The sequence below is a fragment of the Camelus bactrianus genome, chromosome 10 (genome assembly GCF_048773025.1).
Source record: "Camelus bactrianus isolate YW-2024 breed Bactrian camel chromosome 10, ASM4877302v1, whole genome shotgun sequence".
Classification (NCBI taxonomy): Eukaryota; Metazoa; Chordata; class Mammalia; order Artiodactyla; family Camelidae; genus Camelus; species Camelus bactrianus.
The window spans coordinates 44266953-44328436 of NC_133548.1; the positions used below are offsets into that span (position 1 = coordinate 44266953).

General features: G+C 38.7%; 3 protein-coding genes across 3 annotated transcripts; 2 read left to right on the top strand and 1 right to left on the bottom strand.

Moving 5' to 3' along the window:
• Positions 1–12809: 12809 nt before the first annotated feature.
• On the bottom strand, positions 12810–13787 carry LOC105076821 (olfactory receptor 10A5). The gene has a single exon (XM_010965056.3). The coding sequence runs from the start codon at positions 13785–13787 to the stop codon at positions 12810–12812; it is 978 nt and encodes a 325-aa protein (XP_010963358.1).
• Positions 13788–45118: 31331 nt separating this feature from the next.
• Positions 45119–46102, top strand: OR6A2 (olfactory receptor family 6 subfamily A member 2). The gene has a single exon (XM_010964942.3). It carries the CDS (start codon positions 45119–45121, stop codon positions 46100–46102), a length of 984 nt encoding a protein of 327 aa, XP_010963244.2.
• A 9084-nt stretch (positions 46103–55186) lies between these two features.
• LOC105076822 (olfactory receptor 6B9-like) lies at positions 55187–56131 on the top strand. Its single transcript, XM_010965057.1, has one exon. The coding sequence runs from the start codon at positions 55187–55189 to the stop codon at positions 56129–56131; it is 945 nt and encodes a 314-aa protein (XP_010963359.1).
• Positions 56132–61484: the final 5353 nt, after the last annotated feature.

A 61484-nucleotide genomic window follows, 5' to 3' on the forward strand; every position in this document is an offset into this window, starting at 1 on the left:
GTAGGATTTTAGGTTTGTTATTCAGATATCTTCTTGTCAGTGTCAGTGAAAGAGACAAGATCTATAATCACTCAATTCATATCATCAGAAGTCAAATACAAAACAAAAGAAAAAAGTTCAAAGTCATTTGAGATCAAATATGATTGTTTAAAAAGGAGATTTTTTCTTCAAAAATTTTAAATATGGTATTTATTTTGGGGAAAAGTGAAAGGATATAAGCTTTCAAACGTTGTAGGCCCAAATGATAAGTGAATTTTACAGTATGTATCAGAGGCTCTTTGAACTAGCAATTCCATATCTACAGTTTTAGATTAAGATTACATGCAAATTTTATCTACCAGAATGGTCCCCTCAGTTTATTTACCATAGAGTAATTGAAACAATACACAATAAAGGACAATCTAAATATATAAAAATAGATTGGTGAAATCAATTGTGTTACGTCTACATTACGGAATGCTAGGAAGTAATTTAAAAGTATAAGATATCAAACAACATGAGAAAATACTCAGTAAGTTTTGCTAAATTGATAAAGTAGGCTAAAAAATAGTATGTTTAATGTAAGACATTTATTTTAATGAAAATGTATATGTGTAAATATATGTGTTACGTAATACATATAGAAAGCCTTCAGTGCTATTTCTTTGTTAATATGTTAGTGGTGCAATTCCAGGTGTTTTATATTTCTTCTCTGCATTTTATACTTTCCACATTATCCACAGTGAAAATGTATTATTTTTTATTTGAAGAACAAATACTTGAATATTATTAAGAATAAAAAATTTGTAACACAAAACAATCCATAAACAGAAGGTAAAGGTAAATGACAAACGGGGGAAAATATTTGCAGTAACACCAACAAATGATGAAAAGTGTTTGTCTACCTGATATATAAGAGCCACAGAAATCAGTTTTAAAAAGACACAAACTCCTCAGAGGAAAAATAGAAGACACAAAGATTTATTTCACCAAGGAGTGCCAAGGGCCAGTAAGCATAGGACAGTTACTCTATTTTGCTAGTAATAAAATTAAAAATGAACATAGAAATTGAATTTCTTCATCAAATTTGAAATACTGAAAAATATAACATTCAGTGCGAGTAAGAAGTGGTGTTATAAATAATATCTTATTTTGTTTCAGGCTCTGTAAGTTTCTTCTAGAATAATTTGTTTGAAAATCAGTTTCACACAAATGGTGTGAGGATCTGGTAATATTAATACACTTTGATTCAAAAACTTATCTGAAAGAAGAAATGGAGGCAATGATTTTACGTGTCTGTTCAGTGCCAACCATTATACTGATAACTTGAAAATGATCATTAATAGATTGATGAATGAATGGTTCAATTATAATGCATGAATGTGAGGAAAATCGTGTAATCATTTAAATAATTTTGAAGAACGTTTAATGCTGTATGCAATAATTACAATATAATATGAAATGAAAAGATTAAACGCCAACACTGCTCACATAGGATAAATTTTTAATTTTGTTAATATATTCTTGTATTAAAAGGCTAATCACCAAAATTCAAAAGTGATCTATTTCACCAGTGGGGAATAAAAGGGAGGGGTTATTTTCTTATTTTCATTTTCCTGGATTTCTAAATTTTCTGCAGTGAGCTACATTGGTTAGATGATAGCAATGACAATGTTAAAAGTGAAAATGCTGCTGACCATAATGATGACGAAACTACAATATTTACTAAGTACATAACAGACTTAGACTTTGTGCTTTACATTCATTCTCATTTTCTTCTCACTACAACTCTGTGATTTAAATGCCACCCTTGTCCTCCCCGTATTAGAGAGAAAGAGAAATTTAAAGCAGATATATAATCTCATAGTTAAAAAACTTTGTAATTACTTGGAAATGACAACAGCCGACACTTAAAACCATAATCCAAAAAATGTATAATAAAAACAACACGGAGGTTTTTAACAAAGCATGTAAAATGAACACAACCTAAACATGTGTCATCTGTGGTCCCCACATCCACCTCTACTTCCCCTGCTTCAGGGTGCAGCTTCTTACCATTTATGGAGCAAATCAGTTCCTTTTGTCTCCAGGCCTCTGCATGTGACAGCACTTCTGCCTCCACGCACGCCTCCCCCTCCACCTGGCTGACTTCTTCCTTCTGATCCTCAAAACTCAGCTCTGCCTGTTGTGCACTGCTTCCTGACAGGATTGGTCATCTTCTCTCTTTCCCCACATCCTTTACAGAGAGTTTAACGATTCAGAATCATAATTACCTACTTACATCCCAGTCTGTAACCTCCTTCAGAACATGAACTGTCTTGGCATCTTTATAGGAGGAAGCTCAGGGTCCATCCAGATAAGCTACTAATATGTGTTTTGGATTAATTGGGTGAACAAGTGAATTTGACAGAGTTCATTCTTCCTGGAGTTTTCATCTGTTTAGAGTTCTTACTTTTCTCAATGACTACTCTTCCTTTAGTCAGAACTTCACTTTTAGAGAAGCTCCCTCTCAGGACAAAATGTAGGGTTTGGTACTGGTGGAAAAGAATTGGGAAGGAGGGCAGAGGCGAGATAAAAGGGCCTGTTGGGTTTCTCAGAGAACCTCTGGAAGTACTGGGGAAGAAGAGATGGCAGCCTGACTTGAGGGTGGGAGACACTGCAGAACACGGTGTCCTATGGCCGGCCCAGGCTCCCTGCCAGTCCCTCCAGAGCTCCTGTAGGAATACTCCTCTGCTGGTCATTTGACTGACTGTCCAGGAGCAGGACTACGCTCTTCTAGACCTTCTGTACCCATAGAATTGTCCTAAAGAAGTGGTTTACTCCGATGTTCTCTGCCTCATAAACATTCCACTAGGCAAGTCTTCTCTGAGTTAATTAAAGGAAAGTTGAGACTTGGAGAAGGTGTATATCCTGTCAAAGCTGCAGGGACTGGATTTTTCTGACCCAGAAAGCTTTAGAGTCAGAATTGGCAAAAACAAAAACAAAAACAAACCGAAAAAAAAAACCTGGGTAATCTCAATCTTCTTGTAGTCTCAGATCTGACTTAATTTATGACATAGATAAGGGAAACTGAGGCTCTGGGAAGAGAGAAACCAATGAGATTTTCCCAGTGTGGACAGAAGAATAGAATTAGGTGTCCCACCAAACCCTCCCAAACCTTGTCCAGTTGAGCAACTGAACCTGGAGAGGGACCCCTGGTTAATGCGACCCTAGATTGGAACCTTACCCCGTGCCCAGGAGGGAGATGTGCCTTGTTCAGCTCTGCCTGGTAGCTGTGCCTCACGCACGCCCTGGAGTGTCTGAAGAACTCTGGCTCTGTTGTCAGCAGACCCAGAAGAGGAACCAGGGAGGTCTTACTCCCTGCCCTGGATGAGCCATTAGTGGCTGGACCTGAAGCCAGGTCACTGCTGCCTCCTCTGTGTCAGGCGTGAGTGAGCACTCTAGAGGGCTGGCCAAGCTCCCCGTCCTGACTGAGGAGATTTCTTCCCAGCTGTGTCTTTTGTCCTCAGGGCCAGGTGAAGGGCTGGCACCTCTATTTTCCCCCAGGTGTTTCTGGGCTCACCTTAGCTCTTCTTCCTTCCCTCCCTCAAGGGTACCTGACCTTTCCTGATTCCACTGTCCTTTGGGACCCTAAGGGATGTCAGAGGCCAATAGGATGAAGTTCAAGAAAGGAAAACCATACTCTAGGAATGCTGTACTGTGCAGAGAAAAGCACACAATTTTTGGATTCTGAGTGACCTAAATTTAATCCCAGCACTGAATTGCTCTGATTTGTGATTCTTAGCAATTTTAAGTTTATTTAAAAAATCAAAGTGAAGACCATTATATACACATCACACAACATAGACTGCATATATTTTATAAAAAGAAAATTTCAAATATATAAATAAAATTATTTATTAGGAAATTTCTCTAAGGATATATTAAACATTGATAATAGTTGCCCCTGCACAAGGAAATGGGGTAACAGAGGTCAGTACTGAAAGGCAAATCTCCTTTTTTTTTTTTAAAATTGAAGTATAGTCAGTTGACAAGGTTGTGTCCATTTCTGGTGTACCATATAATGTTTCAGTCATACATATACATATATGTATTCGTTTTCATATTCTTGTTCATTGTAGGTTACTACAAGATATTGAATATAGTTCCCTGCTATAGAAAAGAAACTTGTGTTTATCCGGGAAATCTACTTTTGATTGTATATAATTTTATACTGACTGAATTTTTACTTTACATTTAAAATTTTGAAATAGTTTTAGATGTAGAAGAGTCAAAGAATTCTTTTTACACTCCACGCATATTTCCCTAATTATAACATCTCACGTGACCATGGTTCATCTGTCAGAACTAAGACATTAACATTGGTACAATACTGCTAACTAAACTGCTGGTCTTATTTAAATTAGATCACTTCTCCCATAAATGTCTGGTTTCTGTACCAGGATTGATTTGAGAACACTATGTTGCATTTAGTTATCATATACCCTCACACTTTTTCCAATCTGTGATGTTTTCTCGGTGTTCCCTTGTTTTTATGAGCTTGGCACTTCTGAAGAGTAACACTGGTCAGGGATTTTGCACAATGTCGCTCAGTTAAGGTTTGTCTGTTGTTTTTCACGATGAGACTGTTTTTGGACAGGTCGGGGCTCTGCCACAGGGTGAGGCGCTCCTCTCACCGCAACACACCAGGGTGTGCGTGAGATGAACATGGCTCATCGCCATCCCCTTTTCACAGTCTGCTCCTCAGACGTTAAGGGACTGTGTCCAACCCATGTGCAAGGGAGGGGAGCTAATCACCACCTGCAGGAGGAAGGAGGCTGCCTGAACTTTTAATTTAATTTAATTTTTTGAGGGAGGAGGTATTAGGATTATTTGTTTATTTACTTTTAGAGGAGGTACTGGGGATTAAACCGAGAACCTCCTGTATGTTAAGCATGGCTCTGTCTCCCCCGTCTGAATTTTTATCACGTGCAAATTTCGGATTTTTTAATGAAAATGATTTGAAAGATATATAAAACAAAAATTTTATTCTGGTTTCCTCCACTGATTCCTAATCTCATGACCTGGAGAGAATCATTCCAAGTCTTATTTTCTCCCACATAAAATGCCCAATACCTGTTGTAAGCAGGAAAGGAGATAAAGTATAGAAAACATGCCATGCCCCGGCAAATGTCAGAAATGGTAAGGCTCCTCCAGGATGCTATTTGACCTGAGACTTGAAGGTTGTGATCACGGAGGGGAAGGGGGCATTCTCGTTGACTCTATGATGACCAGCATCACTACTGTTACTTCCATCAACGTTATTTCTGCAATTATTGACTTAGAATCTTTGTATACACTAATTTATTTGCTTTGTATATTTTTCCTCTTTCTTTTTACCTGCTTCATAAATCTACACAATCTTCTGATATCACTTCCTGAGGGAGGTCTGCTCTGATCCTGAATGCAAATTAGGACTCTCTCCTTTTACTCTTTCTCAGGGCACTCTGTTCTTTTCCTTCACAGTAATGACATCAATTTGTAATTATATATTTATTTGTGCAGTTCTTTGTTTAATGACTCTCCTCTCCATTGGAGTGTAATGGCCCTAAGGGCAGAGACTCTGGCTTGCTCATCCGTGTATATCAGTACTTGGCAGTGAGTGTAGGGGGGTACTGGGAAGTGCTCAGAAGCAGTGAGAACAGCGAGGAGACTCTTGTGATTGATAATACTTTGGAGGTGAGGGCCTGGCTTGTGTCACATAATGGTGTGGAATGGAAGTGGCAGTGAAAATGGGAACTGAGCCAAGGTTTGAGAAAGAAGAATTTTGCCAAGGGAGAATGAGCAGGATTAGGAGACTGGTTGAACGCCGCTATGACAGTCTTTACTGAAGTGTAGAACTGTAGCCAGCACAGCACTGTGCATGGCACTTTTTATTCCATAGCTGTCTGTGTATCCGTCTGTCTCACTCAGAGCCAGGAGCTCCTAGAAGGCAGTGCCAGGTTCACCGTTATCCCAGATTCAGGACATGAATACTCACTGACTAAATGAAAGCATATGTCAATGAACAGTGAGGTCAAAAAGAGGAATAAGTAACAAGAAAAAGGTTTTCAGGATCTGGAGATTGTCTGGGAGCATGGTGCTAGATGCATGTTTTGACAGCTATGTAGACATGTCCTGGAGGCACCTGGAAACGGGGAGCTCACACTTCAGTGAGAGGTCAGGACTAGGCAAACCATTTGGGCATTCTGCATTCTTTTATTCATTTACTGAGTATCTGCTATATTCCAGGCACTGGACTAGACCTCAGAAATACAAACATGAATGAAAAACTGTCCTTGCTGTGTCCTCAATGCCCCTGAGAAATACAACTGCAATGTCTTCAATGCTTAGTAATGCATGCAAGATGACACATGTGCCCAAGTTCACATGAGTGAACTTGGATTTCTTTAGAGGAATCAGGAAGAGACTGATAGAAAAGAAAACACTAGAGTTTAATCTTAAATGATATGCAGATGTTAACTTGGTATGGGGAGTCTGAGATGAGAGGCAGGAACTGTAAAGGGACGAACTGAGTAAAGATATAAAGATTTGATAATCATGTCTCTGTCTTGTTGAAGACTTACTCTGTTCCAGGTAGTTTTATTTAGAGAACAAAAATAACTGTATTAGTCCTTTCAATAATACCCCCAAAACAGTTCACTGTACATTCAGGAGGTCCTCCAAATACATAGGCTGGTCTTAAAATGTTTTCTCCTATGATCTCTTTGAAGCCTCTTGGCCTTCTATGTTACATATCAAACTTTCCTTTTCCTTCTAACTTCTTTATAGTTTGTGCCTTTGTATTTTATAGAATTCATGCTATATTGACAAGAACATGACATTTTAGACCACAGGGACCTAAGCTCTGATCACTGTTGGTTGTTCCTTTGTCCTGTTCTTTACATCCTGATAATACCTGTGAGGAGTAATTGAGGCTTTATATACAAAAAAGTAACTCATATCAAACAGCAAACACATGTTAATTCCTTTCTTTAGCCTGCTCTCTGGGAAAAGAAGGGAACCTAATAATTTATATACACGGTAATGAGTAGGAAACTAGTGAGAATCTGCACACCTGATATCCTACTTCAAATCGCAAGAATACTAAAGAACAGAGAGAATCGCAAAGTTGTACCAGGGGCAGTGGTTGCCCACATGGTGTCTCGGTTGTTGCCACAGAATAATTGGCTTTAACACTTTAACATTTTTTTTTTGCATTAGATGTTCCTTTTATTTTTTAACCTTTTTTATTGAGTTATAATCATTTTACAATGTTGTGTCAAATCCCAGTGTGGAGTACAATGTTTCAGTTATACATGAACATACACATATTCATTGTCACATCTTTTTCTCTGTGAGCTACCATAAGAGCTTATATATATTTCCCTGTGCTATACAGTATAATCTTGTTTATTTATTCTACAATTTGAAATCCCAGTCTGTCCCTTTAACACTTTCAACAGTCTGTTTCATTAATATAACGTCCTCCCTACATCAACTCTATGAGGTAGGTATTATCACCATCACAGATGAGGAAACTGAGAGAGAGAAATTTATGCATTAACTTGCATGGCTGGTAAATTGGAGACACAGGATTTGAACCCAGGTTTTTTAGAGGTTAAATTGTTGAGGGGAATAAAAGACTATGGTTAGAGAAACTAGAAAGGTATGGAGCAGGGGGAAAGAAAATAGTTCAGTCCAGTCCGGGCATGGCAAGAACTGAAAGGGACAGATAATCTAGAGCTGAGCTATGAGAGGGCTTGTATGACACACTGGCAATGTTAGTTTCATTCTAAAAATGGGGGTGAATTGTTGAGACTTTAAGTATGATAATGACAGATCATCACACGTGTATTTAGAAAGAACTGTGCAGAGGGCGAGGAGGATGAATGAGAATGGGGTGTGTATGAACGTCTCAGTACAGCTGGAGGCTGGGAGACCAGTTAGGAGGCTCTATCAATAATCCCGGTGGGAGATACAAGCCAGCACCCAAGTTTCATCTCCACAGGGGTGATTCGTTGAAACCTTGGCACTAGAGGGGATTTCTGAGATGGTACCCGAGGAGGAGAGAAGAAGAGGACCAACTACTGAGTTCCCAGGACAAGTACAGTTTAAAAGGACTTAGAAAATAACACAAGGATCTACCCTTGGACATGCTGGGGGAATAGCAAGGAATCCATGACTACAGAAGGCAAGATGATAAAAACTTTCAGCAGCAAAATTCCTCTTACACAAGCATCAGAGAAAATCTGAAGGGCATTTGATTTCCTTAAGAATCTCTCTGGACCAAGAGCTGGTCAAAGCCTTGCATCACTGGACTCTGTTGTAATTCCTCCCAGTCAAGGCCCTGGTCCTTCAAGATCTCAATCTGCAGAATCACAGTCTCTGAGAGCTCGAAGGGCCCCCGAGACCCAAGAGTAAAAGCCTGGGAATCTCCGCTAAGGGGGTGAGGTCTCTCTCCCTCTCCTGCAGCTCTGCGCAGGCTGAGCTCTGCCCTCACTGGCTTCCATCCTCAGTCTCTTCCACCCCTGGGCTTGCAGACGAACCAGCCTATAATGAGCAGTCAGAGGCTGTGACCTCATTAAAAAGTTGTTAATGAGACACACTGCTGCTCAGGAAGCACAGCTGAGGGAGGCTCCCAGTGGCCTCTCGTGGGGCCTGGTGGGAGAGCTTGGGTGAGCAGGCAGGCCCAGCTCTGGGCAGAGGGCTAATGCACTCAGGCTGCAGAGCCACGCCTAATGAGCTCACGCTGGCAGCAAGCAGGCCAGCTCGGAAGCTCAAGTCCCTGCTGACCTGCAGGCTGCGGGGAGTGGGTGTCATCCGGAGAAGCAGTGATCCTCTCTGAGCTCTCAGCTCTGCTTACTGCCTCCTCTGCGGATCCAATTTTGATGGAGGACTCCAAATTGTGAGGTTACAAGATGGTTTTCCTTGCACTGAATTTTGGTCTTATGATCTCTTAATTGCCCAGTTACACAGGTCTTTTGAATGGCGTCTTTTTAGCCTGTGTCCTCTTGCCACATCATACCACTCCCCAAGTAATGTTTACAAACTACAGATTTGATGGTTTCTTCATGCTAAAAACCCTTCAGTTAATCTATACAGTTCACAAAATAGTGTTCAAACCCCTTGGCCTAGAAGGCCTTTCTAGATTTGACTCGTTCCTACCTCCCCACCCTTATTCCCTCCAGTTTTCCTTCCATATCATACTTTTTATTTTTCTCACCATCAGCATCAACATCACCACCACTGCCACCAGCATCAGTATAATGCTTACGTTTTCTATAGAAGTTGCCATGGGCCCAGCCTTGTTCCTTAGTGACTTACATCTATTCACTCATTTAATCCTCTCCACCAAGATGTGAAATAGGTGTTATGATTATCTTCATTTTACAGAAGAGGAAATATAGGCACAGAGTTGCTAAATAACTTTCTCAGTGTCACAGAGCTATCAAGGGACAGAAGCAGGACAAAGCCCAGGCTTTTTAGCTTCAGAGTTCATGCTCTGACCCAGGTGTAGGCAAATGACCATCTACAGGACAAATTCAACCTTCCACCCATCTCTGTATAATTCATGTGTTCAGAATGGTTTTTACATTTTTTTCAGTGCTTAAAAAAAGCAAAAGAAGAGTAATATTCCTTGACATATGAAAATCATATGAAATTCAGATTCCACTATCTGGAAATAAAGTTCTGTTGGCACATGGCCATGCTCATTCACTTAAACGTCGTGGCTACTTTCATGCTGCAACAGCAAAGCTGAACACTTGTATGAAGTTCATACATTAGTGGTACTTTCATCTGCTGCTTGGGGCATTAAAATTCATCGTGATGCCCAAGGACAAAATTGTAATCATGTGAGGTGATGTATGCTTCCTAAGCTTACTGTGGTAATCATATTGTTATACATACATGTGTCAGCTCATTATGCTATACACCTTAAACTGGTACAATGTTATATCAGTTATATCTCAGTAAAACTGAAAAAAAGTTTTCAGGAGCCAGAGCAGGTGAACATAGGAGAGAAATTGTCACAATTTAAGCAGTGAGTATTTGTGTAGCTGTTGTCAAGTTATAAGAGTATGTTCATGGCCCTGTCTACTGTGTAGAGTGAATTACTCTTGCAAAAAATAAATATTAACAAGCTTTTAAAAAAGCATAGTGAAGCAGTTATTACTTAACAGCATCTTGAGTGCCTTGTGCATCTCTGTACTGCAACATTTTATTTACTTATTTTGTTGCCAGTGCATATCCATCAAGTCAAAATGAGAAAAAAAATTGACATCAAATATCACATTTTAAAGAACAGTGGAGTGTAGAATATTCTGATATCAAATTAGATGGTAATCATTGTTTATAATGCAATGCTATTCACGCTATGCCAAAATTATATATTATATGTAGACATCACTAGACTAATTCCTCATTCCTATATTTCCAACTCACAGGAAGCAACAGTCAGAGAAATCTGAAAATTGAATGGAATATCTCATTACAGCAGAATGTCTTTCCCATCTAACCTTCAATAGAAAATGATTCATCTTCAGAGGGCAGGGCATAGCTCAGTGGTAGAGCACATGCTTAGCATGCATGAGGTCCTGGGTTCAATCCCCAGTACCTCCATTAAAAAGAAAAAAAACAACTAATTACCACCCCCCAAAAAATAAAATGATCTTATGCCATAAATGACATGCTAAAAACAAATTTCAGGAGGACAATCTATTGGAATGTATAAACATATTCCAAAAAATGAATATGCTATATAAAAATTATATAACTGTGGGTGATAACAGTATTTGACAACACGTAATTGTACAAAAAGACGTTTTTGAAGATGCAAGATGTAAAATCTCCTTGTAGATTAGCCTTGACATGTAAACACTTGCAACTGATTTTGAATCTCAATTAAATGAAATATTATTCCCCTAAAAAGGAATTCCATTCTTCTCATTAGTAGACCTGTATTATAAAAAATTATATTGTAAATTTCACCAATAAAATTATGAAAACTTTTCTCTTTGTTATATAATTATCTATAAAATTTCCTTGATTTTGCGTCTTGGCCTACAAAGCTTATTTATTATCTGTTGCTGACTCCTAGCACATACCTGGTATTATGGTATGAATATGGCCATTTGGCCTCTTCATTTTGGAAACACTGCTTATTTTTCTTAGAATCCCTCTCCACACACAGTTCAAAACCTCCGTCTCTATTTTATCTTCCACTCTTGTTCTTTACTACTTCTAATCCTTTGGCTGCACTCTTACTCAGGATCCTAATCATATGTTTATATTTCTGTCTCACTAATGGACTGCAAAGACAGTCATGTTCAATATCTAATTTAGTGGCTTAACCATTTCTTCTAGTACCTGTTGTGGTGGGTTAAAGACAGCAGCACTGGACTTATATTCATGTTCCTTGCATTATTTTCTTGTATACTAATGCCTACTCAGGTCCCCCCATTGTATTCTTTTACTCAGAAAAGTAAATATTCTTTTACTCTGATTCTGAGTTATTTACTTAATTAATTGACTATTCATTGCATGGTACTTAAAAAACATAGAGAATTGAGATTCAAGCCACCTGAATTTTGTTCTAAATATGTATGATCAAATATCTTTGAACGCCACTTCCCTTACCTATGAAATGAAGGATTCAGATGAGATAAGTTGCTAATAGCAAATGCCTATATATGTACCTACAGCATGCTAGTGCTGTCATAAACACATTATATGCAATATCAACTCTTAAAAACAAATCCATAAAATAGATACTATTATTACACGCATCATTTTACAGATGAGGAAAGAGACAAAAAGAGTTTAATTCACTTTCCAGTGGTCACCAGCTAGTAAATGGCAGAGTGGAATACGAACCCAGGTAAGTCCCTTTATGTTATGTAACACTCCGTTACTTCAGGAGTCTATAGTTTTTTCTTTTGTAATTTCTATTGCTGATTAAATTATAAACCTCTGAATGCAGTGATTGTATTTTATGGTCTTTGGTATTTTCACATCAACAAACAAAAGTTTTGAAATTAAAAGGCATTAAGCAAAACACGACAGAGTTGTTAATAAGACATAGTGGAGTAGCTAGGATCCATTGTAAGCCTTAAAGAAATCAGCACCATGATGGAAATTATGTTAGTGAAAACCTGAAATCACTTCAACAAACCTTAAAAACCTGAAAAAAAGAACTGAGAGGGAGAACTGGAAACTCAGATCTTCCTAGCTGGGGAAAACATCCTGAAAGCAGTTGATTAAGGATATTGGGATTATAAAGAATAGCCACGGGGACTAGTGATTTACTTTCCTTTATCCATGCTAAGTACCAACCAATTCAAGAGCAGTCACTGCCTCAGAGACGTACAAACTGAAGTGAATGAATGAGGAAACTTGTACAGCAGAGCGATTAGAGCTTTCCCCCTCTACTGAACGGAGTCACACTTGTCCAAAACAAGATGAAGTGCCAAGATAATTTTGCATCCCCAAGTTCACATTACAAGCAGTTTACTCTGTTGGTGATGTATTTCACATTGGTGCACATTGCAAAGTAAAGATCTGGAATGTACTGGCCACAGAAATGTAAAAATATCAACTGAACCAATAAGAAAAAGAATGTGAGTGTATAAAAAGCTAGCAGAGGAATGCAGCAGGTGGTAACGAGAGGTCTAACCCAGCTCTGCGCTGTTTTCTCTCCACTGGGCTTTACAACAGCTATTTCAGCAACTAGGTTTTGAAGCCAGGGGAGAAGGGAACAGAAGCAGAGAAGAATCTCAAGTATGAACAGATTGTTCCTCATTCAATAAACTTTAGTTGTGCCTCAAAATAGCTGTAGAATTTCTGTAGTTTCTGCCCCCTAAAACCCTGTGGAAGGTCCGGCTGAGGGCATTCTTCACTTCATAATTTCTCAGGCTATAGATGATGGGGTTCAACATGGGAGTCACAACGGTGTAGGATAGTGACAGCACCTTCTTGCTCTCAGGAGAATTATTGGACTTGGGACGGAAGTAGGTGAGGCTTGAAGATACATAGAAAAGGGAGACAACAAGGAGGTGGGAGGAGCAGGTAGAGAAGGCTTTGTGCTTCCCTTTAGCTGAAGGAATCTTGAGGATGGCAGCAGCGATGCGAGTGTAGGAACATAGGATCAGCAAGCAGGGTAGCATGACGACTAGAATGGTCCCAACGATGGCATAGACCTCAAAGAGTGCTGTGTCTGCACAGACCAGCCTGAGCACAGGTGGGCTGTCACAGAAGAAGTGGTTCACCTCGTTGGTGCCACAGAATGGAAAGCTGAAGAGCCACGTGGTCTGCACAGTAGCTACAGGAACGCCTGGAAACCAGGAGGCAGCAGCCAGTTTGGCACACGTCCTTGTGCTCATGATGACTGGGTAGTGTAAGGGATTGCAGATGGCTACATAGCGGTCATATGCCATGGTGGCCAGAAGGAAGCATTCAGAAACCCCGAAGAAGAAGAAGAAATACATCTGAGTGGCACAGCCAAGAAAGGAGATGATCGTGTCCTGGGCAATCAGGGTCCCCAGCATCTTGGGCACAATGACTAGGTTGAAGCCAATCTCCAAGAAGGACAAGTTCCTGAGGAAGAAGTACATGGGGCTGTGCAGCATGGGGTCAGCCCAGGTGACCAGAAGGATGAGGCCGTTTCCCATCAGGGTGACCAGGTAGATGATTAAAAATACCAGGAAGAGTAATGACTGTATTTCAGTAGGTAAGGAAGAGAAACTCATCAGGGTAAACTCGCTAACTCTCGTCCAGTTGCCTCCAGCCATAGAAACAGGAATGAAACCCCAGCTGTGGTCATGGAGAGAGATTCTCAATAGAAAGAGTCAGATTCTGGATTTGTTTTTCAGATTCATTCTGAGTGTCAGGGAAAGAGACGAAATCAGGATCTCAGTTGCAAAGGAAAGGGCTTCCTGTTGTCTAAGAATAAAGACACAAGGAAGAGTCGCCAGAGCCCAAGCTCTGAATGGGCAACGGCTCATCCTTCCTTACTCTTATACTTTATCATCCATTTTCCACTTTGTGATCATATTTGCTGAAACAAATTGGATCATATCCACACACACCCATCTTCTGCTGCATAATTAATACCTTTGTTGTGGGGTTAAATGAGATAGGTCCTGAGGCAATAAAGTGGAGTCAGATGGAAAACAGTAGATAATTTCCATTTAATCCTGTTATATATTCCCCTTTGTCAAAGATTCATGGTGTTCATCTTCTCCATCTACTGCCAAAAATAGTACTTACTTTTTTGTATGCAAGTAGGGACTGCAGTCCTAATACAATTTGAGAGGGTACATAATGGAAAAAGTCAATTGTTTTATCATGCTTCATTTTGAAGTGACTTGAAGTAGGAAAAAAGTGGCAAGGGGATGGATAGGAGGATGTGTACAGAATGTAGTAGTTTTAATTCACCTTTCCCCCTCAATGTCAGAACTGCAGAGTACTTCAGATCTTACAATACTTGTTCCTTCTTGTCTGACCTGTTTATGAGGTAACAACCTTAGGAGCTTTATTTTTCAGTCCAGCAAAGCTATAATTAAAAATTGGTGGTCAGGACCCAACGTATTCACTGGCTTTCAAAATTAAGATCTAAGAGGTAGATCTTAGATCTACAACTAAGCAGATAGTGAGTGTGCCTCAGGAGATTCCAAATACTTCTCTTTCAAGAGTGGACAAATGGAAAAAAAAAAAGAAATGAATTACCACAAGAGTTCTATGAAAAATATGAGAAACATTAAAGTGAATATTCAAAGGAAAACAATTATGAATAAACAATTAACATGTGTTATATTAAAGACAGAATCTTAAGTAATAAGGAAAAATTTAATATTTATTCCACTTCTATTGAGGCACTGGCGATGTGACGGTTGATTCCTCCGTGAAGCTTAAAATTTAATGGGGGAGATATTTAAATAATCAATCCTATTAAAATCACAATGAAGATCTTGATACAGTAAATACACAGTAGCTTGGTGGAGGGAATGTATAAGGGGTAGGGACACCTAATGATGCCACCTAAGATGTGCAGAACATGTAGGGTGCACATTATTATGAAAATATTATAAAATTGAAATTACATTACAAAACATGAAGTATAGGAAAAAATTTAAATTACTGAGCTAACTCTTTTTGAACTGAGCATTCCTTAACACACACACACATACACAAGAATAGAAATACACACATACCGATATGTTTTGATCTTTGTGTTATTCATTTTTTTTAATTTTGAGGGTAGGGAAAATCTTTAAGCATTCAGACAGGAAACAAATATAACTAAAGAAGCAAAACCACACGTTACAATCAAAAGAACTTCCAGGCTGCCTACAAAAAACCACAAGAATTTTATCTTACACCACTCAAAAAACTAATTCTAAATGGATTAAAGACTTAAATATAAAACCTGAAACTATAAAACTTCTAGAAGAAAATGTAGGGGAAAAGCTTCTTCACATTGGTCTTGGCAGTGATTTTTTTGGATATGATACTGAAAGCACAAGCCAAAAAAACTAAAAATAAACAAGTGGACTCCATTAAACTGAAAAGCTTCTGCACAGCAAAGGAAACAATCAACAAAATGAAAAGGCAACCTACCAAATGGGAAAATATGTTTGCAAACTGTATATCTGATAAAGGGTTAATATCCAAACTATATGAGAAATTCATATAACTCAGTAGGAAAATAATAATAAAAGTAAAAATGAAAAAAGAATCTGATTGAAAAATGAACAGAAGGCCTTAATAGACATTTTTCTAAAGATGGCATACAAATGGCCAACAGATACACACAAAGGTGCTCAACGTCACTAGTCAACAGGGAAATGCACATCAAAACTCCAGTGAGATCTCGCCTTAAAGAAATGGCTATCATCAAAAAGACAAAGATTATATAAAATAGATAAACAGGTTTATACTGTATAGTACAGGTATATTCGATATCTTGTAGTAACCTATACTGAAAAAGAATATATGTATGTATATGGATGACTGAAACATTATTCTGTACCAGAAGCTGATGCAACATTGTAAACTGACTATACTTCAAAAACAAAAACAAAAATATTGCTTTATAGTTAACAGGAAAGAAAAAAATCACATACAACTTGAAATTCTAAAAAAAGATAAGCGATAACAAGTGTTGGGGAAGATGTGGAGAAAGGAGAACTTTTGTGCACAGTTGAGGGGAATATAAATTGGTATAGCCATTATGGAAAAATAGTGTGGAGGTTCCTCAAAAATTTAAAATAAAATTACTATATGATCCAGTAATTCCACTTCTGGGTATATATACAGAGAGAATGAAGTCACTATCTCAGAGATATCTGCACTCCCCATGTTCATGGCAGCATTATTCACAATAGCTAAGATATGGAAACAACTTAAGTGTCTACAGATGAATGGATAAAGAAAATGGGGGAGATATATATGTGTATATATATATATATATATATACAATATATATATATATACACATATATATATGTATTATTCAGCCATATTATTATTATTATTTAGCCATTAAAAAGAAAGAAATCTTGCCATTTTTGACAGACAAAATTAATTGAGCTTGAGGATCTCATGCCAAATGAAATAAGTCAAAGAACAAACAAATACTGTATTATCTCACTTATATATGGACTCTAAGAAAGCTGAACTCAAAGAAACAGAGAGTAGAATGATGACTGCCAGGGACTGGGGGCTAGGGGAAAGGGGGAAATGTTGGTCAAGATCTACGAACTTCCAGTAATAGGATGAGTAAGTTCTGGGGCTCTAATATACAGCAGTGGTGACTATAATTAAACATATTGTATTATATACTTGCTAGTTGCTAAAAGAGAGTAGATCTTAAGTGTTCTCCATATATGCACACACAAAAGGTAGTTATGTGAGGTGATGGATGTGTTAACTAACTTTTTTTTGTGGCAATTATTTTGCAACGTATATGTGTATCAAATCATCACATTGTACACCTCAAACTTACACAATATTAAATGTCAGTTATATCTCAATAAAGTTGGGAGAAAAAACTCATATGCCCAATAGACTTCTGCTGATAACACATATGAAAAAACACAGTAGACTGAGGCTTAAAAAATTTGAGGGGAGAATTAAGACTTTTATTATTATCACATAAAAAAATAATGAAAATAAATTAACTTGGTTTTCAAATCAACTTAGAAAAGAAAACAGACACAGCAAGGAAAAAATACAACTAAAAGCAAAAATAAATTTTAAAATTATAAAATTGATAACTATATTTAAAAGTCAGTCCTTTGAAAACTTAAAAAGTGGAGATAAATAGTCGCAGAATCTAATAAAGAAATGTCTGAAGAAAACAATAATATGCAATTTTAGGAATAAGAAATGGAAAATATCCTTGGAAACAATGAAATTTTTAAAATTATAAGAATACTATAATAATAATAAATGTGTGCTACTTAAAACAAACTGATAGTTTTCTAGTAATGTGTGAGCTTCATCTTGATTTTAAAAGATAAAATATGATGGATGAACCTGGAAGACATTCTGCTAAATGAAATAAGCCAGACACAGAAGGACAAATGCTGCATGATTCCACTTATACAAGGTACATAAAATAGTCAAACTCAGAAATGGGGAGCAGTATGGTGATATCAAGGGGCTAGGGGGGAGTCGGGGGGTGGGAGGGAGAAACAAGGACTTGCTGTTTGAAGGGTACAAAGTTTCAGTTTTGCATGGTGAATAACTTTTAGAAATCTGCTGCACAACATTGTGCCTGCAGTTAACAAGCTGTATTGTGTACTTAAACATTCGTTAAGGATTCTCACGCTAAGCGGTCTTACACAACAAAAAAATTGATTAAAAAAAAGACATTGGAGAAAGAAACCAAAAATTATGCAAAGAATATAATCATACATTTAAAATTATAATAGCTATAAAATATGGGGAAATGTTCAAAGTAACCAGAAAATGAATGCAAATTAAAAATAAGATTTTTTTAAAATTGTAGTCCTCAGTTATGATAAAAGTTAAGGGAAATAAACAGGATAGGTCAAAATGATAAGTTGATTTCACAATATATATCAAAGACACTTTGAACTAGCAGCACTGTATTTACAATTTTTACATTGTTTGGATGCAAACTGCATTTTACTTGAATGCTTTTCTCAGTCTTATTTAAGATAATGTAGTTGTAAACAAATGAACAAAAGAACAAAAATAGCAAATTGTTTAAATAAATTGTATTATAGTTCCACTATGGAATTCTGTGCCATAATTTAGAATTATGCTAGAAAAGAACATTTAATAGCACGGTGAGATATTCAACATATTTATCTAAGTGGATGGAGTATGTTACAAAATAGTATGTTCAATGCCAAGATCTTCATTTTAAAATATGAAATTATATCCATACATGGAAAACTACAATTGTATTATTTAAATGTTAAAATCTCAGTGCTGTGATTATAAGTGTTTTAAGCTTTTCCTGTGTTTCACCTGTTCTACATTATTCACCTTGATGTATTCTCTGTATTCAGATAAACAAACATTCTATTAAGAATAAAATAATTATGCAAATCAAAACAGCTTATAAAATTTTAAATATAAATGATAAACTTGGAATAATTTTGTAGTAATTCAACAAATAATAAAAAATGTTTGCCTAATTGACTTGTAAAGAGGGCCCATGAATCATTAAGAACAAGCATTGTATCTCTCCCCGACCCAAAAAAACAGAGGGCACCAAGATTCAATTTATCAAAAGTACCATAAAGGAATATACATATAAAATTACTCAATTTTCCTAGCAGTAAAAAAAGAAGTAAAAATCAGACAAATAAATAAATAACACAAAAATTCAATTTTGTGTATCAAACTTAGAAAGGCAAAAATAATCAAAATGTTCAGTGCTAATATGGGGGTGGTATGATAGATAATATCTTTGATTTGGGCTGTAAATTAGTATTTTTTTTCTGAAAAGCAATTTAGAAAATTTGTATGAAGTCTCTTAAAGTGTTCATATACTTTGTTTCAAGAACTTCCTCAGGATTTCTAGTCTAAGCCAGTAGAGCCATAGACAGTGATTTCACATATAAATATGTTGTGTTGTATTTAAAGATAAATAGTGTCAGGACTGCAATCAACCAACCACTCGTCCATAACTGATGAGGTCGATCATGGCACGGGCACCTCAGAAAATATCATGTAATTATGTTCAGTCAGTTTTGAAGAACATTTATTGCTATTGAATAATACTCACAAAGAAATATTATATTTAAAAAACTCAAGAATATATAGGTGTACATATAAGATTCCAAATTTATAAATATCTGCGTAGGGGGAAAAAAGACAGGGAATGTACAAAATTTTAGCGATGATCACCTTTAAGTGGTGGGGAAATTTCATTTTCTGGTTTTCCAAACAGCCTACAGTGAGCTACGTTTGTTATACAGCAGCAATGAAGGCAGTAATGATGAAAATGAAAATGATGACTGCATGTTGGTAGTGTTTGCTGAATACATAATAAAATTATGCTATGTATTTTACTTTTATTTTTTTCATACTCTTCTCACAACAACAGTCTGATTTTGATGCTACTATTATAATCCTTCCCGTATTTTTGCTAATGGCAAACTGAAGTTTGGAGAGCTTAAGTTATTTAATAGTTAAGGAATTTAATAAATTGTCTGCATAGCAGGATGATGCAGACCTGCACTTAGAACCACGATGAGAAAAAATACATAAAAGCGCCACTTGGGTTTTGAACACAGAAAATATTTTAGGTATCAACTTTTGTCCCTCATCATTAGTTTCTTACTACTTAGTGAATGAATTGCTTCCCTTCATGATTCTATACAGAGGTTGGCAAACTTCTATAAGAGGCCAGATATAAAATATTTTAGGCTTTGCGGACCACATGAGCTCTGTTGCAACTACTCAACATCCAAACAAATACCCACATGCAAAATGCCAAATCTATAGTGTTAATATAGGTATACGAACAATTAGGTATATAAATATATACAATAAACAAATGAGCATGTCTGCATTGCAATTAATTTTACTGACAGACATCAAAATTTGAATTTCATATAATTTTCAAGTGCCATAAACTATTCTTCTTCTTTTGACTTTTTAAACCATTTTTTAAATGTAAAAGTCATTTTTAGCCCATGAGCCATAAAAACCAAGAGGCTGGCTGTATTTCACCCATGCGTGGTAGTCTGCCAATCCCTGCTCTATATCTTTGCACATAACATCACCTTTGGTTGCACATGCCTCCTCCTCTTTCTGTGTAATTTCTTCCTTCTCATTTTCAAAGTTCAGATATGTTTTTCCTGAACTACTTCCAGATAGTGTTATTCCTGAGTGCTTTTACAAAAACTTAATCATTTGTATTTTAATTATCTATTGATACCTAAATTTCCCAGTTTAATTTGCAAATTTCTTCAGACCAGGAACTGCGTATTATTTACAGGAATACGCCCAATGCATATCCAGATTAAGTTATTTATAGTAAATGAGTGGAAAAGGAATACAAGAATTTCAGAAATTTCATCATTCCTGGAGTTTCCACTGGATTTCATGTCTACTCACGTTCGACTAAAAACACCTTTCACTAGAAGCTTCATTTCATGACAAAGGATTAGGGGTGGTTCTGGTGGAGAAGGATTAGGAAAGAGGAGGGAGGAGACATGAAAGGTCCAGTTGGGTTTACTGGGGAAGAAGAGATGGCAGCCTGACTTGAGGGTGGGAGACACTGCAGAACCTGATAGTCCATGGCAGGCCCACAGGCTCCCTGCTAGTTTCTCTATACCTTCCACAGGAACATTACACTGCTAATCACGCCTGCTGTGCCGGGAGTAGGAACCCACTCTTCTGGGTCTTCCGCACCCACAGAATTGTCCTAAAGAAATAGTGTACTTGATGTGTTCTACCTCGTGAATGTTCCACTGAGGCAAACCTTCCCTGAGATAATTAGAGGAAAGTCAAGACTTGGAGGAAGTATATGCACTGTCAAAGCGGCAGGGACTAGAATTTTTCTGACGCAGAAAGCTTTAGAGTCAAAAACGGGAGGAAAAAAAAAAAAAACCTGGGTAATCTCAATCTTCTTTGGCCTCAGATCTCACTTATGAAAAAGAAATTGGAGACTAAATCCTAGCGAGGTGAGGATCTGATGAGATCTTCTCAGGGTGGACAGAGGAATAGGATTAGGTGTCCCACCAAATCCTGCCAAACCTTGTCCAGTTGAGCAACTGAACCTGGAGAGGGACCCCTGGTTGATTCAGCCCTTGATAGAACCTTACCTGTGCCCAGGAGGGAGATGTGCCTTGTTCAGCTCTGCCTGGTAGCTGTGCTTCACGCACGCCCTGGAGTGTCTGAAGAACTCTGGCTCTGTTGTCAGCAGACCCAGAAGAGGAACCAGGGAGGTCTTACTCCCTGCCCTGGATGAGCCATTAGTGGCTGGACCTGAAGCCAGGTCACTGCTGCCTCCTCTGTGTCAGGCGTGAGTGAGCACACTAGAGGGCTGGCCAAGCTCCCCGTCCTGACTGAGGAGATTTCTTCCCAGCTGTGTCTTTTGTCCTCAGGGCCAGGTGAAGGGCTGGCACCTCTATTTTCCCCCAGGTGTTTCTGGGCTCACCTTAGCTCTTCTTCCTTCCCTCCCTCAAGGCTATCTGACCTTTCCTGACTCCACTGTCCTTTGGGACCCTAAGGGATGTCAGAGGCCAATAGGATGAAGTTCAAGAAAGGAAAACCACACTCTAGGAATGCTGTACTGTGCAGAGAAAAGCACAAAATTTTTGGATTCTGAGTGACCTAAATTTAATCCCAGCACTAAAACTCTGTGGTTTGTGATGCTTAGCAATTTTATTAAACAATATGGAGTTTTAGCTTCCACATTGCTTAGACAAAGATAATATGCTTATATTACAGAGTTGGTATGATGAGATGGGATACATTAACACTGATGTTAATGTATTCTATTACAGTATATTTATCAATGTATCATGGGTATCATGTTACAGTAACCTTCCCAATAGGCAGTAATTGTTCCTCAACAAGTATTGAGTGATTACTACATGCCAGGCATCCTTCTAGACCCTGGGAAAGAGAAGCAAACAGAACAAGCCCCTTGCTCATGAATCGTCCATTTGGAGGTGGGAAGCCCAGCATTGAGCAAATACACAGTTAAGCACTTAAGACCAAGTGGTTGCTGTACACAAAATCCGGGATGGAAGAAACAGGACATAGACTTCTTTTAATATAGAATACTTTTTTCTTTTTGCTAATACTACACTAGCCATTATTAAGAACGTTGCACAAGATAAGTTGAAGATGTAAGCCCTTTTCCAAAGGTTGATCAAGTAAATTTGAGGCTACTGGCTTTTGAAAAGCTGAGTGAGCAGTACAAGATAGAGCTTGTATCAGAGCTTGATTCAGGCTTTGAGTCATACAGAAAAGATCATAACTGTTTCTTACTATAACACAATTTTAATAGTAAAATAATGTGCAAGTTATCTTAATCCATCAATAGGGCACTGATGAAAAATTATCGATTTTACACTGTAAACTATGTAACTGTGAATATATTATATTAATGTGGAATAAGCTCCAAGATAAACTATTATTTGAAAAAAATCAGGGCGAAGGACATTACGTACACATCACACAAATTACATATATTTTATAGAAATACATATTACACACATACATATAAAATATGTAAATAGTACGTTTCTGGAAAGACACACAAAGAATTGATAAATAGTTTGTTGCTTTCAGTGCAGGAAAGTGGGGAAGCACAGAGGTCAACCCTGAGAGGGAAATCTTTTGATTCTATATTATTTTGTACTTAACTTTATCATGTACATTTATTAAATTTTTAATAAAAATAAAAGATGCTTAACATTTTCATTCTGGTTCCTCCCCTATTAATTTCTAGCTTTATGACTTAGAGAAAGACACTAAAGTTACTCCATGTCCCAATACCTGTTGTCAAAAGAAAATGACATTAAGTACAGAACACATGCCAAGCACTGGTGAATGTCATATAAGGCAGGTTTCATCAAGATACTGTTTGACCTGAACTTGAAAGTTTCCATCAGGGAGGGGAAGAGGCATTCCGGTTGACTCTGTGACGGCAACATCACTTTGATTACTGCTACCAGCGCTGTTTCTGCAAGGTTTGTCAGATTGGCTTCTTTCTTTTCCTCTAACTCACTAAACTCTTCCCTGCATTAGGGTCTTTGCGTAGGTAAATCTATTTGTTTCTAGTGCTTTTCCTCCTAATTTTCACCTGGTTAACTCCTACTCAATTTTCTGATACCACTTTCTGATTTTCTGCTGTTACTTCCTTGAAAAGGAGTTCCCTGGCCCTCTTCCATTAGGACTCCAATTTATTCTTCTTCAGAGAATTTTATTCTTTTATTTCATAACAATGGTAGCATTGTATAATTATATATTTGTTTGTGAATTCTTTGTTTAATCCTCTTTTAATTGGGCTATAATACCCCTGAGGGTAGGGACTCTGTAAATCCAGTACTTAGCAGAGAGTGTAAAGGAGGGCTGGGAAGCAACAACGGAAGCCATGAGGACAGTGAGGAGGCTCACTGAGTAATAATTCAGGAATAAAGACCTGGCTAGGCCAACGGCAGCGGTAATGTAAATGGGAACTGAAGCTAAATATGTGGAAGGATTTTGTCAAGGATGAATTAGCAGGACTTAGAGACTGGTTGAACAGTTCTCTGACAACACTTATCAAAGTGTGCAGTCATTATAGTAAAGCGCCTTGCATGGGACTGTTTGCTCTGTGGCCGTTTACTTATTTGTCCTTATCACCCAAGGAGCTGGAAGCTCCTAGAAGGGGCAGCACCTTGTTCATTGTTGTACCTTCAGGATTCAGTGTGTAAATATTCACTGATGAAGTGAAAGAATACGTCAACAGAAGGGGGAGTCAAAAAGAGGAATAAGTAACAAGCCAATGGCAACGGCAGTGGGAATGGGAACTAACACTAAGGGATGGATAAAAAGAGTTGCCAAAGACAAACTTGCAGGAGGTGAAGGCTGGTTAAATATTCCCATGATACCAATTATCAAGCGGTGGCATTAAAATAGAATAAAGACACTGAATGATTTTTATTTGCTTGCTTGTTTTTTTAGTTTAGTGGAGGTACTGGGGATTGAGCATGTAAGGACCTCATGCATGCTGAGCACATGCTCTGCCACTGAGCTATATGCACCTCCCAGTGATGTTTTAATTTTATAATTGTCTGTTTACTTCTGTGACCCACTTACTGGGAGCACCAACTAAACAGCAGCACGTACGTTTACTGTTTTACTCTCAGAGCTCAGTATACACATGTTCCCTGATGAAATGTAAAAATAAATCAAAGAAAAATTAAATTAAAAGGAAGGGTAAATAATAATTACAAAATTGTCCAAGTGTAGTGACCGGGAGAATAAGTCTGTGTTTTATTCTAAGTAAACCTTGAGTTAAGAATTTCATCGTGTTAACATACCATGTAGGGGTCTGGAGTTGTCTTAGGGTCTGTAGGTGACTCTCAGCTAACCAGCTCAGCACATTTTTAACAGGCTCTGATCTTTGATCCATGCTCTGCATAGTTTGGACTTGCACGCTGAGTAGGGTGTCCGAGTGCTCAAGTGCACCTCTACCTCTTTTTATGGACTCATGGTTGCATCATTCATGTTTTGTTGTTGGTACTCAGAATGCCCTCATATGGTACACGACTGGTCATGTAAGTTGTTTAAAACTTTGGAGAACAGCCAATTGTTATCACTTTTGGGTGAGTTGTTTATATCAGTGTATGCAAATTAACTCTCACAAACAACATATAATTAGCACTGAAAGGGTAGCCACGTTTGTATCTTTTGATGGCATTTTGGATAACCATTCAGGTGGGCTTTGAAGTTAAAATTTGGGGGACCTTTTGGGAAAAATGTACTTACAAACAAAAGAGCACTTTGGGGAGGAAATTAGTGGAAAACATCTTTGCCGTGTTTATTGTCACTTTTATTAGGGAGAAGGAAGCATCCTTCATAAGAGTTCAGTTCATACATTATCGTTTGAGAGCATCATGCTAGATAGATACCTTGCTGTCTAAGCAGAGATGTCTTGGAGGCACGTGGAAACATGAAACACATTTGGTGAGAGGTCACTGCTGAAGGTAAAGATTTGGGACTTAATCATTCATTTCAACACTTTTAGAGTATTAGTGAGTGCCAGACAAAGGAATATGAACATAAATGAGAGGTTGTCCTTATCCTCAGTTGATAGATATGCATGTAAAACACAGTTAATTACATTATCTTAAGTGCTTTAGCAGTAATATGCCCAAGATATGTGTGACAAAGGCAAGTGAACCCAGCTTTGTTTAGAGGAATCAGAGAGGGTTTCTAGAAGAAAAGCATTAGAATTGTATTCCAAAGAATAAAATTAGAGCTGAATCTTGAAAGATAAGTATAAATTAGCATGGGGAAGGTGTTTAAACGGAGGAATTTTAAACACAGTGTGTAAAAATATAAAGGCTTAATAATAATTTCCCCATTTATACAATACTTACTCTGTCCCAGGTATCTTTTTCATTTGGAGAATAAAACTGATTTTATAAGTACTTTTAATTCTCCCAAAGAAATAGCTCATCACACAGTAGATCAGATAATTTCCATTTAAGTTGATCTCAACATTGTTTTTTGGTTTTGCTGTTTTGCTTCATTTGTTCATTATCATTCTCCTAAGAGCTCTTTTAATCTCTGTGATAAACATTATTTTATTTTATTTACCTATTTTATATAACTTTCCAGCTTCTACCTCTATATTTTAGGGAAAGCATAATACTTTTAAAGTACATGATATTTTAAATTCAGACCTAAATTAAAATTCTTGCTTGGACACTTAGATAGTCGTGATGATTGAACACGCTACTTGCTTTTTTCAAGCAAGTATCCTATTTTAAAAATGGATGAAATCTGTGAGGAATAATTCATACTCCATTAAAAAATATATATTTGCCTGTCAATAAATGTTAGTTACTTAATTCACCCTGCTTCCTAGGAGGAGACAAATTTAAGTAGATCTTTCATGTTACAATTTTAGCAGACATCCTTGAGAATTCTACATAACTGATCTCCCACTTTGAATGGAAAGAGATACTAAAGTATAAAACAAACCATACAGTTCCACAAGTGGAAGTGAGTGGCTCACATAATTTTAATTTAATTATTAAAAAATTATTATACATATATTTTATTTACTATTAATTTTCTAATTATATATTTATATAATTAAAATATGTATTAAATTTGGTTATACATGTGTTATATAATTATACTATATCCTATCTGCTTATTATGAAATATAAGAATAGATACTGAGAATTATTTTTATGAACTTGTATAGCTGTTAAGCAGCACAGGATTTGAACTCAGATTTTTCAGACTCTAAATTGTTGAGGAGAATAAAAAAAGACTATGCTTAGAAATGCATGGTCTAAGGGGAAGGAAAACAGTTCAGTCTGACAACTGTTGAATATGCACACAACTGTAGGGTTGGGGTATGGCAGGAACAAGATTGGAAAGATAAGATTGAGCTGGACAACAAATGGGTTCATATGACATGCTAAGAACACAGCTTCATTCTGAAGATGAGGGTCAATTGTAAAGATTTAAAACACAATAATGACAGACCATCACATGCGCATTTAGAAAGAACTGTGGAGATTTGAATGAGCTGAAGGAGGATGAATGAGAATGGGATGTATATGAACGTCTCAGTATGACTAGAGGCTGGGAGACCAATTAGGAAACTCTTATCAATACTCTCAGTGGGAGATACAAGCCAGCACCCAAGTTTCATCTCCACAGGGGTGATTCATTGAAACCTTGGCAATAGAGGGATTTCTGAGATGGTACCCAAGGAGGAAAGAAGAAGAGGACCAACTACTGAGTTCCTAGGACAAGTAGAGTTTAAAAGGACTTGTGGTTGACAAGCGGAAGGGTGTTGGGAAGGGATAGACTGGGAGTTCAAAATTTGTAGATACTGACAGGCATATGTAGAATAGATAAACAAGATTATACTGTATAGCACAGGGAAATATATACAAGATCCTGTGGTAGCTCACAGAAAAAAAGTATGTGACGATGAATATATGTATGTTCATGTATAACTGAAAAATCGTGCTCTACACTGGAAATTGACACAACATTGTAAACTGACTATAATTCAATAAAATAAAATAAAATTAAAAAGACTTAGAAAATAACACAAGGATCTACCCTTGGAAATGCTGGGGGAACAGCAAGGAATCCATGACTACGGAAAGTAAGATGATAAAAACTTTCAGCAGCAAAATTCCTCTTACACAAGCATCAGAGAAAATCTGAAGGGCATTTGATTTCCTTAAGAATCTCTCTGGACCAAGAGCTGGTCAAAGCCTTGCATCACTGGACTCTTGTAATTCCTCCCAGTCAAGGCCCTGGTCCTTCAAGATCTCAATCTGCAGAATCACAGTCTCTGAGAGCTCGAAGGGCCCCCGAGACCCAAGAGTAAAAGCCTGGGAATCTCCGCTAAGGGGGTGAGGTCTCTCTCCCTCTCCTGCAGCTCTGCACAGGCTGAGCTCTGCCCTCACTGGCTTCCATCCTCAGTCTCTTCCACCCTTGGGCTTGCAGACGAACCAGCCTATAATGAGCAGTCAGAGGCTGTGACCTCATTAAAAAGTTGTTAATGAGACACACTGCTGCTCAGGGAGCACAGCTGAGGGAGGCTCCCAGTGGCCTCTCGTGGGGCCTGGTGGGAGAGCTTGGGTGAGCAGGCAGGCCCAGCTCTGGGCAGAGGGCTAATGCACTCAGGCTGCAGAGCCACGCCTAATGAGCTCACGCTGGCAGCAAGCAGGCCAGCTCGGAAGCTCAAGTCCCTGCTGACCTGCAGGCTTCGGGGAGTGGGTGTCATCCAGAGCAGCAGTGATCCTCTCTGAGCTCTCAGCTCTGCTTACTGCCTCCTCTGTGGACCTGTTTTAATAGAGGACTCCAAATTCTCAGTTTAAGAAGTAATTTTGTGTTGCACTGAGCTTGCGGCCCATAAACAATTGTATAAGCCTTTTGACTGGTCTCCGTCCCACAGGCTTTATCCCTTTGCCACCTGTTCTTTGCACTACTGCCCAAAGTTTACAAAACAAGATTCAAAATCCTAGCATAGAAGACTCTTGAATATTGGACTCCTGTCTATCTCCCACCCTCATCCCCTCCAGACTTCTCTCTCCTGTTACCACTTTCATCATTATTACCACGACCATCACCATCGTCATTATCACGATTACATCATCATAATTAACATTTCTATGCTGCTTCTGATGTGCCCAACAGTGTTTTACATACATTAATTCAATAAAACAATGCAATGAAATAGGTGCTGTGATGGTCTGCATTTTATAGATGACAGTCAAGATCTGCTATGTAACTGGTCCAATGTCTTACAGCTATTCAGAGAGAGGCAGGATTACAATCCAGGCACTTCGGCTTTAGAGTTTACGCTCTTACACATTATGAAGACCTGCTCCTCTACTCTGTGCACTTATGACTTGTCTTGGAATGCCCATCTCATCTTCAGTCTTAAACCTTGGCCTCCATTCCTTCTTACACTTCTTACTTCTAACCATTATGTGTATATTGTTACCCAAAGCCCTAATGTTTGTGTTTCTGCTCCCCACTGGGCTGAGAGTTCTAGCACTTGGATGAGTTGGGTTCAGTAAATGTTACTGTGGTGTTACCGAATCCTTTAGTATTTGTTACATTACTTTAAAGATACACTACACTGTCTTCTCTTTGAGAAACTGGAAACTGAATTCGTGACCTCTCTCTTGCTACCATGTGTCTACAGTCATTATGTCCATCCTCCTTACTTTTCCATCTAAATAAAATATACGGCTATCAACGTGGTTGCTTTTGCCACAAATATGAGTATAATCTTTGACACTTTTCCAGAACTAAACCATCGTTAGCTCTCACCTGATCTGCTGCCATCCCTATACTAGTCTCCCTCTTTACCTTCTTGCCACCTACAATAAATTACCTACCCAGTAGACATAGTTGTCTTTTTAAAAATAATTGCCCTTGCTTAATACGCTTCAATGGCTGCCCACTGCATTTAGATTGCTATCCAAAATCTAACATGGTCATAAAGAAGTTCTGAATGATTTGACCTTTTTTTTTTTTTAACTGTGCAATCAATTTTTACCTCTCTTGTCCTTATCCACAAATTTTTTCTTTTCTGTTTTTTTGGTCAGGATAATACTAATCTTACATAATGAATTGGGAAGTGTGCCCTCCTCATATATTTTGAAAGGGGTTGAGAAGGATTGATATTGATTCTTTTTTAAATGTTTGATAGAATTCACCTGTGAAGCCATCTGGTCTTGGACTTTGTATTTTGAGAGGTTTTTGATTACTGATCGAATCTCTTTGCTGGTAATTGGTCTGTATTTTCATGACTCAGTCTTGGTAGATTGTATGTTTCTAGAAATTTATCCTTTTTTCTGGGTTGTCCCATTTGTTGGCACATTACTGTTTGTAGTAGTCTCTTTCATTTTCTGTATTTCTGTGGTATCAACTGTAACATCTCTAAGACCTAAACAAGAAATTCTCCAAGGAAGACATACAAATGATCAATAGGCATATGAAAAAATGCTCAGTATCACTAATTATCAGAGAAATGCAAATCAAAACTATGATGAGGTATCACCTCACACCAGTCAGAATGGCCATCATTCAAAAATCCACAAATGACAAATGCTGGAGAGGCTGTGGAGAAAGGGGAACCCTCCTACACTGCTGGTGGGAATGCAATTTGGTGCAACCACTGTGGAAAACAGTATGGAGATTCCTCAAAAGACTAGGAATAGACTTACCATATGACCCAGGAATTCCACTCCTGGGCACAAATCCAAAAGGAACCCTACTCCAAAATAACACCTGCACCCCAATGTTCATAGCAGCACTATTTACAATAGCCAAGACATGGAAACAGCCTAAATGTCCATCAACAGATGACTGGATAAAGAAGAAGTGGTATATTTATACAATGGAATACTATTCAGCCATAAAAACCGACAACATAATGCCATTTGCAGCAACATGAATGTTCCTGGAGAATGTCATTCTAAGTGAAGTAAGCCAGAAAAAGAAAGAAAAACACCATATGAGATCACTCATATGTGGAATCTAAAAACAAACAAACAAAGCATAAATACAAAACAGAAATAGACTCATAGACATAGAATACAAACTTGTGGTTGCCAAGGGGCTGGGGGGTGGGAAGGGATAGACTGGGATTTCAAAATTGTAGAGTAGATAAACAAGATTATACTGTATAGCACAGGGAAATATATACAAGATCTTATGGTATCTCACAGACAATAACTGAAAAATTGTGCTCTACACTGGAATTTGACACAACATTGTAAAATGATTATAAATCAATAAAAAATGTTAAAAAATTGTAACATCTCTTTCATTTCTGATTTTATCTATTAGAGTCCTCTCTCTTTTTTATTGGTGAGTCTAGCTAAAGGTTTACCAGTTTAATTTATCTTTTCAGGAAACCAACTCTTAGTTTCTTCAATCTTTTCTATTGTCTATTTTTCTGTATTTCATTTATTTCCACTTTGATCTTTGTTATTTCCTTCCTTCTAACTTCGGGCTTTATTTGTTCTTTTTCCAGATCTTTGAGGTGTAAAGTTAGGTTGTTTAGTTAGTTGAGGTCTTTCTTGTTTCTTCACATAGCCATGTATTGCTATGAACTTCCCACTTAGAACTTCTTTTGCTGCATTCCATAAGTTTTTTCTATGTTGTATTTCCATTTCCATTTGTCTCTAGGCATTTTTTTATTTATCTTAATTTCTTTTTTGACCCAATGGTTGTTCAATATCATGGTGTTTAATTTCCACATATTTGTGAATTGTCCAGTTTTCCTTTTGTAATTGGTTTCTAGTTTCATACCATTATGGTCAGAAAAGATGCTTGATATGATCTCAATCTTATTAAATTTATTAAGACTTGTTTTGTGCCCTAACACATGAAGTATCCTGGAGAATGTTCCAAGTGCCCTTGAGAAGAATGTGTATCCTATTGCTTTTGGATGGAATGTTCCATATTTGTGTAAGTCTATCTGGTCTAACATATCATTTAAGGCCCAGATTCCCTATTGATTTTCTACCTGGATGATCTATCCATTGATGAAATTAAGGTTATTAAAGTCCCCTACTATTATTGTATTGCTGTTTATATCTCTCTTAAGGTCCTTTAGTATTTGCTTTATAGATTTGAGTACTCCTAGTTGGGTGCATAAATAGTTACAAATGTTGTGGATTGACCCCTTTATCATTATGTGATGACCTTCTTTGTCTCATTGCATTCATCTCTCTCTCTCCTTCTGGGATCCCTATAATGCAAATGCTATTCTGCTTGATGTCTTTAAGTCCTTTAAGGTATCTTCATTCTTTTTTATTCTCTTTTCTTTCTGCTGCTCTGAGTTCACTGACCCTTTCTTATACTTCTTCTGATCTGCTTTTGAACCCCTCTAGTATATTTTCTACTTTGGTTATTGTGTTCTTCAGTTCTGTGACTTCTGTTTGTTACTTTCTTATATTCTCTATCTCTTTGTTTAAATTTTCACTTTGTTCATCCATTGTTCTCAGAGAATGTCTATAGGACCGTTATTTTTAACTTTATCAGGCAAATCACTTACCTCCATTTCATAAGGTCTTTTTCTGAAGCTTTATCTTATTCTTCATTCAGAACATATTCTTCTGCTTCTTCATTTTCCTTGACTCTGTGTGGATTTCTATACATTAGATAAAACGGCCACCTCCCTCAGTCTTGAAGGAGTGGCCTCGTGTAGGAGATAAAACTTATTGTTCAATGCTACCCTAGCTCTTGGTTGTCTCTCAAGCCTTTGTGATTGTCCAAGCAGCCAGTTTGATTGTCGGTGGGCTCCCTGTAGTTGAGGATATGCCAAGAGCCATCAGTGTCCCAAAGAGGAGATCCCTATTAGTACCTAGAGTCAGGTTAATTGGAAGACAGACCCATAGGCAGCAACTTTTAAATTATTCAAATATACCTCTTTAAGGGAAGACCTAATGAGCATTTTTATCTGCATTGAGTTCTGGGTTGATAACAAATTCAGAATGGTTGACTGAAAAAAAAGGCACAACCTAAAAGCTAAGAATTATGTTTTATTTGATGGACAAAACTGAGGACCTAAGCCCTGAAGACAGCCTTTCAGGTAGTTCTGAGGAACTTCTCTGGAGCGGTAAGGGAGGAGCCAGGATATATAGGAGTTTTGCAACAAAGACCAGGTAGTTGGGACATCAAAAGATTATCATTAATTAAAGCAAATGGACATCTCAATTTAATGAATTTAAATTGTATGGGAAGATGCAAGAGTCTGGGCTCACTGAAGTCATTTCCTTGATATTCACCTTAGCTATGTAGGGCCAGTATCCTGTTCTTTCCGATCCTGAGTCCCCTCAGGGGACACAGCTGGGGAGGGGGAGGGGGCTGCAGTGCCTGCTGGCTTGATGGTTGCAACATCTTTTGTTTACTGACATGGCAGACAACATTTTTCATCCAAAACTATCATCCCATTGAACCCATGAACACAAATCTCACTGGCCACCAGAGCCAGGCTATCGAGGGATGTGTCCTCTGGGTGGCGGTCACAAAAGTCAGTGTGCCAGGTGTGTATACAAGCTCTTTTCTCAAAGACACAGATGGCCTGGAGAGGGGCAGAGGGAGAAGGCACATAGCACTGGCTAGCTCCCTCAAGCTCTGGAGAGGACCCTGGTCAGCCCTTCAGTGTGTGTCTAACTAGAAGCCCATCCCTTAGGCCACAGCAATGAAGATAAGTTTATAGGTTTCTTTCCCAGAAGGACAGGGGTATATTTCAGCCTGCTGTCTCTGTGCTGTGCCCTGGGGGCAGAAGCCAGTTAAGAAATGTTTCTCTATTTTTTATAGTCCTACAGGACCCACAAACATAAGGACCACTGGCCACCAGAGCCAGGTGATCCAAGGGCATCCCCTGGGTGGGAGCCACAGCAACTGGGGCACCAGATGTGCACAAACTCCTTTCCGGGAGACACTGGTGACCTGGAGCCCACTGGTGATGCATAGAGGGTGTGAGGAACGTGGCCACCTTCCATGGTCTCTGAAGAGGATCACATTTGGCTCTTAAAGTGTATTTAATTAGAAGCCTGACCTTCAGGTTGAAGCTTTAAGGTAAGCTAACAGGACTCTTTCACAGAAAGACTGAATGCCTTTGTCTGTTGCCTCTCTGTGCCCTGGGGTATAGCTGGTTAAGAACTGTTTCTCTGCATATAATAGTCCTATGGAACCCATGAACCTAAACCCCACTGGCCACCAGAGCCAGGCAAACAACAGACATCTCCTGGGCAGCAGCCACATAAACCTGGGCACCAGACATTTGCATAAACTCCCTTCTGGGAGTACTGGTGATCTGGAGGGCAGCAGAGGGAGAGCTCGAAGATAGTGCCTACCCTCTGAGGTCGCTGGAGACGATTACAATGAGCCTTTCTCTGTGAGTTTACTAAGAAACCTGGCCCTCTCCTGCACTTATGAAGATAAGATAACAGACCTCGTTTACAGAAAGACTGGGCACTGCAATCCAGTGCTTTCCGCTGTGCCCTGGGGTATAGCTCTTTCTCCATTTGTCATAGTCCTATGGGACTTGTGAGTATAATCTTTGCTGGCCACCAGAACCAGGTGATCAAGAAGTGTCCCCTGGGTGACAGCTACAAAAATTGGGGTGCCAGACAAGTGCGGTAGCTCCTTTCCAAGAGATACCAGTAAGCTGGAGTGAGGCAGGCACCCGCTGGTCTCAGTCTTTGTAGAGTATTTCAGTAGATCCTTAGATGTGTGTTAAATTAGATGCCTGCCCCTCGGGGTGATGCTTTAGTTAAGCAAATAGGCCTACTTCACAGAAAGTCTGAGCACTTTTCTGTGTCAGGCCTTGGGATGAGTGCTTCTGCACTGGTGCTTTAAAACTGTTTCTCAGATTGCTATAGCCTTGTGGGTCTCATGGACACAAGCCCTGTTGGCTTGCAAAGCTAGATGTTTTGGGGGCTTGTCTCTCAGGTGCAGGTCTTAAAATTAGGGTGGCAGGTGTGGGTTTAAACCCGTCACTCCTTAGGGAGAAGCTTGGGGTTGGGGGTTCTCTCTCGATTGTGGGTTGCCGTGCTGGGGATGGGTTTATAGCAAGATTGTGTCTCAGCCTCTCCCAGCTTGGTTTTCCTCATTCTCTCAATGTGTAGGGGTTGCTGATCTCATTTATGGGTTTCTTTCAGGGGAAATTGTTCCATACGCAGTTGTAGATTCAGCACATCTGCGGCAGGAGGCGAGTTCAGGATCCTCCAACTTTGCCGTCTTGAACCAGAATTCCCTTGCTTCTCTTTCTTTGGATTCAGCTGGAGGTATTGTTGGTGGTCATCTATTGAAGAGCTTCACCTTTGTTCTTTTTTCCCTTGAGCTATTTGGGGGAGGATTTTCAGAGTATTTGTTATAGAAGTGTCAACTGAAAAAAAAATGCACACCTAAAAGTTAAGATTATGTTTTATTCAGTGACCTTACTGAGAACTCTAGCCCAGATGTAGCCTTTCAGATAGCAGCTCCGAGGAACAGTTCCAAAGAGGCCAGAGGGGAGCCAGGATATATAGGCGTTTTTGCTGAAAGCAAAACAAAACTATGTAGTTGAACATCAAAAGATTACTGCTAATCACAAAAATAGACATCTCAAGTTAATAATTTTAGCGCTTTTCTATGTATGGGAAGATTCGAGTCTGAGCTCATTGAACTTATTCCTTTGATGTGCATCTTAACTATCTAGGGCCGGTATCCTGTGTTTCTCGCTCCTGAATTTCCTCAGGGGGAACCATCAGGGGGCTGCAGTGACTGACGGCTTGATGGTGGGCAACATTCGTTCTTTACTGAAATGTCAGGCGACTTTTTTTTTGTCTACACAAATATCCCACATCCAGCTGTAAGTCAGGATAGTAGAGATAGTATAGATTGTGGTGTACTTCATCCAGCAAAATCTCAGTGGCTTTCGTCAACTATGGTTTATATTTTACTTACGCAGCATTTTCAGCGTGGCTTTAGTGCAGTGTTTCTCCATGTTTTCTTCACAGGAGGACCCAGGAAAATGGAGCATCTTCTATATGGAACACTGCCTCAGGGCTGAGGAGGAGTGCAGAGGTGGCAAACCACAGAATGGCTGTTAAAGCTTCAACTCTGAAAGAGCATACACTTCCACCCATATTTCATGGACCAAAGGAAGTCACATGGCCAAATCTTAATCTAGCCAAAAGAGATGGAAAATTCTTGCACAGAGGAGAGGTACAGCAAGTCACGTGGTCAAGTTGGAGCCCAGCAGTGCAGGGATATATAATTGTTCTATAGAGAAAAGAACTGTAAACTGTAATACAACATGTCCCACTCTCTGCATTAACTTCTGGAAGGTTAAAATTTCTTAATTGAAATGGGTACTTTTCAACAAATGTCCTATTATTTAATATTCAGATAATACAGCCATGTAGCTGGATTGGCAAAAAGCACATTCATCTGTAACAGATTCTTGACTTTGTTTCACTGTGACTGTTGTTACTGAAATTCATCAGTTTGGTTTTACTGAGAGGTAGAAAATGTTGTTACATCAGTACTATATCTGTGCTACCTTCTGTTGAAACTGGTAGCTCCATCATCTTTTTCTTTTTTTTTTTTTTTAACATTCCATCTATTTTCTCTAAAAATATATTTGATAAGCCAATATTTTCTCCTGTAAAGATTTCAGTTTTTTCAAGTACTGATACGTTTCTAAAATTTATTTCTAACTCTGGAAATAAATTTAACCTCTCAGTATTTTATTTTTGAAGTTATAACACTTTAAAATAATATGTATGCATGAATAAATGTATGTTTATGTATAACTGAAAAATTGTGCTCTACACTGGAATTTGACACAACATTGTAAAATGACTATTACTCAATAAAAAATGTTAAAAAAAATTAAAAAACAGAATAATATGTATGCAGCAAGTCAAAAATTTTAACAAAAGTTGACTCATATTGACACAATTTCACAGAAATAAGCAATAACTTTTGTGTAATTAGGGAATCATTATATAGTGATCCTTATGTCTACAACATTTACTCTGTGGATTACTGATGAAAAATGAATGGAAGTATTATAATATGATGCCTATCATATTAAAAATACTTGTTGATTAAACAGAAACAGACTCACAGACATAGAAAATAAACTTATGGTTACCAGAGGGAGAAGGGGTTTACTGATTCTGTCCACTAAATACAACTAAAAACCCTGGGCATCATATACAAAACAAACATAAGTCTCTGAAAGGTGTAGAAAAGAAGGCTGACTAGCTAGGAACATTGTAGACCAAGAAATGAAAAGGCAGTGTGTTCCCTGGGTTTGTTTTCAGCTTCATATATCCTAGTCCTGATATTGTAAAAGCTAGAAATCTGGAAATCTAACAGGTACAAACAAAAAAGCCCCAACCAAAATGTGCTCTCTCTAGCCAATCGACCAAGAAATGGGAAACCTAGCGAGACAGTAATGTTTTAGACAATAACCACTCTACTTCATCCAAACACAACAGGAAAAACCGTGGTCCTATTCCTATCCATAGTAGCCAAGGCTGAGGAGTCTAGACTTCCATCCTCACCAGGCTGGGTAGGAGTCAGGAATTTCATCCCCACTGCCACCAGGTGTCAGAGGAGAGCCTAGAGTTCCACACCCATTGAGCAGTGATAAGGAACCCCTCTCTCATTTTTTTTTTTAATTGAAGTATAGTCAGTTACAATATGTCAATTTCTGGTGTACAGCATAATATCCTAGACATGCATATATATACACATATATTTGTTTTCATATTCTTTTTCACTAAAGGTTATTACAAGATATTGAATATAGTTCCCTGTGCTGTACAGAAGAAATTTGTGTTTTGTCTATTTTTATATATGGTGGCCATCATTTGCAAATAAGGTACCCCCCTCTCTTATTGGTATCCTTGTGTCAGAAGATCCCTGCTGGAGAATCAGGACTCAGAAATCAGAATCAACAAAAAAGCCTAGAACTAAAAGTGGGTTCAGAAAGATCACAGGATACAAAATGAACATACAAAAACTCAAGTGTATTTCTATGCAGTTGCAATGAATACAAAGACACTGAAACTAATAACACAATATTTAGAAGTATTTAGGTGGTATAAATCTAAAAACACATTTACAAGACTTGTATGCTGAAAACAAATACACAATGCTGATGAAGGATGAATGAAGCTCTAAATGAAAGGAGGAACATACTGTGTTCATGGACTGGAATGTTGAAGATAGTAATGATGTCAATTCTCCCCAGACTGAGACACACGTTTAATGCAATTCATCTCAAAATAAGAGCAAGATTTTTTTTTGGCACATGAAAACTCTACACAAATGTTTATAGCAGCTTTATTCATAATCGCATGAACTCGAAACAACACAAATGTCCTTCAACTGGTGCATGTTTAAACAAACTGAAGCCCACCCATTAAATGTAGCACTACTCAGCGGCAACAACAACAAATTGATACACACACAACCTGAATGAAAATCTCCAGTGAATTATGCTAAGTGGAAAAAGCCCATTCCAAATGATTACATAATGTATGAATCCATTTACAGAGCATTTCTGAAATGACAAATAATAGAAATGGAGAACAGACAGCAGTTACCAGGGCTTAAGAAAGAATTGAGGCAGGAGAGAAATGGGTCTTCCTGTAAAAGGGCACCAGGAGACCCTTGTGGTGAAGATATTCTGTATCCTGCCTATTACCATGTGGATAACCTGTCTGTGATAATGTACCATAGTTTTACAACATCTTACCATGTGGGAAACTGGGCAAAGTGTACATGGATTCTTTCTGTACTATTTCTCTTAACTATTTAATAGTTTTTAGTTTAGTACTCTTATTTTTCTTAAGTATAATCATATATGCAAATAATATTTTTGCAGCTATCTTTTCAATAGTTATTATTCACTTTTTTCAGGTTCTATTGTATTAACAAAAACTGCCAAAGGAGATAAGAATATACAATGGAGAAAACACAGTCTCTTCAATAAGTGGTGCTGGGAAAACTGGTCAGCTGCATGTAAAAGAATGAAATCAGAGGTTTCTCTAACACCATATACAATGATAAATTCAAAATGGATTAAAGACCTAAATGTAAGACCGGATACTCTAAAACTCCTAGAGGAGAACATAGGCAGAATACTCTTTGACATAAATTGCAGCAAATTTTTTTCGAACCAGCTCCTAGAGTAATGAAAATAAAACAAATGGGACCTAATTAAACTTAAAAGCTTTTGCACAGCAAAGGAAATCATAAACAAAACAAAAAGACAACCTACAGAATGGGAGAAAACATTTGCAAATGACACAACCAACAAAGGATTAATTTCCAAAATATACAAACAGCTCAAAGAGCCTAATTCCAGAAAAACAAACAACCCAAACAAAAAATGGGCAGAAGACCTAAATAGACATTTCTCAAAAGACATGCAGACGGCCAAAAGGCATATGAGAAGATGCTCAATATTGCTAATATTAGAGAAATGCAAATGAAAACTACAATGAGGTATCACCTCATACCAGTCAGAATGGCCATTATTAAAAAAACCTACAAATAATAAATGCTGGGGAGGGCATGGAGAAAAAGGAATCCTCCTACATTGTTGGTGGGAATATAAATTAAACTGGTGCAGCCACTATGGAGGACAGTATGGAGGTTCCTTAAAAAACTAAAAATAGACTTATCACATACTCCAACAATTCTACTCCTGGGCATATATCTGAGAAAATTTTAATTCAAAAAGACATGTGCACCCCAGTGTTCACAGCAGCACTATTTATAATAGCCAAGACATGGAAGCAACCTAAATGTCCACTGACAGATGACTGGATAAAGAAGATGTCAGATTTTATATTTATATAAATGAATATTACTCAGCCACAAAAAAGAATGAAATAATGCCATTTGCAGCAACATGGACAGACCTAGAGATTATTATACTAAGTTAAGTAAGTCAGACAGAGAAAGGTAAATATCATATGATATCACTTATATGTGGAATTTTTAAAAAATGATTCAAATTCTATTTATAAACCAGAAATATACTCACAGATATAGAAAACAAACTATGGTTACCAAATGGGAAAGGGTGGGGGAGGGATAAATCAGGAGTTTGGGATTAACAGATACACATGATTATGTATAAAATAGATAACAAGGACCTACTATATAGCACAGGGAACTACATCCAATTTCTTGTAATAACATATAAATGAAAAGAATCTGAAAACAAAAAGTATATACAGGTATGTACATGTATAACTGAATTGCTTTGCTGCACACCTGAAACTAACATTGTTAATCAAATACACTTCAGTAAAAGAAAATAAAATTTTTTAAAAAACTGCCAAAGTAACATGAAATAATAGGGATAAAGAATATTTTCCCTGTTTTCTGTTTTGATAAGAACGTATCTAGTATTTTCCCATTTGGTATATGCATTTGGTTACAAATAGACATAGACACCATAAGCCCTTATCTGCAGTTGCAAAATCCAAGCAGCTTTGGAAACCGAGAATTTTTTTCCTAATTTAGGGGTCTTAACACACTGGATGAAAAAATCAGTTATGAACTATTTATTTATAGTCTTTATTCCACATTGTATAGTCATATATTTTGCTGTAGAGCTACTAATGTGTTGATTATAGGACACTGCTTCAGAACTCTCTGAGGTGATTGGAAACAGATAGTGTAAGCAGCATATTACTTTTCCAAAACCTGAAAAATCCAAGTGCCCCATTTGTTTTGGATAAAGAAATTTAAACCTGTATTTTTTTGTCTTAAGGATGAATCCCCTCTGTCCTCATGGGTTTTAAGTTTATCTAGTGCATTTAACAGTATATATATTGAAATGATTATGGCTTGTTTTATTCAGCCTATGGATATGGTCTGTTGGCTGACAATAATCAAAGGCAAACTGACATTAACTTCAAAAACTCTAAACGTTTGCAAACATTCCTCATTTAAACAATAGGAACGTATCAACCAAATCAATGCTAATTCAATCAGCTGCTGAATCTGATAGTTTTTCAACTAACAGAGTAGAATGTCAATAATACGCACATACTTATTTTCCTTCATTCACAATAGGGTTTACTACAATGTCTGTGGCATATGCTTTTATTCAAAATTAGGTTTTTATTTTAAGAGCATTTATAGATATTCTTTTATGTTCTACCCCTCCTCACTGCTGCATCATTTTCTTATGCCCTGGCTGCTTCCCCATGGTTTCTGCAGTATTTTTTCCATTCCTAGAGAACTGAGTTTTGTCCCTATCAGGGGACCAGTGGCGCTTATGGACAGCACACTGATCCAGACCATGATAAGCCCCCAATCATATTCATTTTGTTCTGATTATTCAAAATTTGAGAACTGTTTCCTCCCAATTACTTGTAAGAATCTCTTAAACTCAGAATCACAAAGATCTTTCTTTTACATCTCCAATGACCCCACTAATAACCCCTCTCCATTCTCAACAGACTCAGATTTAACAAGTATGTCTTTTTTTTTAAACATTTTTTATTGAGTTATAGTCATTTTACAATGTTGTGTCAAGTTCCAGTGTAGAGCACAATTTTTCATTTATACATGAACATACATATATTCATTGTCACATTTTTTTCGCTGTGAGCTACCACAAGAGCTTGTATATATTTCCCTAGGCTATGCGGTATAATCTTGTTTATCTATTCTGCACATGCCTACAAATTTTGAACAAGTATTTCTTGAACACTAGCTAACATTTATAGAGAAAAACTGTGTTCCAGGTGCCATTCTAAGAAACTTTCATCCATATATTTCTTTAATCTTCATAATTCTGTGAGGTGGGTATTAGCATTATTCCCATTTTACAGATAAGAAAACAGAGGCACAGAGAAGTTAAATCATTTTTCCAAGTCACATAATTGGACATAAGCAGCGAGATGGGGGAGCCATGATTAACCTCTACTTACACTGCTTACTGGGGACTGAGATTGTGCCAAACCTTTTCACAAACTTTGTTCCTCAAAACATCTGTAATATATGTCATTATCGTTTTATGGAAAATTAACTGATATATAACAAAAGCCTAGATTAAAGGAAATATCAATTACAAACATGGAACTAAAACCCAGAAACTCTCTCAACTCAGTGCTTCTTCTATGACATTGTGGAATTAAGGAATGCTACCCATACGGGTTCAGGAGGTAAAGGAAGGAACAGTGCAGCATTGTTGAGACTCTACCATGTTCCAGGTGCTCTCTATGTATCATAACGTTTACTCTTCTGTGAGCTATATTAATCCCATTTTATAGGTTAGGAATCTAAGGCCAAAAAAACTACGTAAACTGCTCAAGATGACATAATTGAGCTAGGATATAAACTCAGATTTGCCTGGCCTAAAGCCAAACGTTTTCCTTGGAGCTGGAATGTTGCATGATAAAAAAAAGTGGAATTTGCAAAGGAAGGAGAAGGCAAGGGGAGAAACTAGAGGTTGTAGGGGTATTGTGACATCCTCCCAGTCTTTTTTTATTATTATTATTATTATTATTATTATTATTATTATTATTATTATTATAAGTTCAGTCAGTTACAATGTGTCAATTTCTGGTGTATAACACAATGTCCCAGTCATGCTTATACATACATATATTCCTTTTCATATTCCCCAGTTTACTTTTTTTTTGTAACTCTTCTGGTCTCTTGGGCTCTGGCTTTAGAGTCATCCCAAAACATCAGAAGGAGGAGGGAAGTGCAAGATAAAAGGAACTCTCCTGGCTGTCAGTGTTCTCTGATCATGGGAGGAAGAGAAGATGGAGTCTTTGCAGCAACTTTCTTGGTCCTGATGCTTCAATTTTCTTTTATATACACTCCTTAAAGTCTTTCCCTAACCAGCTGGTCATCTTAGGAGGACCCTGAGTCAAAGACAGCTGAATAAAGTAAGTGGACTCTGTCATCTGCTTCATTCGTCTTCAGGAGGTCAAGTCTCCCATGTTTTCTTTCTGCCCAAGACACTCACCTCCTTTTACCCTCTTACTCCTAATAAAGACCAAAGATCTATCAGCATTTTTCACATCTGGTCCATCCTGACACTCAGACCAATATGACTTTCTTCATCTCTTCCACTCATCGCTGGTCTGTGTTTATTCATTCTCTGCCTAGCCGTCCTACAGCCTTTGTGATCTTCCACTCCTAGTCTGTCCTTTCCTTATTATAGTTATCTCGGCCTAATCTCCCCTCTTGGGATCTCTTGTCTATATAGCAAGTTTATTTTACCCAAATATCATCCATTTTCTCCACGGAAGGTCCAATCTCTGAACTTAATCTAACCTCCTCACATTTTATCTGGTCCTCATGGATCTACTCTTTGACATTTGATGTCTGATATCCTTCCATGTTATTTCAACTCTGTCAAATTTTCTGGTCATTCAAGTTCCTCTCTTGATCATTTCCACCCAACTCCTTTTTACATGTTGCCTTCTTTATACTCCATTCCTACCATCTGCAGTTCAGCTGTTCTGCCCGTATCGTGCCTTTCTCCAATCTCCCTCTCATGCGTGCATCCCTACAGCCATTACCACACCTTTATTATTCAGCTACTAAAGCAGACCCTATAATAAGAACTGTTGTCAAAAGGACAGACAAAAATACCAGTAAATGATCTATGTCTGTAGAAATATGGATAGCTTTGGAGGGTGATAACTAACAAACTGAAAAGTGAAAGATAAATAAGAATTCCTAACAGCAAGGGTGGGCATTTTTGACAGAATGAAGAGTATGTGCAAATCACAGAGTTAGAGAAGTCCTCTAGCATCATGTTTGGAAAAAGGAAAATAGTGGGCAATGACTGGACAGTTGCAGGACAGTTAAAAGAAAATACATTTTGATGTATTACTGAGCGGTTTTGTATGTGTTTCCCCAAATCAGATGTCCTTGGAGTTAGAGTTCTACATAAAATTTTCACTCGAGAAACACGAGGAGGTTAGACTGATGAAAGTTAGGGCTGGAGGAAGAAAGACCAGCCAACAGGCTATTGAAATACTTAAATCAAGAACTATGAAAGACCTGAGTGGTATAAGGGACCAGGGGGAAGGCGGTAGAAATAGGACAGGAAAAATGGGACAAATATGAGAGATAAAGTGGAAGTTTAGGTAAAACTTGAATTAGTTGTGGATGGGATGTGGGGTTGGGGTGGGAGGATAGGTACAGAAGATATAGGAAACTTCAAGATCTCTGGTATAGGTGACCGCAGAGAAACTAATTTCATTCTGATAGAGAAGTAAGAGGCTTGGGAAATTTTTTTCTAGACATACTGCACTTGAGGTGACATCACGGGAACCGTATCCACTCTCTGCTATACCATTAAGGATGTATGGGGCCACTTCGGCACACAGTTCCTCTTTCATCTACCTGAGCAATAGCAGCAGTGATACAGCTAGAAAAACGATGGCTAGGCGTTCCCAGGCTCTAGTGGGACCGGGGGAGAGAGGGTCCTTATCCAACCAGAGACAAGGAAAGAAAGAAAGGACAACTAGTGTTTCTACAAGGAGATGCCACATGCGGCAGGACTGGAAGGTTAAGCAGGAGTTAGGTGATACTCCTGCTGTATGCCAAGAGCTGCAGGGCACAAAATACAATGTGGGCTGTGACAAGGGATAAGGTTTTGGCAACAGCAGTAGCAGGTCACCAAGGACTTCTACGCCTTGTTAAATAGCTTGAACATTATTGTGTAGACAATGCGGTACTACAGAAGGTTAAATAGGGGAGTGAGATGGTCAGATTTGAGCTTTAGGAGAGAGACTATAGGCAGTGAGACCAATTAAGGGGCTAATCTTTTTTTTTTTTTCCAAGTGTGCAGAGCATCACAGGTGAACACAGAGATTAATGGATGAGCAGGAAGGTCTGGGGCCAAAAGGATCAAAGGCACAATAAACAGCATATGAGGCGAGTATTGAGGACAAAGAGTCAAAGCTTAGATTATGAATGACAATTGTAATTTAGAGGTTCCCATTTATGAGCTAGTATGTGGTGTAAGCATAGGCGTCGCAGCTTAAGCTCTCAGGGATGAGAAGAGGAAGATTACCTTTTTCTGCCCCACAACTCTTACTTAGCCTGTGGGCTGGAACATATTTGATCCAGCAATACTTTTGAAATAAATGGTGGATGTGGATAGAAAGGATGGAAGTGATGGGAAACGTATGGGCATTCTGTAGTTACATTAAAGTACTCTAGTATTGAGAGAAATGCCAAGGGCTTAAGTACTGATCAGTGCTCCAGGACTGATTGCAGAGCAGAAAGAGAAGAGAAACTCAAGTACAAAATCATTAGCAGGTCTGATGTTTTCAGATTCCATAGGTAACTGAGATAGACAGTATTTGTCTTTCTCTGGCTTATTTCACTAGCATAATGTCCTCAAGATCCATCCATGTTGTCACAAATGGCAGGATTTCTTTTTATGGATGAATAATATATATATCACCTGAAATTAGCACAGTATTGTAAATTGACTATGCTTTAATACAAAAATAAACTCATATTAAATTGAAAAAAAAAAGAGTCATGATCCGGCACACAGACACATTTTCACTTCATGGCGGAACCATGTTCTTAATATTTTTGGTTTTGGTCTATGTTCTTCAAGGACCAGCTAGTGCCATTTTTACCTGGTGCTTATCAATACTTGCTTCTCCAGGAGCCAGAATAACTCCTATCCGATCCCAATACAGAGCAGCTGATTTCTGTCCACTTCTATCTTATTTGCAGATCACAGAGGAGAACAGCGGCCTCGGCTCAGTGGTGATTTGTCCGTGGAACACACTGCCTTCTAGCAACAGAAACCCAGCCAGAGAAAGGCTGCGTTCTTGCTGCCGCCTCCGGAAGGCGCTCTGCCCTCCCCTGAAGAGCGGCGGACAAGGCCGACCCCATGGAGAGGAAGAACCAGAGTGGGAGCGTGAGTGAGTTTGTGCTGCGGGGCTTCCCAGCTCCCGTGCCTCTGCGGGCACTACTGTTTGCCCTCTCTCTCCTGGCCTACGTGTTGGTGCTGACTGAGAACATACTCATCGTTACGGCAATCAGGAACCACCCCGCCCTCCACAAACCCATGTACTTCTTTCTGGCTAACATGTCATTCCTGGAGATTTGGTATGTTACGGTCACTATTCCCAAGATGCTAGCTGGCTTTGTTGGGCCCAAACAGGGCCACAGACAGCGGATCTCCTTTGAGGGCTGCATGACGCAGCTTTACTTTTTCCTAGGCCTGGGCTGCACGGAGTGTGTCCTGCTGGCAGTCATGGCGTATGACCGCTATGTGGCCATCTGCCACCCTCTCCACTACCCTGTCATTGTCAGTAGCCGGCTGTGTGTGCAGCTGGCAGCTGGCTCCTGGGCTGGTGGTTTTGGCATCTCCATGGTCAAGGTTTTTCTCATTTCTCGCCTCTCTTACTGTGGCCCCAACATCATCAATCACTTTTTCTGTGATGTCTCCCCTTTGCTCAACCTTTCATGCACTGACATGTCCACAGCAGAGCTTACAGACTTTGTCTTGGCCATTTTTATCCTGCTGGGGCCCCTCTCTGTCACTGGAGCCTCCTACGTGGCCATCACTGGTGCTGTGATGCGCATTCCCTCGGCTGCTGGGCGCCATAAAGCCTTTTCCACCTGTGCCTCTCACCTCACTGTCGTGGTCGTCTTTTATGCAGCCAGTATCTTCATCTACGCCCGCCCAAAAGCACTCTCAGCTTTTGACACCAACAAGCTGGTGTCTGTACTCTATGCTGTCATTGTACCGCTGCTCAATCCCATCATTTACTGCTTGCGTAACAAAGAGGTAAAGAGAGCCTTACGTCGAACTCTGCAGCTGTACCAGCCCCAGGATGCTAAGCCTGGGAAAGCTAGCAGAGTTGGGTAGAAGGGAGGTGTTAAATCTTAGAAAATGCTCTAAAACTTACGGTCTATGTCTTCTATGAAGTCCAGAGATCTCCTAGAGTCTAAATTAAGGACTAGAGTTTCAGAGGCACCACCAAAGAACCTGTTGAGGACGAGGAAGAGGGGTGGATTACAAGCTAAAAGTTAGATTTCTTCAAGATAAGGTTGTAACATATAGGCTAGAAGCTGATTCTGTGTCGTCTGCTCTATTGTAATTTATGTAGAGCAGGTTCACGAATCATGCATCCTTGGGAGGTGGAGAGGGATGACTCTGAGCACAAGATGTGACTGAACACCAGTAATTAAAGCAAAGAAAATGCAAAATGCATCTAAGTGGCAATTCCTGGCTTTGTTCCTGGGGTTTAGTTCTGAGGCAGAAGGTATAGAAAAGGGAAATGGAAGGAGGAAGCCATTCAAGGAAGCAGAGGCTTCATTATGGAAGAACATCAGAAGACTTCCGGATGAGATCTCTTCCAGACAAAGGACACCAGTGGTAGCCTAGGAGGCAGAGGGCCCCAGATGATCATTCTAGTGTGAATTGCAAGGCAAGGAGATAGGACACTGCACATTTTTGTATTGGCAACGTATCACCTCCTGGACCACAGGGGTTTCTTGCTTCATTTCCTGATTTACCAAGGTCAGTGCCCACCCTGGACTAGTGGCTGAGTACAGTTGTTTATTTGATCCTCAGTTTCCCTAATTAGACTCTAAGCTCCATGGAGTCAGGCATCACATTGGCTGGTTCTTCATTTTATTCCCATGGCCCAGAACAGTACCCAGCACACAGTAGCTAAAAAGAGATATATTAAATGAATATAATTTGAAGCCATGGAGGCCAGGCATGTGTGACACACCCAAAGGTAGGACTGGCAGATTCTGGAATTAAACCCCTCATACTTTGCTTGGGTATGGGGAGGTACAAAATGGCTCAGCCTTCCTGGAAGGAAATTTGGCAATATATATCACAAATGCTGAAAATACCGAAAACATCCTGATGCAGAAATATTTGTGTTGCCAGACATTCTTATTTGTAATAACAAAAACATGTAAATATGATACACTTCCACAGTTAAATAATTTATAGTCTATACATTAAATGGAATACAATGGAGACATTAAAATAACATGATCTAAATAGAGTTAATTAGAGAAAAAATATCCTGATATAATAAATGAAAAGATTAAGTTATGTAATAGTGTTAAAAGTATGTCTTATTTATCTGTTTATTTGTTTAAATAAGACTAGAAGGAACTTGACTAAAATATTAGAGCAGTAATTATGCATTGAACTCCTTGCTATTATAAACTGCATTCTGTGGCAAAGGTATTGTTACCAGCGTATTTATTTAAATAAACATTTCTTAGCCAGTAAAATTCACAACTTTATTCATCTGGACAAAGAGATGGTTAGAGGGCAGTATGATTTATGGGAATTTAGCTCCTTATAATCACCCAAGACCAGAACAGGCTACATGCAGATGTGGGAGCTTTCCGCTGTTGCAGCCTGTGTTTCCTTAGTTGTCTGCAGCTTAATGACGTGCACGAGAGGCTATAGTCTATAAAAATACTGAATCACTATGCTGTACCCCAGAAACTAACATAATATTGTAAATCAACTATAACTTCAATATAAAGAAAAAGTATATGAAAGGCTACTAGCATGGATATCGGGCATTATTAGGTCATCCCTACTTATTAAAAATTCTACTGTAGCATTCTTATCTATCTATGCCAAGAGAATTACATAATCTTGTAAGTATTTTGGTACTATAATTTATACATTTCAGAGTTCATCAAAAATCTATCCCCCAACTGTCCCCATAGAGTAAGTTTCTGAAATGGGGTATTGGACTGGGATGGGCGTGTCCTCCTCTGGGCATCACTATTGTAACTATTTTATGAGCCTCCTTATCAGTTAACTCCAGTTAGCGGGAAGTGAAAACGTGGTGTCGATTTCCTTCATTGTGTTTTCCTAGCTTTTTACAATAAAATGCATTATTTTGAGGGTGTGAAAAACACCTCTAATTCTGACTTCAAAATTTGAAACCAAATACTTCAGGCACAGGAAAAGTGTTTAGTATGGTATCCTGCACATATTTGTCTTTCAACAACAAAAATCAGAATATGTTTGAGTCAGTGTGAACTCTGGTGGGACTCACATGTGGACGGCATTTTCATGGTCACATGATCCTCATGGCTTATATTGAGTTTGAAATTACAAACCCTAAGATTTTTTAAAGTAATGATCAGATTAAGTATTCGTCATCCTCCATTGAGGTATTTAATTTTTCCATAAACTTAGAGAGAGGACTTTATGCTATCTTTATTACATTTGACTGGTTTTTTTCAAATCATCCTTATGGTCTGCCAATCTTTCAAAATATTGCATAGGTAATGCAACCATTTTGTAATCCCCTTTTGCCAGTGTAGTGTCTGGGGGAGGTCACCAGTCTCCATCACTACAGGAAACAGGAGTACTAGATCCAGGTGGTGTCTTTCAGATAGGAGAGATACCCAGTGGCCAGAGGCAACTAACGTCCTCAGAGCAAGTGAAGACCAACGTGGACAGCTTCTGTGCTCAAATATATCTACGGATTCCCACCAACTTTGAATAAACTCCGAGTTTCTTAGTCTGCCCTTCAACTTTCTTTACAATATGATCTTAATTTTCCTTTTGGTTTTTATTATATTTTTTTGCCCACTACAACCTCGTGCAGATGAATTTTAGAGTGTGATTAACTTTTTTTTTTGACTTGAACTTAATAATCCAATATCTTTTCCTATTTCCTAACATTTTATACTGAACAGACTCAGAAAATATCCAAAAACTGTGCTGGAAAACAGCATTTAAAACAAAATAATATTCTTCTGTAGTACTAAAAACCCCATCCTGCCTCGTTAAAAAAACAAACCATTTTTACAATTGTAAAATACAAGTAAAGACTAAGAAATTGTCAGATCCAGGGGACTAAGAAACAAGAAACCTAAATGGAATGTGGTATCTTAGACTGGACCCTGGGACATAAAAAGGATGTGGAAAACCTGGTAAGATCTGAATAAAACCTGGAGTTTAGGTAACAATTACGGACAAGGTTTGCCTTCTTAGTCGCGAAAGTGTACACAGTAATGTAAGGTGCCATTACAAACAAATTAAAACGCTACTACAACAGTAATATTAGGAGAAACGAACTGGGGAAGAGAATACGAGAACTCTCTTGTGAAAACTTTTCCATAAATGCCATGTTATTCCAAAATAAAAAGTTTATTTTAAAAAGAATGATATTGCCAGTCTTTTTATACTAAATAATAGAATTCAATTCATTTCAGTGACTTCAGATTGACTTTTCCAAAATCTTCTGTATTTTTAATCCTCGTGGAATTCAGGCATCGATGCTGTTTTAATTTAGCCGACTGATAAGGAAGAGTTAAAACAAAGTATAATTCACACATTGTTATTGCTTTATATATTTAGCAACCCTGACCAATGATACCAGCCCTTTCAGATGCCACCGTTTGGGGCAGGCAAGCCTGAGCGGACAGCTGCATGAATTGCAGAGGAGAGAAAGGGTTTATAGCACAAGTGTTTTCATTTTCTCTTAGAGTCATTCCCTGATTTTCATGATCCATAGTCTCATTTCATGCAGACCAGCGGTCCAGGCTTTCCAGAATAGTGCCAGCTCACCATATGCCTTCAGACAAAGAACATGAATGAGTAGCATGGGAAGGGCGAAGTCCATCCTTCTCCATCAAATTCCAGCTACTTTATTCTTTTTTTAAAGAACAGGTATGTTTTTACTGGACTACCTAATCCAGAAAGAAGCATGGTATGGATGGATAGAATAAATGATAAATAATGCAAACATATACTATTTGAAATAAACAGAAATGCATACATGGCTCAGTGGGTCACCTGGAAACAAGACTCTTGTTTGACTTTATTACTGAGCAAAAACAAAGCTCAATTACAAACACTCTTCTTTTTTTGACATGTATTTGGAGATAGATAGAAAGACACTATTGTACTTGATTTTTTTAAAAAACTGATCTTCCCTTAAGGTCTGATCAGAGAAGTGTAAACAATATAAATGACTCTACCACTCCAGTTGTCACATCACATCTATGTCACTTGTGCATTCTGAGATCACACACACACCTGCCAAGGTACCTAGGAAGGGTGGTTATATCACAGTTACATTTGCGTTCTTAGCAGGCAGGACTGAAGAAGAGTAATTTGGAAAAAGTTTTACATCCTATTTAGAACAAATCACATCTTACTTATTTCTTTAAATAACAGGTTACAATAGATGATACGGCCTGAAGTCCTCCTTTATGATCTTTAGGACTTTCTCTCTCTAAGATCTAAGATCTCTAGAACTTCTCATTTTTTTCACGCCCTTCATCCACCTTTGGTTACTCACAGAGACCCAAGTGTATCTCCTGGGCCTTTGTTCTTACAAAACTTCAAGCACTTGATTCTCGATTTTGTGGTTACGGAGGCACAGCTAAGAGCGGAGAGTCTGTGGACTCTCTTGTGGACAACTTGACCCACAGAAGGGACTGTCATTTCACACTGTTCTTGGACATGGTACACACTTAACAAATGCTCGTCAAATGACTGAGTGCTTCCTGGAGTCCAAGACAGTGGACCCAGGTCACAGTGGTTGTCATACCTCAGTGGTCCCGTCTCACCTTCTGCTGTCACCATGCTGCATTCTCTTGTGCCAGTCTCTGCACGGAAAGCCCTCTCACGCCGTTTCTTCTGATCACATAATGTCTGTGGTTCATACTCCAATGGTTCATATTCCAACACAGGTAGGATTTTACATTTGTGTACTAATCACTGAGCAGTTTTAGAACTGCTTTCATATTACTTTTGAAACTAACATTAATGATGTGATGTGGAAAAGGGAATTACTATTACGCTGTTTATGGAATAATAAACTGAGGAATAAAGACAATTTTATGAAGTCAAGTGTCTTTAAAAGAGTGTCTTAAGGTCTTAATCTAGGTGTAGAACCAGATTAAGAACCAGATCCTCTGACTGTGGACCAAAATTATTTCCCATCACACTATTTCTACACTATCTTCCTGTCATGACTCCGGAATGACACCTTTTGAGGAAACTTTTCCCAGGATCGTACATTAGAAAGCATTTCTCTCTCACCGGGGTTCCTAGAGCACTTTGTTTGTATCTCTCTTCTGGCGCAGGTCACATGCTATGCTCATTACAGTGTGTACTTCAGATTTTACTTAGAATTCTAGAAGTTTCTGAAGGGCAGAAACCATGACCTACATAGTTTTACTTCAAAGAATGTATAGCATAGTGTCTCGCACATAGAAAGAGCTCAGTAAAAGCAGGATGTGATTTTTTTTGTAACAAATGAACAAATAAAAGTATTAGTTATCTTATTAACCAATTTAAGTGTCTTATCCTGGTTTTTGAGTAATTTGGGGCTGCATTACCTTGCATCTAGTAAAGGGGCCACACCCTTTCTGCCAACCTACAGGTATAAATAAAGATGGTCCAGGTATGAAGAGGAATTAATAGGTAGATGGAGACTCAGCTTCCCTGTTCAGGTCCCCTGGACAAAGTCTTGGCAACGCACACAGTTTCCCGAGCTCGAGGAGAGACTGAGTGTAAGTGGGCCTCCCGGGAAGAGGGTGGGGTGAGTGAGAAATATATTCTGCCCCGGCTCCAGTCTTGCTGCTATAATAGCTGCCATGCAGTCTGAGCAGAGACCAGACATGGACCTCCAGGAAGCACAAAAACATGCCAACCAGCCTGCCTCCCCATGATTAGCCTGTAGAATATTCCACTTTTGGATACAGGGCAAGTGGACCCCGGTAAGTGGCTGAAGGTACCAGAAGAGATCTGCTGGTCCCTAAAGAAAGCTCTGGGGAGGATGAGGAGAGGCTTGGGGAAATGGCTGCAGGCACTGTTGTCAGATGGGAGAAAGGGTACTTGTGGGGAATAAACGGGGAAATGAAGATTCAGTACATCTTTCCCCACGGCTGGGGAAATTTGGGCAGCTGTGAGATCTTTTGGATGTTGGACCAGGGCATAGAAGATATGTTTCCTGCTCCAGAAGAAGTCTATTGGTGTCTGAGTTTTCTCTTGAGAACAAGCACACAAAACTGAAAAAAGGTTCTACAGTTTACTGAAAGGATTTCTTTCCTTGGATCCCACAGAGATCCTGGAGCTCAGTACTGTGAATTCTGAAAACAAGGGAAACGGTAAGAGGGAATTCTGCATCTCTCCATAATACAAAATATAGCCTGCTCGGAGGTATATCTGTGGCAAAAGAAAAAAAAGTGGAGGAGAATATAAAATATCAGGGTGAACTTGGATGTATGAAAGCACAACGTTAGAGAGAGTAGATAAGAAAGTGAGCTGTAACTCAGAGCTCTTCAAAGACGATAAATCCTGTTCCCCAGGATACATCCCTTACCTCTTTCCCCAGAATATGACAAAAAAATAAAAATGGGTGAGAAAGTGAGAATGAAAATGGCTACATGTGAGTAGCATGGGTGAGTCCAGTGTGACATAATATGATAATGATATAATAATAAATAGCACTTATATACAGAATAACCATGGACCAATTCCCATGCCATGTGCTTTCTGTACATTATCACATTTATTCTCACAAGAAACCAATAAGGTAGGCATTTTTAACATTATACTGTTTTACACTAGCAGGTACTGAACTGTTACGTGTTCTCCTGGATGACAGCTAGCAGCCCCATGCTGACTCTAAAGTTAGTGCTCATAACTAGCATGCAAAGGTGAGTGTGTGGGAAATTGTGTGGCTGATGGTTCTGAAGGGAAGTCTCTCCATTCTTCCTACGGGGACAAGAAAGTGGGAAAACTCTCTGCTTTCTGCTACCAGAACCAGTTTTGCTTGAAAAGGTCGGGAACTGCTTACTAATGAACTATATCGGGGGGTGAAAGATGTCAGCTGGGATCCCGGTGGGGGAGACAGGATCTCTTTCCACCCAGCAAGCAGGGCAGAGCTCTGCTGATGGATGCTGCTGTGGAAAGCAGTTAGTGGAGCCAATCATATGCATCTTGGCCCTTCATTCCTCTGTCCCTGGCCATGAGCCATGGCCAGAAGATGTCTAGTCCAGTGGGATTTCAGGATGACCCTTGATTCGTCTCCCACCCTCTGTGTGTTAAGTGAACAGTACAGTGGACAAATTGCTTGGCTGAAAGAGTGAACAGTGATATTCTGGAAACAGGACATCAACTCAGTCTTTATGGATGAGTGTGGAATTTAGTGGAGATACACACTGATTTACATTTTTTTAAGAGATGACACTGTGGTAACCTCTTTCCTTAACCACAGATTAAAATAATTGGACAGGCTCACAAACAATTCTTCCCTCTGCCTTGTAAGAGCAGCCTATTCTTGTGCTGTGTTCATGTATGCTCCTGCCTCCCTTTTCCTTACCCTTCTAGGCAGTCTGCAGCAAAGGCTGATAGAGACCCTGACCTACCAGGTGATCAGAACCAAGGATCATATCCAGTGCTCTCTGACCTGCTGGACATGCTTGTCATGGAAGTGCCCTGGGGGTGCAAGTTGAGAGTGTGTCCAAAGATGTAGCCTGATGGGTGCCTCATGCCAGCAAAGATCCTGAAATCACAATCCTCTGCCCCTGGACTATTTCCTATGGATCCTCAAACTCTAAGAGACACATCGATTCACTTGTGAATCCATATTCATTTAATATTCATGTGTTTGTCAGACACTATCCTAGGCATTGGATTGACAGTCATGAAGGACTAGGTTTATTGAGATATAATCAACACATAACATCGTGTAAGATTAAGGTGTATAGTATGATGATTTAAGACACATATATATTGTGAAATAATTACCCAGTAAGGTTAGTTACCACCTCTATCACATCACATAATTTTGATTTCTTTGTGTGTATGATGAAAACATTTAAGATCTACTCTCTTAAGTGGGGAGGGTATAGCTCAGTGGTAGAGCATGTGCTTAGCATGTAGGAGGTCCTAGGTTCAATCCCCAGTACCTCCATTAAAAAATAATAATAATTTTGAAAAAAAACTTAAAATAAGTAAGATCTACTCTCTTAACAACTTTCAAGTATATAATTCAATGCTAACACCTATAGTCACCAGACTGTACCTTAGATCCCCAGAACTTATTCACCTTATAACTGGAATATTATACCCTTTGACCAACATCTCCCTGAGTTTTGAAAGATGCATTGTACAGGAGAGAGATCTCAATGCATGAGGGGGCTGTGCACCAGGAAATACTGCTGTTGAAGTATTTGACCCAGATTTGGTGAGATATCTCCTAAACATGATCTTGAATTTGAATCAGTAGATAAAGATTGGGGAATGGCCATGAGAGGAAAGAGTGTATGCAAACTGTAAGAATAATTATAGGGTGGTTGGGGAGCAAAACTATTTGAGTACATCTCAAGCATGGAAATCATTTAGAGGGTCACAAGAGATGAGGCCGGAGAAATGGGTAGGGATCCAAATATGAAAACTTCATCTAAAGTAACTGGAGAGTCATTAAGGAATTGTCCAAGAGTATTACCATTTTTTAAATAACCATAGACTCTACTTTGAGGAAACTGTAGTGGAGCAAAGGACTACAGCCAATAGACCACCCCCAGATTAAACTTTGGAACTTTTACTGACATGATGTCATCTTCCACATTTCTTTACAGGAAGGAGAAATATATTTGTGCTGTGAGTCCCTAATTAAACAGAGATCTGAAACCAACAAAGGAGATATTATCGGTCCACATTCATGGACAAAGGAGCTAAGAATGACATGGAGAGTGACATCCAAATATTCCATCAGGTGAGTGAGAGGTAGGGATGGGAGTGCACTTAGATTCTGGGAGACTTTCATAAAAAACACAGAAAAAGTTTTTGATCAAAATGTGTTCCTCACATTTAAAGATTCCCAGGAAAGACTGATTTACAACCTTATTTTGGTCTCCTATCTGATGCCATAGTCATCTTCACTATTTGTGACGTTGTCGTAGAGGACTTCAATACCTCCCAGCGCCCTCAGTCATGCTGGGGAGAAACATCACTGTGCTCAGTGAGTTCATCCTGGTGGGCTTCCCCACCGCCCCCTGGCTGCAGGTCCTGCTCTTTTTCCTCTTCCTTGTGGTCTACCTGCTGGTGGTCCTAGAGAATCTTGTCATCATGCTCACTGTCTGGGCCACTGGCTCCCTCCATAAGCCCATGTACTATTTCCTGAGTAGCTTGTCCTTCCTGGAGGTCTGGTATGTCTCCGTCACAGTCCCCAAGATGCTGGACGGCTTCCTCCTGCAGAGACGGCGCATCTTCTTCACAGGGTGCATGACCCAGCTCTACTTCTTTATCTCGCTCGCGTGCACGGAGTGTGTGCTCCTGGCAGCCATGGCCTATGACCGCTATGTGGCCATCTGCCACCCTCTCCAATACCCGGTCATCATGACCACAGCTTACTGTGTGCGGCTGGTGGCTGTCTCCTATGTGAGTGGTTTCATGGTCTCTGTGATCAAGGTCTATTTCATTTCACATGTTGCCTTTTGTGGCTCCAATATCATGAACCACTTTTTCTGTGACATCTCACCAATACTCAAGCTGGCCTGCAAAGACATGTCCACGGCTGAGCTGGTGGACTTTGCCTTGGCTATTGTCATTCTTGTCTTCCCTCTCACCACCACCATCCTCTCCTACGTCTACATTGTCTCCACCATCCTGCACATACCCTCCACCCAGGGAAGGAAGAAGGCCTTCTCCACCTGTGCGTCCCACCTCACTGTCGTCGTGATTTATTACACAGCCATGATTTTCATGTATGTTCGGCCCAGAGCTATCTCATCGTTTAACTCCAACAAACTCATCTCAGCCGTGTATGCAGTCCTCACACCCATGCTAAATCCGTTCATCTACTGTCTGAGGAACCAGGAAGTCAAGAGTGCTATCAGAAAGACTGTGGGGGTTGGCCAGTGCCTTCTGCTCAGCTGAGCCCTCCTGCCCAGCAAGGATGTCCTTCCCAGGACACTTATCGTGCTTGTGCATATTTGCTTGGGCAATAGATCTGGAGTCTTAAAGCAACCACAGCATTAAAAAAAAATTAAAAATTGAAACACATTTTGAAAGACAAAAATTGAGTACACATTATGTATCACTTTAATCCGAAATACATTTAATGTGCACTCTATACAATTTAATAAATTCTTTGAGAGAGTAATAGTAAATGTTAACATATGTAAAATGGTGTTATTAGCCCTTTATACCTAATAAACTATTCTCATAACAACTGTATGAATTAGTTATGTTTAATTACTTGATTTTAAAGATCAGGAAACTGAAACACATAGAGATTTAAATCAGTCATCCAAGATTGCACACTGTATTAAAATATAAAAGCTATTAATGAACCCAGAGAGTCTAACTTTATAACCCACTGTACCAGACTGTATCTAAGAGTCTGTGATAACAGCTCTAAGGGATACTTTTGTCAACAAGCATTGATGTCTGGAAGGAATGAGCCATTCAGTACATAAGATACGTGTAGCTGTGATGATAAATGATAATGGTGAGGTAGTGATGGTGATGACAGTGCTGTTTGTGATTACACTGGGTTGGTGATGATGGACTATTACTGATATTCATAATAATGTTGAGCATTTCCCAGTTCTCTCCCAATTTTAGCCTCATTACAGGGGTGGGATTGGTTTCATGAGATATGAAAGAATCAATATTACTGCAAATTTTGCAATTGATATGTGTCTTGAGACACTCTCTTTTGGGATCTTAGATTCTTGTGGACTTTCATGCTATACCATGACTAGTAAAACCAAAGTCATGGGATATCATTACATCAGTGTTTGCCTGAGCTGAAACCCTCAAAACATCAGTATATGGCATACATCCTACATACAAGTTAGGTGAAAAACAAATGCAAAATTTTCTAAGACAACCGCAAGTAGTAGATACCACTGGGGGACTCTGCTGACCAGGTAGGAAAATATAGAACACCAAGGAGAATTCTACAAAATTGAGCAAACTGAGACTAAAATATGAAAGAAATAATCAGAAAGAGCTACCCTGATGCTATACCTTGTCCATTTGAAGTTGGAGTCTAAAGTTGGTCTTCTAATTTTGACCTAAGCCCCCCTTGATATGTTATTCAACATTCCTGGACTAAACTTTCTTGTATATTGCTACTCATATATTGTTACTCTGCTACTTAAGAATTCTCAATTTGAATTAAATAGGACTTACTCATTCTATTATTATTTTAGAATCACTCTAGCATTAATGAAACTCAATAATACCTAATCTTTTCCCCACCTACACCAATTCAACCTAATTTTTTTTTTACTGATCTCCAATATGAAACATCCATTCTGATATTAGTCCCAGTGGACTCAATAATTATACTATATTAATTCTTATCTTTTTTATTGTTGTATTTGATAGTTGATTTACAATGTTGTGTTAATTTCTGGTGTACAGCATAGTGATTCAATTATATATATATACCTTTCTATATTCTTCATCGTAGGCTATTACAAGGTGTCAAACATAGTTCCCTGTGCTATACAGTAGGAACTTGTTTATCTGTTTTGTATATAGTAATTAATATCTGCAAATTCCAAACTTTCTTAACTTCATTCATTCATTCACTGTTTCTTGAGCCCCTAAAATGGTCAACAACAACTGCAAAAACAGACACGGATTCTTCCTTCAAACAGCTCAGAGATGAGTAGAGAAGATGAAGGCGCAATTACCTTCAGTGTTAGTAAGTGTGATGATGTGAGTGCAGGGTTCTATGGAGGCAAATAATGGGTAGACCCAGGATGATCAGAGAAAATGCTCCAGCAGAAGTAGCATGTAGACTAACACTTGAAGGAATCAGCCAGATGAAAAATGGTGGACAGTACTAATGATCAGGTGTTGCAAACTGGGAAAAGGCCAAGCGTGAAGACAACGGCACACTCAAACACACTCAAAGATCATTAACACAGAGTGACATAATGAAGAAGGGATCATGCAAGGAAGTAGCGTCATGTTTACCGACCCAAATCTTACCAGCCTGTGAATTTCCTCTTACTGTATAGGTTTATGGATGCGTCATCAATTCTGCAGAGGCAGTTTCAGTTTCTGCAAGTACTAGTGTTGCTGCAAAACCAGCCTCTGTGCCCCAAAGATGGACTGAGACTTGGAGGCAGTTTGGGAGAATCCAAAGAGAACAGCTGTACTGCTTTGCCAGGCAGAGGAGAATCACCTCAGGCTAATGCCTCAGAGACTGAGTCCGCCTTGGGGTTGGGGTCTTGAGGTTTTATTAGAAAAACTGGATGGAACAGAAAAGGTTTTAAGCATCAGGGCGTTTTACAGGGTGCTACATTCCTCTTAACCTCGATCATCTTCCTGGTGCAGGGAGGAAATGATCGGCCCATTACCTCCTTCCTGGAGCATAGCCCCTGGGTTAAAGCTATTGTCTAAGGAATGTAAGGGAAAAGTTTGGGAGTTGTTTAGTACAAAAGCAGTAAGGGAGAGAAACCAAATTGCAGGATTTCTTAGTCAAAAGAAATCAGCAAACAGTTTTAGCATCAGGGAGTTAGTTTGTTTGCTGCTCCTTCACTAGAACTTCCCCTTGTTGCATTTCTACCAGGTGAACGGCAGTCAGGCAGTCACGAGTGAGGCAGCGACAAGGGGAATCGACTTTCAATACTTGGCCTTCATTGTAGCATCTTTTCATTCTGAACAATTGACGGAAGTTTGTGTTTGAATATCGGTAGGTTGTGAGTTTCTCTAGGGCAGAAAACTAACCTTATGCATCCTTCAATCTACATTATCGGCCACAGTCCCTGACACTGTAGGCGCCTGTGCTGGTTACTGTCTATTTCCCACCCCCCAGGTTTAAGTTAGTTTACTGCCCAGAACTACTCCTTCTCTTTTCCCCTTTTAGGTTGCATTTCTTCTCTTATCGGAGTAAATAAGACTATAAGATCTGTAGAAGAACTACCCCAATATATTTTATATATTTTCCCAGGTGCTTCTCTTTTACTCACTCAGGTTTACTATCTTCTAATAAAAACATAACTAGGCTTTTAAAACAGCCTCACTGGCAATTGGGTAAGTGGCAAAATATTGGGAAAGTAGATGGTCTTGTGAGGCAAATATTTAGCTCAAAACTCTGGCATTACCAACTGTTAGCTTTGTTTTTCAGTTTCTTTTTTGTTTTTTTCCATTTAAAAAAAGTTAACTGTGGTTCACTTTTTAAAAAAATTTTTTTACTGAAGTGCAGTTGATTTACAATGTTAATTTAAGGTATAGAGCAAAGTGATTTAGTTATACATAGACGTACACATTTTTTTTTAAATTTCAGATTCTTTTCCATTATATTATATAGCAAGAAATTGAATATAGTTCCCTGTGCTATACAGTAGCTCCTTGTTGTTTATCTATTTTATATATAGTAACATGTGTCTATTAATCCCCACCCCCTAATTTATCATTTCTCACCCTTAGTTTGGTAATCATAGTTTCTTTTCTACAGGACTTCAATTTCTTTGAGATTCAGTTTCCTCATTTGTGAAATGTGGGTCAAAAGTTGGTATGAGGATTAAATGAAAATGAATACACGTGAAGGCACCTGGTGCAGCGTTTGACATATACTGCTGTATTATCCAACAAAATACAAAGTACAGGACTGCTCATAATATCTTTAAAACTCAGCTGGAGTCTGAAGTCTTCTATGACACTTCTGTTTTTTTCAACTTCCAGCTTGTGCTGATTTGTCCCCACGCCTGTTGGGAAGAAATGACCTCTAACTCGGCTTACATTCTGTTCAAGGTGATGATATCTTGGTTATAACACTCTTTAGACTTTGTCTTATACTGACAATGATTCAAATACACATATTATTTCCCATACTTGATTGTGAGTTTCTTTATGACTCACAATTACTAAAAATGATCATGTATTCAGTGATCAATAAAAATTTAAGGAATAAATCCCTACCTGAATGTATCTCATACTTCCATACCGTTCAAATTTTCTGGCATAGTTCCAAGTTTTAAACATTCTGTTCTCCTCCAACTCTTTTTTAGACTGAGGCAAACATCATGCATTAGTTCTTCATATCCATTTCAATATTTTCTAACATGCTAAGGCTGGAAAGCTTAAAACTACAGTTATTGGGCTTTCATTCATGTTTAGGTTGGCTCCTGTATGTTGCATTTATATGACACATTGATTCACACATAAATCACATGCAGAGGGAGGCAGGCTGCGGGATATCCACTGAGCTGGTGTGGATTACGGCTAAAGTCCTGGAACCAGCAGATTCTGGTGCATCAGCCCTGGAGAGGAAGCAGCTACAGCAGCCACTTGCTCTATTGTTGTTGAGACAAGGGGGTCTGGAGGTTGAAAGTTGTTCCTGGGTTTCAGCCCAAACCCCCGAACCCAGCCCTCACAATGATTTTACAAACTCTCTTTCTGCTTAAACTAGCTAAGGTGACTTCTATTATTTGTAACACAACACTGACTGATGCAATCACCCTGAGAAAATTGTTTATTTATTTAGAAATTTGATTTCCTTATTTGGAAACTGGGAATAATAATACATTTTATAGAGCTGCTGGAAGTGTTAGATTAGATAACATATGTGAAGTCTTTAGAACATGGCAGGCACACGACTTATTCATGTTAGTCTCAGTTTCCTGCAAAGAGTTGTTCTTGCTCTTATGTATTCACAGAAGTCCCTACAGCCCTACCAATGGCAATCCTTGAATTTTTAAAATATAGGGATGGCCTTAGTCATTTGGTTCACAGGGGTGTTTTGAGTTAAAGGATTTATTTATTTATTTATTTATAACATTTTTTTATTGAGCTATAATCATTTTACAGTGTTATGTCCAGTGTAGAGCACAATTTTTCAGTTGTACATGAACATATATATATTCATTATCACATTTCTTTCTCTGTGAGCTACCATAAGATCTTGTATATATTTCCCTGTGCTATACAGTATAATCTTGTTTATCTATTCTACATTTTTAAATCCCAGTCTATCCCTTCCCAGCCCCCTCCCCTTTGGCAACCACAAGTTTGTTTTCTATGTCTATGAGTCTATTTCTGTTTTGTATTTATGTTTTGTTTTGTTTTGTTTTGTTTTAGATTCCACATGTGAGCGATCTCATATGGTATTTTTCTTTCTCTTTCTGGCTTACTTCACTTAGAATGACATTCTCCAGGAACATCCATGTTGCTGCAAATGGCATTATGTTGTCATTTTTTATGGCTGAATAGTATTCCATTGTATAAATATACCACATCTTATTTATCCAGACATACAGACCAATGG

Bases quoted from the DNA above. Each gene is read 5' to 3' on its own strand.
- LOC105076821 (XM_010965056.3), bottom strand. From the start codon at position 13,787: ATGGCTGGAGGCAACTGGACGAGAGTTAGCGAGTTTACCCTGATGAGT.
- OR6A2 (XM_010964942.3), top strand. From the start codon at position 45,119: ATGGAGAGGAAGAACCAGAGTGGGAGCGTGAGTGAGTTTGTGCTGCGG.
- LOC105076822 (XM_010965057.1), top strand. From the start codon at position 55,187: ATGCTGGGGAGAAACATCACTGTGCTCAGTGAGTTCATCCTGGTGGGC.